The 69159-nt window shown below is 46.7% G+C and overlaps 3 protein-coding genes across 3 annotated transcripts in view; all 3 read left to right on the plus strand.

Annotated features, from left to right (window-relative positions):
- The window catches only part of LOC126547373 (uncharacterized), a 7445-nt gene extending 7419 nt beyond the window's left edge, over positions 1–26 (plus strand). Inside the window, exon 3 of the mRNA XM_050195351.3 lies at positions 1–26. This exon is cut by the window's left edge and continues 325 nt beyond it. The gene's annotated coding sequence lies outside the window, so the exon portion shown is untranslated.
- Positions 27–21849: 21823 nt separating this feature from the next.
- Positions 21850–54049, plus strand: Prm (Paramyosin). Its single transcript, XM_050195343.3, has 14 exons — positions 21850–22101; positions 30846–30902; positions 32364–32617; positions 33831–33909; positions 34912–35157; positions 36535–36731; positions 39236–39585; positions 41690–41930; positions 49441–49636; positions 50151–50279; positions 50734–50898; positions 51287–51493; positions 52129–52329; positions 52766–54049. The coding sequence occupies exons 1-14, from the start codon at positions 22000–22002 to the stop codon at positions 52961–52963; spliced, it is 2622 nt and encodes an 873-aa protein (XP_050051300.1). The 5' UTR covers positions 21850–21999; the 3' UTR covers positions 52964–54049.
- Positions 46099–47304, plus strand: LOC126547372 (uncharacterized). Its single transcript, XM_050195350.3, has one exon. The coding sequence runs from the start codon at positions 46535–46537 to the stop codon at positions 47123–47125; it is 591 nt and encodes a 196-aa protein (XP_050051307.1). The 5' UTR covers positions 46099–46534; the 3' UTR covers positions 47126–47304.
- Positions 54050–69159: the final 15110 nt, after the last annotated feature.

Consider the following 69159-nt stretch of genomic DNA (forward strand, 5'->3'; position numbering starts at 1 on the left):
AGAATATTAATAAACTGTCAAGCAGACTTCGCGAGGCCTTAGTTTTTTTTTTTTTTTTGGGGGGGGGGGGGGCGGCACACACTTCGTCTGACGACGCTCGCTGACGCGAAGGGCAACATCCTTTGGTACAACCGCCTATAAATTTCAATATCTGAAATAAAAAAAAGATTTGAACAACTCAGGCAGAACACATCTTTGTGAAGCGAGAAGGGGGGGGGAGTGATGTCTGTTCATGTAAGCGGAACTTTCTTAGTTTTGTAGAACGGTAACATTGAAACACATCACATGGTATGTACAATGTGCAAGCCTCTGTATTTACAGATTACGACGTGTCTAAATGTATAGGGTCTCGGGTCATTTTTTTTCTTCTGTTCTTTGTGTGTGTTCTTCTTTTTTGTTGTGCAGCTGTCTGGATCTTCCGACGGGCGCCATTCGCAATTGAGAGAAAGGGTCTTCTGCGGTCTCTTTTATATACGTCTGATGACGTGAACTGAATCTTTCTGATTGGCTAGTAGTTTAGCGAACCTTTTTGCGGCAATATGCGAGACGCAACAGCTCTTGCTACTGTCAAAACACCACGTGCGACGATTTCCGCGCCTTTATATCGCTTGCTACTAAGCGCACACGTAATAAATCACGTGAGTGAAAAAAATAACATGAACTGCACAACCTTTACTGAAGCGCCACAGTAGACTGGGGCTTATTACATATTCATGAGAGTTAAGGGTGCTGTATGTGTGGTCCGAATTAGGCACCATATAAGCGCATACAAGATTATATATATCCGATGGCATGATTTCCATGAGTTGTAGGAACGCGAAGTCTTGACATCAATGTATACTTGCGCAATCGATAGAGGTTAGATCAAAGATACCTTGAAACCACAGAAAAGGGGCTAAGATATGCTTCACTTTAAATGTCGAAATTGGTCATTCTAGAAAACGGAGTAGTCGGCGCTGTTACCCTACAACAGGCATGGGATCGGTACCACTGCTCATGCACTCTAATGGCCCAAGATACCACCACGCCCTTCGTAGTTGAGCATGTAAACTTGCTTGTCTACGAATTCCATTAGTTATTTCCTTGCCCTATGCGCCCAGTCGTATTCACCACCAAAGAATTGTAAGTGCCTCTCTCTATTGTATACGTTTCTCCTATCGAGCTCTATCTCGTGCGTTTTGTATTGTATGTAAAAGCAAAAAAAGAAAAAAAAATCTACCGTCTGTTGAGAGTACATTCTTTCTTTAGGCCATCAATTCGTCATACAATAAATGCCGAAAAATAGTCAGAAGAATTAAGGATCAATTGTAGGACACCCGTGAGATCTCTGAAATGCTAGTGCTTAATTTCAAATACAGTGGATGGCGATGGGTACAAAGAAGTGAGGAAGAAAAGTGACTAGAAATCAAGTGACGCCGATGTAGACGATGACAGCAATTAACATGTGGCATGGGAATGGACATTCGATGAATGATTCTGTCATGCAATATGCTTTACGACTGGAATTGAAAGCCGTTGAAAGGAAGGAAAGACAATTATTTTTATATTGCCAACATTTCTTTCGCCGCGGGTTTAAATCCGAAGAAACTGTTTATTCTCCGTTTCTTGGCAATCAGCCTAGAATAGAGGCGCACCTAGACTGGAATAATCATCGTCAATCATCGTCACCTAGACTGGAATAATCGTCAATGTCATTGACGGAACGCGTACGTACTGTTCATCACGCCTCGATATCTCGGTAGTCTCGGTAATGTAGCGTGCCAGTTTCTCAGTAGTCAGATTTAAACTTGTGCTGCGTGCGGATTCTGTGCTGCTGCCGCAATGGCGACGATGGAGTTCGAGGTTCGCGTTGGCAGTCTTATGCAGATTGTAAGCGTGCTGACGATATCGGCCGTTTACTGCGTTGTTGGGGCTGAGAAAGCATACTATCGGATATTACAGTTCGAGTCTATTATTGCACATACCAAAGTCAGTAGTTTATTAACGTGAACAAACCTAGGGTCTGCTGACGTACAGACAACAAGAAATCAAGCAAAAAAAAAAAAAACGCCAAGCGCAAATAATACGCCTAAAAAACGAGGGAGAATGTGGACAAATACAGGAAGCACTTTGCATAACATGATAAACAACACAGATAGAATAAATATAAAAGCACAACTACGAATAATAACAGTTTACATCCAACAAAACACCAGGGTTAAGTTCTGAACAGAACGAAGGACCAAAATAGCTGAACAGTGTGGGGAAATGACTAACATACAATAATGTGAAGCTCAGGAAAGAACAATGACTGAATAAAGAAGAAAATGTATCTAGGTCCCCAAAATAAGTGTTATAAAGATTGTATTCAATGCACAGTTGAGTGTTCGCTATGGTAGGCAAGAACGTGGAAAGGTCTATGCTCCCTGGTAATTTCACGTGGAATTCGAAGCACGATGCAACAAAGAGGTTTGCGGTAGGTGAGGATATACCATGAAGCTTGATCGGAAACAGAAGGTAAGCGCGATCACGTCGGCAACAAGGTCATCGTAGTGACGATAATGTAACACTGCTAGAGCAAGGTCCATGGCCGATATGAGCAAAGCAATGATGTTAAATGCTTGTAAACGTTTTAGGGACCCGTTCTGTGATGTCACTGTTGGATTTACAGCTGCCATCCCAGATGAACGATGCATATTAAAGTTGAGGAAGACAGATTGCTGTGTACAACTTGAATGTGTTGGAAAATTGAAGTATACTGATAGACTACAAACACAACCGAGGTATCGCCGACCCCGCATCGCCACACGTTCAGTGCGAGAAGAAAAGTGGACGCTTGTGTCAAATATCACCGAGATAATTGATCTCGAAGATCGGGACAACGCAACAGAATCCTCAGAATAAAGTGAACAGAACTTTTGCTGTTTTGTAAGTGAACGTCACAACTTTGGTCTTAGCGGAATTCAAGGTTAGGACATTCTCTCTACACCGTTCAGAAAAAGAAAACAAGTCGGAGTGCAGGATACGGCAGTCATCAACAGCGTGAATTTGATTTAAAAAGTTTGATGTCACTTGCAAACAAAGAGTAACATCATTTCGGAATAGCGGATGCAGACATAAAAACGATAACTGAAGGAAGGAACGAAACAGCTGCCTCGCAACGCAACTTCCACCAGGAGGGGCACAATATTTACCTGTTCAAGAAGAAAAATGTACATAGAAAAGGGATATTGGTTGGAGAAGAAGAGAGAGAATAAAAATAAAAGGGGATCTTAATAAAAATATAAGAACAAAATACGCAAATCCTGGAGAACACGAGAACGACACTTGTCTGCGTTACACACAGGAATGCGGCAGTCAACCGCCTTGCAAGTGATCCCGAAAATCGCACAAAATTAGACCACTTCAGTGGTGACTACAGTAGGTTGTCCAAATGTGTCGCCTTCAGAAATGATAGCAGGGCTCTGTGAGCTTGGCCACGTCCAAACGCACGACCAGTGGGAAAGAGAATGTCGTCCAGTGTAGCACAGGGAAGCCCAGTAAGCAGTAGAACTCATAAACCTGCATCACTGTGCGCATTATGTGAGGGAACGCCCAGGCTAAACGTCTCTGCGGCTCCGAAAAAACACCACGTGATACGCTCGTATATCGTCATTGTCAGTGGAACCACTCGGCCACCACAGCATACGCTATGCAAAGCTTAAGTAGCAAAAAACAAGCTGAGCAGCGCCCACGAACTCGCGGAGGAAGTTATTTGGTGGCTGAGATTCAGTGGGTCAGAGAAAGTGGCAGCGGATTAGCATCACGGAGATGGCAGGTCACCTCTGGACAAGTGTTGTGCTCATGAACCCCAGCCTCTTCCTTTCCGGGAACACCCACATGCGAGGGTATATCCTTTCACTGAATAAGGAGGCCCCGCGAGATGCAATCACACAAGCGATGGAGGAAATGCGACACATTAAAGGCCGGCTGTTGTCGGGCTGCTGTAGGTGACTAAGAGCGACCTGGGAGTCATTCGGGAGAACAACCCTTCAACCCGTATTTTAACGCTATGTCTATGATATACGTCTATGACGCAACTAAGCTGTTATTGATGCACATGTTATATGGAGGACACCTCGTGTCGATGTTCCGGGGAAGCACACGGCGAATACGCCTTCATCGTTGTTAGGAATTTATACATCTGTGTACGTATACACCTGACCACAGTATTATGCAGCTAGGTAAAAAGGGCTTAGCTAACACAGACAGAATCTGTACAGAAAGTCGCAGTGATTTGTGGAGACTAGGGATAGAGAGGCGTACGGGAAACTGAACTACATTCACTTACATCCTTAGCGTGAGGTGTCATGCCCAAGAATGCTACAGAACATTGCTGCCATTTTTGCTGTGCCATCGAGGTGTGCAAGGAGGTCTTGTCCATCCGGTGACTGGCGAAGGCGCTTGAAGTTGCTCAGTTCTCGTTCATTTTCATGTAGATTGAAGAGAACAAGCTATAATTCCGCGAGCAGGTGGGTAGAGTGGTAATGGTGCTCAGAAGGTAATGCAATAGTCGCGTTACAGCTGAAACGTCAAGCAAAGTGTCGCGTTAAGCAGTGGTAAAGCATACAGAATACTGGAAACCTGAAGGATATGCAGGGCTTGATCTCACCCAGCTCGAGCAGCCATGATCATATATACCTTGGCCACGGTCATAACAAATTTTAGAGTTGATTGCCTCATTTTGTCTTAGAGACATTACAGCAGGCTTCGAAGAAATACGACCGTCAATCATGACACTTTAGAAACGATGTTGTAGCACCAAATTTCTAGCTATCTCCTCGAGGCACAAGTGGTTCATATTGCGACCGACACGTTATCGCGAATGGCAAGCTATGGTTGCCGACTTGTCCGGTGTAATATCCAGGCCAAGTTCACTGAGATGATCAGCTGTTACATCAAGTGTTCGCTGCTGTGTTGCACGGGCACGCGGACGGCAATTTGATGGGCAGTTAACCCATAATGCATTATCATTTGCATATAACGCGACAAGAAACTCAGTTCTGAAGCAGTCAGCTAGGGAGAGGAGCAAGCGCACATATTAGAAGGGGTGACAAAACAAACCACAGTACATGCTACTAATCATACTACGGACTCGTACTTTCCGTACGTAGTTCTTCAGGAACTGAAAGGTGACCTCCTACTTCGGCGCTTATAAGGGTCGAAAAAAATCACTGCTTTCGGGAAAGAATCTAACTCTTGTCAGACGTCTATCAAGAACAAGCACGTAGGCAGAGTACTTATTTGCTCGAGCGAGTTTGAGTGACGATGCAAAATGTGCAATGCTGGACACGACATCGACGGAAACCGCTCATTATTCGGTCACAGGATGAAGTAGAATAATTGAATAATAATAATAAAGCAACAATATAGAATATATTGTAACGCCAAGAGACCAGATAAAATGAAACGCGTTATTGAGTCTGCATTATTACGATTTATTTACCCTCAGTACATAACAAGCCAGTATTAACGTGTTTGAGTATGAATAACACAATTAAAGAAAAGGTCAGTTGATTAATGTTGATACTTAGAACAAAACAAGCCAGCTTGTCTTGTGGCATGACAACTATATCCCACATTTCCGATCTTTACCGTGCTTCTATATACTTCCTGGCATAGTGGTTCGCAGCTGCGACTTCCTGGCGTCTACCAACGACTACTTCGAGCGAAAATGAGGGTTTCTGAGTGGCACCTTTCACAGCCGCCGTGGGCCTATCACGTAAGAACCTTCGTGCAGGAGGAGACAAGCCGCACGACATATTTATTCACAGTATACTCGGTGCGGCAACTAGCGATATTAAGTAGGAGACACACCATGTCACCGAAAACATTAATTCCTGACAGTTTTGCAGCGAGTGTTATTACAAGGATTCATGAGCGGCGTCCGCGACGACTACACCATGTTGTCTAAGAAATTCTGTGACATCATTCTCTATTTTGATTAAAAAAGAAGCCAAGCTTGGAGTTGTAGGTTCCTCGCATGGGCAAACGTGGGCTAAAATAAATGCACAGAACAAGAAAAATTTCCTTGCTGCAAGCTGCGCATTCTCTGTGCTTCACAAAAAATATCATGCAGTTTGAGCCTGATACACTATTAACCAAAATTGAAGACATGGGAGTGCGTGGCCGATACCACGATCAGCGCAATCTGATGGGCATGTTCAGTTCAGACGATTGGTGCGAGGTTGCATGTCCGATTGCAAATATTTAGGCGGCAGTTTGCTGCATACTTGATTTTCTGTTCTGGTTAACCTCCCTATTTCTCTCATTTCTTTCGCGCATCTTTTCTTTCGCCCCCCCACCGCCGGAGCGCAACTTACGCAAGTTGCCGCCGCCGCCGCTGTTTCTGTTGCATGCTATCGGTCCGAGGCAACCCGCAGAGGCGCATGCCACCAAGCTTAGGTTTGCGGGTGATTAAAACGAAATCTGTCAAACTTTAGCTTATAATTGGAGTGAGGGCTTTGCCGAGTTTGTTGCTCGAATGTTTTTTTTTTTGGTTTTGTATCATAACATTGAACGGTGAATGCCATACTCAAATGATCGCATTATGCGAGACCAGGGGCACTATAACGTAAAACTACTCCAATATGTTTTTATCTCCTGACGTCCAAATTTGCGTAACCGCCGACGCAGGCATCGGGTGGTGACCCCCAGGGTTGTCTGAAGAAACCAGTCACATTCTCTCCTCATTTATAAGCGCTCACTTTTGTTTGCTTTAAAAACAAACAAGATTGCCTACACTGAGCGGCGTGTATTATCTAATTGGCTGGAAAGAGGCGAGGAGCACACTCAAGTGGAGAGGATTTCGATATGGCCGAGCCAGTGCACTGAAAATCGATAACCGGATTAACAGGGTGGGGCCGGCGTCTGCGATTGGTCCGCTTTCCCTTACTTAGCTTGCGGTGGCTGGTCGAAAATCATGGCGGCATGCAATCGAAGCTTAAGAATACTGCTAAAACGGATCCTCAGCAAACAAGAGTTCGCAGAGAGAGGTCGTAAACGTGCCGAAAGTGCTTGAAAACGTTACACAGCCACGCAAAAAGTTTTATTGTACGCACATAAACCCATGCTCTCCGGCAAGTGCGAGTAGCCAGTGCCTGAGCGATCGGCGGCGGCCATCTTTTATCCCTTTCGGACCGGAACAGCCTGTGGCTATTCTGAAGAAAAAATTCAGTTTTGTTTGGCATATTAATGCTTCTTTACCGCGTATACGTCACTTTGACGCGGTGAGCTTTCGCGGTTTTGTGGCGTCGCGTGACAGGCAGGTGAAGTGGGTGCAGCCCTCAACTTTTGACCAATAGCCGAGGTCTAATGGCGAAAAGGCGTCGAATCGAAAAGAACGATTTTTCTTTTGTTCGGTTATCGCCTTTGGGCGATAACACGCAACACGAACAGTTGAGGTTGGGCGACACCAGTGGCAGCGCCGGCGGCCGTGTGGTGTGCAGAAAACTGTGGACGAACACATCGCCAGCGGGATATACATCCTCGCAGCAATTGCCTCAACTGAAAGTGCCGAGCATGTTGCGCTGATTGTACTAAAAACCACGAACTTCATGGTTTAGCCGTTCGCCTTTTAATTTTGGTCGATAGCAGCAAGTGCTTTGCAAGCGGAACGGTGAGAACGCTACGTTTCGCAACCGTCCCGACGCCCACGACACATTTAGTTCGACGTACGCAAAAGTTACCATGTGAACAAGTTGCAAATACCCGGCTCCTAATTCTACACATGTCTCAACGCTGCGCTGTGAACACTGTTTGGTAGATAGTTCTTTGATCTCTAGAGCTCCTAGGGGAGCCTCAACTCCCCTGTGTGGGGCTGGCCAAGACAAGTACCCAGTACGATGAGTAGTCAGGGTTAGGCGATCGCCATTACCTGTAATTAAGGCCGCATAACCTGGGGAGTGAACATTATACTTTAACCAAGCTAGACCAGGACGAGCAGCAGTTGGAAGCAATCGGCCACGCCTTGCGAAACCATTCACATACTATACGCAGTGCACGCAACGCAAACGTCAACTCTCGCGCACGTATGCAACACGTCGATAATATCTTGGTCTGAGTATTCGCAATTCACATCTTCAAGAGCTCCACGTATGCAAATCCCCCACGTGTCTGGAAGTAAAAGCTGCCTATTCTGACAAGAATCACGGAGAAAACTTGAGCAAATACCCTCCGATCAAGCTTTCGTGTGATAGCTCCGTGGCCACTGTTCAGCGCTTGAGCTGATTCCGTGCGCACCTGTGCATGGTCCTGGGCTGAACCGACCGCCTATAATTGGCACCCTCTGGGCACCCGACTCCTCCTTAGTTTCGGCCCGTATACCAATGTATCTTCGTGCTCGACGGGCCACCTACAAAACGCAACTTTGGCTTGGCAGTGATGCACATTAAGTTCGTTATTTTCCCAATGTGCGGTAGTTTGCTGCAAGTGATGGAGTTCGAAACACCCCCTGCGGATCTTTTCGCTATCACTGTCACTATTACGTCCTTGAGTGAAACTGTCAATTTTCTGTGGGTCTCTTGAATTTTGAGAGCGATTTGACATTATAGGGGGACTGTGTTCCCGCTTATAACGGCGTTGTTGTTTTTTGTTCATTTATTTGCAATATCATTGTTATCACACATTCTCTTATTAAATTGTGATCTTATTATTTATATTATTTGCATGTTATTTCATCACCCTTTTTTCTTTTATTCATCTGCTGTCAAGACGCTCATTTCCTCCCCTCACCTCACCTCACACTCGCAATTGTTTTGCGACCATGGAACACCAACAAGAACTAGGGAGTTTAGTGCAGAGAGCCATCGACCTAATAAGTTTCCGGATGCAACAAGGCGAAACAATGAAATGGGAGCCTGGGGCGCTATAACGTAAAACTATTCCAAACTTTTCTATTCCAATTCTCTGCAATCAGCCCACCGCGATTGGTCAAAAACTTTTTCGGCCACCCCCACTTCACCTGTCTGACACGCGACGTCACGAAAACAGCGATAGCTCCCCATCTGATATCACGTGTACACACTGATTATGCATAATTTGACCGAACAAATCAAAGATAGTTATTTCTGATTCGACACCTTTTTGCCATTAGCCCTCGGCTATTGGTCAAAAGCTTTCGCGCTGCACCCTCTTCACCTGCCTCTCACGCGACGTCACGAAACCGCAAAAACTTACCGCGTCAAAGTGACGCGTACGCGGTAAAGATTCATTAATATGCCGAACAAAACTGAATTTTCTTCTGAATAGCCGCAGGCTGCCCCGTTCCGAAAGGAATAAAAGATGGCTGCCGCCGATCGCTCCAGCACTGGCTACTCGCCCCTGCCAGAGAGCAGGGGTTTATTTGCGTGTAATAAACCTTTTTGCGTGGGTATGTAACGTTTTCGAGAACTTTCGGCACGTTTACGACCTCGTTCTGCCAACTCTTCTTTGCTGAGGATCCGTTTTAGCGTCATTCTTAAGCTTCCGTTGCATGCCGCCGCGATTGTCGACGAGTCACCGCAAGCTAAGTAAGAGAAAGCGGACCAATCGCAGACTCCGGAACCACCCTCTTCATCCGGTTATTGATATTCAGGGCAGTGGCTCGGCCCCATCGAATCCCTTTCCACTTGAGCTCAGTGCAGGTAATGTTATTCGTTTTTCGATCAAACAAAAGTGACCTCCTATGAAGGAGTGCCATATTTCGTGTCGCTATCCTCCCTTTTTATGCAAATATGTTTCCTTTGCCAAGTAACAAGGAGTAGCCGGTGCCACCAGAAAGGCGCCAACCTCTCCTAATATTCATTTCAATAAAAAAAAAGGGGGGGGGGGAGCATTTGATTGGTTTGATCAGAAAACCCTGCCGGTGACCGCCCGATGCTTGCGTCGGCGGTTAGGCAAATTTGACATCAGGAGATTGGAATAAAAACATATTGGAATACTTTTACATTATATGGCCCCTGGAGTCTGGAGGACTAGCGAATAATTGGTTACACCATCTTCAGCTGTATAGACGACAGCAATTTTTTTTCCTATCTTAGGATTGTCTGCTAAGAAAAATTCGACTAGTTTGAACTGTATTGAACTGAGTGAGAATGAGGAAGTATTTAAGATAAGTTGTACATTGCTATGCAGGTGTGCATTCAAATTATATAAATATACCTGTGTTCATTCCTATTACTGAACTACGTGAACACTGAAGTTATTTTCATTTCAGTTATTTTGCGTGTTCTTTACTTCTTTTTCTTGGAGGCGCGATTCACTCTGAAACCTAATAAGAATTTCGTTAAATATTATGCGCAAATTGTTGGGCTTTTCGTAGTTTTAAGGGACGCATGTGGCATTATTTCACCAATTGAGTTATTTCGTTGCCTTATTTCTTTCCCCTCATCTTCGCGCTCCATCTCGTTGCATGATTGCAAACGCGCTCATCCCGGCCTGCCGCGGTGCACGTGTCTCTCGTGACACGTCACTATTGAGGAATTCGCTTTGTTCCTTTCTTATTCAACCATATGCTTGTGAACGTGTTGCCCTCATCCTTAGAGCCTAACAAACAAATCCAGCAATGACGGCATTGATATTCAACGACGGCCTAGCGCGCATCGGGATGCCATAAGAACAGCGCGAAGAACATTCAAAGCGGAACGGGGGCGTTCCAGAGCCCCTTTAAGGACTTCCTGGCCTTAATGTTCACGATGCGACTCTGAGCGACATGCAACTGATACAGCAGTCAAAACCAAACGACGTTGCCGTCGTGTCCCGTTGATCTTGGGAGCCAAAAAGTAAGGGGAACACGACAGAACGCGTCGGACGGAGTACAGGCTTCCGCATCAGAGCCAATATTTGCAAAAGAAGCCTCAAGTAACACTGGCAGTCACGTGGCCCCCACTTCCTTTTGCCTGTGTTCTACACGGGTCGTTCTATTTACTTGGTCGCGCTGTAATTCGTGGTGACTAAAACAGCGGGGGTTGTTGTTTCGAAAGGCTGCTGCCGCATGCTTGTGAATCAGAGGGAGCATCCACTTCTCGTCGCTGACTCATCTCAGCCAGAATCAGGCACCCGGGAGTACCATGCGCGCTTCTGGAACAGTGCCACCGCTAAGGCGACGTCGGCAAGACTATACGCGGCCTGAGCGGGGGGCGAAAAATAATGCAGACGAGGAAGATCGCGCGCAGCCGTTGACAACCGCTGGGGCCGTCACAGGCGGCGCACTGCACAAAGCCCTTACGGACACGGCGAGAACGAAAAGCGCCACACGGATCTCCTCGGAGCACAGGAAGTGCAACAACCACAAGAAGCAAGCGTATACGGGTGCAGAGACATTCGTGACAAACGACGGCTTCTCTGCATTAATATGGGAAAGGCGGTGGTGTCGCAAGGACAGCGCCTTCCCTATACACGCTGTTATATCAGAAACGGGGAGGCTCCCTTTCGGAGCTGCGCGGTGCCCTTAATGGCGTACGCTGGCGCTACTCAACGTCAGCATCAGGCCTCCTCAACCGAATAAAGCCAGGGCGTAATTAAGCGCGCGTGCTCCTAGGCTTCCCTTCGCTGGTATAACTCCCGGCTGCTTAAAAGAACACTAGGCAAGGACATTGCTGAAGAAACAAGAAACTAGTGCGCTCGTTTCACTTCCGGTGCAGTACGCACGCTCAGTAAAGGCGGGACAATCGTTTCAGAGGCTGTCATCGAGCGCGTCAGCAAGCGGCTGGGCCCGTGATCCGAGGACTCTGGCTCGACACATAAACATAGGCTTGGACAAGTCCCGAGTGTTGTGGATGGGGGCAATTAAATTGCATGAAAAAAGCTGCGATGCCCTGTTAAGAAAAGAAAAAGAGAAAACGCACAATGTCCATCCACACAAAATAGCAGGGGAGGTATTCTGTAGGAGTCCACCTAGTGGACTGTCCATCTCGTTCGGCAGCTGCTGATTGGCTGGGGCCGCTCGTCTGCTCCTCGCTCGTACAGCTGCATCCAATCAGCAGCGACTAGGTCGACTCCTACGGAATACCCCCCCCCCCCCTCCCCCCCCAGCTGCTAGAATACTCTAAAATCTGTTTAGTTCCTCAGACACTTCCACATGACTCAGCGTATTAGTTACATAAGCCAATTGGTACATGCTAATAAACAGATAAATAAAGGATAATGAAAATGTTTGATAACAGCCTATAAAGGGGAAAACAATATTAGTATCTATCTAAACGAGGTCATTGTTTGTCTTCTAAAGCCATATGATTTTCTCGTATAATACTGTCGTTTATTAGTGATCGCATCTAAAACCTAAAGGATGCAGAGTTCGTACACCTGTTTGATGGCAAAAGGCGCCGATATTCCTCGCATCGTAGTGCTTAAAGTACTCTCACGTCTTGGCACAATGCTTGTTTCCCCCCCCCCCCCCCTCCGTTATACTACGAGCTTAAGGAATTCAAAGTGGATATTATAAAGAGCGCCGACTGCTGAAGCTTTCATAAAAAAATTCGCATGCACAGCTGGACATGGTGCCAGGGGCACGCAGACATTTGTTCGTCGCCGCGCTACCACACTGCGCTGTTCCCATGCCTTTGCGGCACGAGTTCCACGAGCACAGTCCTAACGCAGGCCTGCATTAAAGCACGCCCGCCACCGCAATTCATGTACTCTGAGACTGCCTAGTATATCCACAGCAGCGAAACAGGGCCAGGATCCACAAACATGTCTTAGGCTAGACTTGTTCGTAAGGTAAGATTTCAGCCAATTCTAATGCTGTACATCTCATTTGCGAAGCCGGCAGGCCAATGGCAAAGAGCACTTTACTAACGAAATGCTTTGAAAAAATAAAACAAACAGAGATAGCCAAAGACATGCGCCGGCCACCTATGACTACACACGACAAGAGGACCGCCATGCTAACGTGGACGCTGCTGGCTGAGCTAGCCTACAATGACCTGTGAGCAAAGCTGTATGTAGCAGACGGCCGTAGCCTAACCAGCATGCCCCTAGACCACCGCGAAAAGAGTGCGGTTGTGCGTCTGCACAGGTAGCAAGAGTGCAAAAAAGAAAGGAAATAAGGGACGTTTCCAAGGAAACAAATCACGGTGGTACTTGGTACCTGCGCCAGTGCTCAGTGCTGTAAGCCCATCTCTATCTGGAGCGTTATAATGATGCGAAGGCACGACTGTCAAATAAGGTGAATAATCGCTTGTAAGCGTTAAAGTTTTCTACAGCAGTTGATAGCAGAATAATGTTAGCTCAGCCACATAAAGCACGTATGCGTAATCATCAACGATCATCGTCCTCTGCTCCTGTTTCCTACTTCTCACAGCAGAAAATACCAGCACAGAGCTCGCGACATCTAGCCGATCTCTGTGCAGTTCCTATAACTGCAATAAACCGTTTTTTTTTGTTGCCATCCGTAATCATTTCGCACGTAATGCCGTATTTATAATTATGTAACTTCTTTAGACCCCCGAAAACTTCTTTCACCTTCTAGATTTTGCTGATAGATACGAATGCTCACTACTTCTACACCTGGCACACCAACTAATATAAGCGGAATTTTTATGATGTGCTCCAAGTTAGATTGCGGGATTTAACTTCCTGAAACTGTGCACCGCGTTATGAGAGAAGTTGTTGTGGTGTTTGGCGGGCATCTAAAGCGCGGCGCACGAGCGTTTTTGCATTCTGCCTTCACACGGAATGCGGCTGCCGCTGCCGGGAATTGAATCGACCACATCGTCCTCAGAAGCGCAACGCTATAGCCGAGTCACAGTGACATATCATTCTTTGCCTTGAACTTGACATTGTAGAAAAAAAAAAAACTGAAGTAAGCGATCTCTGATCTTTGATTCGCGCGTCCAACTCTTTGTATTGCGATGTCGAGCGCGATACAATATAGCTAGCTTTCCTCACCTGGTTCGACCTCACCTACCAGCTCAACTGCCGCATTCGTCGTTCCAGCCAAGAACGTTACAGTTAAATTCAAATTGTCGCACACGACTACATCTACATCGGCAGAACTTGCAGCTCTCCATGCAGCTATGATGTACATCACCGAAGAGCCAACAGAGAAATGGGTCGTATTTTGTGACTCTAAGGCAGCCCTTCACAGCATCAAGTCCGCATTACGTCACAGAACTTACGAGCAAATGACATCTGAAATCAGGGAACTGCACCATCATGCTCTGGAAAGAGGACACCACATTATATTTCAGTGGATTCCTGCTCACTGTGGCATCGTCGGCAACAACCTAGCTGACAAGGCTGCCCGGTGTGCCCACGAAGATACCAAGACGCGTCCAACACCTTTGGCGAGATCGGACGCTGCCAGGAAACTTCGCCAACTTGCGCGCAAGAAGTCCCAAGATCTCTGGATTTCAAGTGGCTTTAATTGCAGATTACGTAAACTGGACCCCACTCTACGGCTTCAACTGCCATCTAGCCTTTCCCGCGGCGAAGCATGTGTCGCTTGTGGCTGGGAGTGGCGTTCACGAACGCATACTCCTACCGTATGGGAATGGCCGAGAGCCCGATGTGCGACTACTGTGGGTGCGAGGAGACCATCGAGCACCTATTGTGTACCTGCCCTCGCTACGATGTCCGACGCCTCTCTCTGCGGGCAACTTTACGCAGACTGGACTCGAGACCTTTCACCGAGTCAAAGATACTCGGACCGTGGCCACACCCGTCACTGGCTCGAAAAGCGATTCGTGCACTAGTGCGGTACTTGAAGTGCACGGGCTTAACAGACTGTTTATAGTGTCCTTGTGTACGGTGTCCCTCCCACACGTACTCAGTGCTTACTCTCTCCCTTTCTACCTCTTTCTATTCCCCTTTTCCCCACCCCCAGTGTAGGGTAGCAAACCGGATGCTGTTCTGGTTGAGCTCCCTGCCTTTCCTACCCTTGTTTTCTCTCTCTCTCTCTTCCTCACCCGAAACCACGGATGTGTTGGTTTCAAACGAATACTACAAAATTGGAATCGCGCGCCCCCAGCCAAATTACCGTCCGTGTCTTTATCATCAACCGCCACATTTAATCTTTAGCTGGACAAAGGTTTTAGAACACCGCTGCCGATCTATACTGAGGGAGCCCTGTCTCGGGTTAGGTGGTTCGTAAGTCACGAATATACTCGAGTGCAAAAACACGAATATGTATACAAGAGAATGTGCGCTCCACCTTGCCTGCTCGTGCTTCCCGGGTTTTTCTTTCACTACTCGCTCATCATTCGTCGCTCTCACCACCGCACGTTTCGTTTACCCTAACATGGTTACAGTGGCCGCATGCCAGAGAAAATATATCAGGGGAGAAAAGGAAATGCTCCCCCTAGACTGTCTTTGTTCCCATTCCCATAATATGCCCCACAGAAATGTCGCCTCTGGATACGGAATACAAGTTCACGACAGGCTCCCCGGGGGACGCCAGAGCCGCGGAGCCACAGTACCATGTTGCATTACATTCATTGTGGTGATAAAAGAACAATATCATCCGCAGCTGCATTATTATCAACATAACCTTAATCAGGTCAACTACAGAGTAAATCCCTTTCTCTATAAGACTGCGAATGATTTCTGTTGTGCGTTAACGGAACCCACCCTAAATTCCCAAAGCTTTCAGATTTCATCGATTTTTTTCATTATCGGCGGCCTTCGACTGTGCTTTCCTTCCCTTGCCGCCAGGGATCTCTAATAAGCACCTATACCGTACATGACCTTCCCAAGTGGTTAACTTCTTCAGATTCCATTAAACTGTCTCTGTCTATGTCTCTTGCCATCTCTTCCTATTGTTTCTCAATCGAAACTAGAAGATCATTAGCTTGTGCTTGTTGTCTAATCTGTACTATCGTCTTTATATATGTTTGTACTACGTCTGTCATCCGTCTATTATTTGTAGCGTGATTATTTATTTACCTTTCTTCCAACTAACTTTGTTAGCTCTAGTTTTAGTCTGGCAATTTATTACTGGCAGAATAACGAAATGATTTACTTTCCTTCTCAAGGATGCCATTTCCAAGCCATGCGCGATAGCCTTTAAGTGGGCGCCACATGTTGCTCGACCAAATTTTTTCTGCTTCAGAGTTCGGTCTTTCAAACATGTTAATATTCATAATACTAAATAATAATATGCAAACTTATTAGCCTAATCTGAGTTCGAGAGATTATGTGTCGTGAACCTGGAGACACTGGTTCCTGATGACAGGGTCGCAAACTAAATCCACACATAACCATGCACAACTACATCAAACTACCAGAGACATTTATGCTACCTTGAAACGCAATGCTGGAAAACAGAAAAAGGCACTGCGTGTACGAACGAATTAACTGTTTATTGATGGCACATATAAATAGAAAAAAAAATTTGGCTTCTGTCTCCCCCCCCCCCCCCCCCCAATGTGCAAAATACATCGAGAATAATCATAAGCAATGAAAAGGGAAAGAAAAAAAAACCTTTTGCGGGGAGTTCTTCAAACTATAGGGGAAAAATATACAGAATGCAGAAAACTGGAAGGGACCTTCGCCCCAAGCCACCTATGGTTTCGTTTGGAATTTGTCCAGGCAGTTCTCGTCATATGTGAATCATGGGTGTACATTGCATTTGCTTTACGTCACGTGTGTGACACCACGTGACTGCAGCCGGAGACCTTGTATCGGTCTGTCTGCTCTGAGCGTGCTTGCAAAAGAAAGTGAGTCGCGTGCCAAACTTCTTCCTGATCCTGTGTTCCTGCTCTGAACTAACAAATGACGTTTGCTGCCTGTCATTCAGTTTGACCGAAGACATGTAGCAAGAAACTTTATACTCAATACAAAAACCCAGCTAGAATTTGTTTTTCTGGTATGTCGCCTGTAGGCAATACTCGCTAATAAAGGGTTAATAAGCCCGTTGTGCAGAGATGGACAATAATATTTTCATACCACGAGTATTGCTTTGAGCTACGCCCCCCCATTGCACATATAAATCTGTACGCTTGCAGATTTTATAAGAACAGCCCAATTTTGTGTAGCGCACTGGTCAATTGCCGCATAGAATGATATCCCAAGTTTTTCTTTTTTTAGCGGTGGTCACAGTCTGGTGATGAAAGAATATCGAAATGCCCACGCACCCAAAAATAGCGAAGATGCTTTATGAAGAAAATACTGAGAGCAGACAAAAATGTTACTAGTGCAGCGACGAGAAGGGCAGCACAAGATTTTGCAAGCTCCTAAGGCCGAACCACACGCGGCTAATCGTACGTGGCTGGCTATAGGCGTCACGCGTCTGCGAGGCCGTGCCCTATACGCGTCTAGAGGGGAGAGACGCTCAGGCCGCGTGCGCGTCAGGCAGTGCTTAGGTTTGAGCGTCATTTTCAGCGCACGCGACGCAAGTGGCAGCCAGTGCGCCGTGTCACGTGGCCGGCACGTAAACTTCGCAGGTTTGGAAACAAGTGGTGGTGGTTTCGGAATCGTGCTGACACTCCGGCAGTCGCCGCTGGTTCCGTGTCGCACAAAGACGATGGGCGCTATTAATAATGAACCGCTAGCCGCCTGCGTCGAGGCTCTGCCTGCACTTTGGTCTGCGAAGCACAAGCACCATAAGAATAAGCGTGTGACGAGATTCTTGTTGACCGAGATGGCGAGAAATGTGTTGCCCGACGCTGCCATAACAGGCAAGTGCTCGAATTTTATACGGGTGTCATACGCGGGGCACTTTCGATTACGATCGAGCCCGATCGGGATCAGATTTCTGGATCACGATCCCTGCTCTGCCCTGCCCTCTCGTCACACTCCTACTGACCCGGAGATGCTTGCGCTCACGTGTACGCTTAGCGAGACGCGTATCTCGTTCTCCGTGTGGTCGGGCCTTTAAAGCAGTGTGCACACTACAGAAGCTAAAGTGCTAGTTGAAATTCCGTCTTCTTACCTATGAAGTCATTTAGGAGTAAATTCGCCATTAAGGGACATAAAAACCTAACTAATACGAATGCGACCACGAAAATTCAAACCCGCCGTGGTGGCGTAGTGGCTATGGCGTTACGCTAATAAGCCACGGCGGCAACATTTCGACGTAGGTGAAATGTGATAAAGCCCGTATACCATGCATTGGATGCACGTTAAAGAACCCCAGGTGGTCAGAGTTAACAGGGTTGCCTCCACTATGGCGTGCCTCAAATAATGATTTTGGCACGTATACAAACCCCAGAATCGAATTTTCTTTATAATTTTAGCGAAAATTCAAATATAAGTGGAAGACATCGCTACATAGCAAGTAAATCCGTGGCTCCAATCTGGGGCGCTATAACGTAAAACTATTCCAAACATTTCTATTCCAATTCTGCAATCAGCCCTCCGCGATTGGTTAAAACTTTTTGGACCACCCCCACTTCACCTGCCTGTCACGCGACGTCACGAAAACCGCGATAGCTCCCCATCTAATGGCACGTGTACACCCTTATTATGCATGATTTGACCGAACAAAAGAAAAGTAGTTATTTCTGATTCGACGCCTATTCGCGATTAGCCTTCGGATATTGGTCAAAAGATTTCGGGCTGCACCCACTTCCCCTGCCTGCCACGCTACGACACAATACCACGAATACTCCCCGCGTCAAAGTGACATGTACGCGTTAAAGATGTATTAATATGCCGAACAAAACTGAATTTTCTTCTGAATAGCCACAGGCTGCCCCGTTACGAAAGGAATAAAAGGTGGCTGCTGCCGATCGCTCAGGCACTGGCTACTCGCACCAGCCGGAAAGCATTGGTTTATTAGCGTATTATGAAAATTTTTGCGTGGCCGTGTAACGTTTTCGAGCACTTTCGGCACGTTTGCAACCTCGTTTTTCCAACTCTTCTTTGCCGAGGACCCATTTTACCGTCATTCTTAAGCTTCCGTTGCATGTCGCCGCGATTTTTGACCAGCCACCGCAAGCTAAGTAAGGGAAAGTGGACCAATCGCAGACGCCGGCACCACCCTCTTCATCCGGTTATCGATTTTCAGTGCACTGGCTCGGCCCCATCGAACCCCTCTCCACTTGAGCATGCTCCTCGCCCATTGTCAGCCAATTAGATAAGACAAGCCGCACAGTGTAGGAAATGTTATTCGTTTATCAAGCAAACAAAAGTGACCTCCTATGAACGAGGAGAGCGTTTGATTGGTCTGCTCACATAACACTGCGGGTCACCGCCAGATGCTTACCTCGGCGGTTACGCAAATTTGACATCAGGAGATTGGAATAAAAACATACTGGAATAGTTTTACGTTATAGGGCCCCTGGACTGAGATCGGACATAACCAGCAAATCTTAAAGCTGAAAAGGGAGAAGCAATTTGCTGCAACTCGCACCGATAAGCGGGCAGTACCAATAATATTTGCGCAGTAAATTATTAAGGACCACCGTGAGGGCTTTTGAACTTGATTCTTGCTGATGTACTAAAGATGATTACTGCATCTTTGTATCGCCACGTGCACTGATTAAACACCGTCACAGCTAAATATGGAACTTTGCACGTATACTCACAAAAACAAACCAATCCTGATGCTGGGCATATTATTAGAGAACGCCACCGCCCCATGGCAAAGAACGAAAATCTTTGTGAATTAGGCTCCTTAATTGTAGGCGCTCGGCGAGCAAACGCTTTGTAGGGGCGCTTGATCACCGTGTGCCTACGTCCAACAATGAAAGATCAAGAAGTAATCACTTACATTTGACGAAATATAGCGCATGTGCCTATCATCGTAAGGACGTTCTGCGCTCTGCCGGTCTTGCAAATGCTTCTCAGGTCGCCGAGTTGTGCTGAAGACTGTAGCGACGTGCGGCTCTTTCACTTCAATCGCGCGAGAGACTGCCCCTTGCGGCATAGTCTCCTGGGCGATCGAGACTAAAGCAAGCTAAACCTGCTCGCGGTGTGAAGATGGTCCTAAAATGATCGATTTTCTGTTGTCTGAAGTTCAGGCATAGCGACGAACAATACATTCCAATGGAATTATATGCAGGGAAAAGCAACCGTCCTCCTGACGCATAGACATCTTGACAACGGCAAACCAGCTGAATATGCAGATGTCGGAACGACTGGTGCAACAACAGCTGCGAGGGTCAATTGCAATGTCCGTTCCTTCGAATTCTCGGGTAATCCTTTTTAGAACCAGTGTTACGGCCGCAAAAAGCTCAAACCATTCAGACTAAACTCTGAGAGCAAACGGTAAGCTCTCCTGCTGCATTCCTATTTGCTCTCGGCAGCCGATGCAAGACCCAAAACACCAGTCATCAGTGAGGATGACTCCGCTGCGGTGACACCGGCGCTTGCTCGCTTCCACTGCCGCGGCGAGGACCAATGCAGAAAGAAACGGAGACAAAGACAAAAGCAAACTCTGAGGCTGTCTTTCCTTTTTTTTTTCGTGCTCATGACGTGAGAAAAAAAAAGAAGACGTGGAGAAGACAGGAGCTAGAGACTGAGAGACAAGTTGCCACAAGCGAGCCGCAGCGGAAACAAGCAGGGAAAGTAAAAATACGCGTGGAGGAGTCGCAAGCTAAGAAGAAGAAGAAAAAAAGGAACTGCTGGGGGCTATTTTTAAAGGATTCACAAATCAGAGCGGTTGAAGCACCCGAGGAAAGTGTAAGAGAGGAGGAAGAAAAAAAGAGAGGGAGATAGTGCGCGTGGAGGGGACGAAGACGAGGAGATGGGGGCGAACCCTGCTGCAGCAAGTCGACGTTTTTGAGTGGAGAGTCTCAAGTTTTGCCGGTCACATTCCTCGACGCCGCTGGGAAAGGTGATTCCAAAATGGCGGCTCCCCGAAAACCGCCTTGGCGAAGCCAGGTGTGCCGTTACGTGTACGGCGTGTGGACAGCGGGAGGTGTCATTTACGCCTAGCCGGGCTGAGGCTGCGAGAACACGCGGACTTCGACACGAGCAGAGCCAGACAGTCTGTTTTGGTAACAATCGTGCCGCTTGGACCAATCGACTGCAGATGATATGCGCCACTCCTACGTGGTAGGCATCATGTGGAGTGAGCCCCGCCCACTCAAGGTGCCAGCAGCGAAGACGTTGGCATGTTTGATACGGAATGTCAATGAGGGAGATTTGTACAAACCATCTCAAGCTCCGGATAACAATCACACCTCGAACTGGAAAGGCTTGAGCCCCCATAAAAGGAAAAAAAAAGTGGTTTGAATTTGTAATTTGCTAAGTGAAGCGTCTTTCAAAAGACAAGATTTTCTCAGCAAAGTGAGGCAATAAAGTACTTCTCCGAACTCATTTTAAATATAGTCTACACTACTAGAAATGAATGCAACAGTATTGATTTCAATGCAAACATAAAATCAATATTACAACAAGAACGCACGACAACGATCCAATATACAATAAACAAAGCCCAACAGGTCACTTTATTTCCAGAGAAATTATTTTTTTACTGGAATATCCGCGTCCTTTGTTCTCTTGGCCGACGTGCATCGTGGTATGTGTCAAAATCGACGTGTCTCCCGTCAAAGAATGGCGTCATGCTTCCTTCCCGACGGCCCCTATACGTCCGAGAGCGGCCGCGCGATTTCTGGCCGCCCGTCATCGGTGCGTGCCTGTTCTCGCGTATATGGCCATGCGCGAGCAACTCGCGCGCCTGCGGCTGCAGCGCGAGCGTACCGGCGGCCGAGCGCCGTCTCCGAGGCATGCTCGCGGCTCGCGCACTGGGCCAACGGCGCGCTTCCCAAAAAGGGCTCCGGTCCGGGAAATCCGAGCTCGGAGCGCGGAGTCCCAAAACGGGCCGCCCAGAGCCGCCCTCTTGCAGCCGGCCGGTCGCGCAGCAAAAAAGCAACGCGCCTAAAGCCTCGCAGGAGCACCTTGTTGGCTGCAGGCGACCAGCGCGCCCTCACACGGCCAAGTCAGCCCTCTGGAAGGACCTTCAAGTGGCGATCCCGTGCTCTGCTCACTTCGACGTCGAGGGCTCTTACCGCTCACTGGTGTGGTGTGTGAGTTCTGGTTCCCCGGTGCGCGGACCCCAGCCTTGCCCACACTTCGACTCCACTTCGACGAACTCGGCTCCGCTGAAGAAGACCGACCATGTCTGCCAGGACCAGCAAGTACATGTACAAGAGCACCGGCGGCTCTGGAGATATCTCCATCGAATATGGCACCGACCTCGGCGCGCTCACCAGGCTTGAGGTAGGCACGCACCGAGCACGCGCCGGTGGCTGGTCGCGTGACGAACCGCCGCTCTTTCGCGGGCTGCGGTTTGTCTGCGCGCTGCTTGACATCGACGACGCTCGCTCACGCGTCCAGGCGGGCGCTTTACGCGCCACGCTCGCTGGCAGTGATAGGAAGGGGTGCCGGAGGTGGTTACCTGGGCGGAGCACAACCCTGGTCTCGCTTTACCCTACGCCAACGTTTCAGCTTGGGTGCTTGTCTTCCTGACAAAGTCAAGCCTTCTCAACGAAACAGCGGCAATGGCTGAGGCGACGTCTAGGTGCGCTTGTCGAGTACGCTCCACCAGAATACAAGGGACCTAGTTAATTGTTATCAGGACGCAGTGACCGTCACGGGTATGCTTTGAGACATAATTAAAAAAAAAAAAACGAAATCATGACAGCAGAGGGGGAAGAAGAGCGCATGTTGAAGGGTAGTTAAGACTCCGTCTTGAGAATATCAGCACCCGTTGTGACTGCACGTTTCTGCAGTTCTCTTGCAGAGCACTGTGAACGCAATAGATATTTGTTGAAACTAAAAGTAGATCTTAAAGTTCAGTCCGCATGAAGTGCGCGCAGGTCGTGTGTCAGTGAAAAAGATTCGTTGCTAGGCAGAATATTACTCAGTGAAACACTGAAAACTGAGGGAAAATTCAAAGACGTTCAGCTTGCTTGAAAGCCTTTGAACAAACAGAACGGATGTAGTAGTGTACCTACATGCTCATTCTCATTTTCACAGAAGAAAGGAAATGATCGAATGCGTGAATATAGAATTAATAACTACGCATATATTTGTTTTGCACAACTATATTGACCGACCGACCGAGTGAGCGTGGTAAAGAACTGCAGGGAAAACAATTATTCACTTTCTTTCCACAAGCGGCTTGGTGGAGCCAGGCCAACTTACCAAGCTCCCAATTTGCGGGAGCCAGGAATATATGCATTTGGTTATACCTTTCTGCTCAGGTTTTGCCTCACATTTCGATCCTGATCTGAGGGAGTATCGGGCGCAAGGCGTACTCAACAATCTCGCGTTGCTGCTTCAAATACATTCACACGCTTATACTGATTCAGTGTCCATTGTTTGCGCGATGTGCCTGTTGTTGTATAGCTTGGATTACGCAGAGCTTGCTTTCTGTCGAATAGAACGTACATAAAGCGACGACTCCGCTCTTTAACACAGCTCAAATACTGTATCTCCGACTTCGAGCACAGACAGCTAACGCATTAAATATTGCTGTTAGGTTGAGGCGGTGGGAATTCACAAGGACTACTACGAAAATGAAAGCTTGGAGCACTATACGAGGAATGCTCAATTACAAGCAAGCACTTGGCAAAGCTTCGTCTATTCGTCTGCTGGCCTAGTCATTGACCTTCAGTGAATGCTTACATAAGTGCTGTAAAGCGTTAAAGGAGATGTGAGAGACAGCAATAATTCCAGTTTGCGAAACCTGTTCAGAAGGCAAATATTATTGCTTGATCTTTGTATCTTTGCTATAAAGGGGGTGATGGCGGCTTGTACCAGACCTGCAAAATTACACCACCTCATTTGGTCATGGCATCGAGTTTCGGGGAGTTTCGCTTTGTTGAGCATCGGCAAGTGAAAAAGAGGGTTAAAATGTTGCTTACTTTTCAGCGCGTTCTTTTCCCAAATACATAAAACATTGCGAAGAAAGAGTGTAAACTATTTCGAGTGATAATATTAATCAAACATATAATTTTAGTGAGGCAAGAATACGCGACCTAGAGCTCTGAAACAAATATTCTGCTAGAGTATGCTAAATATTCATACTGCACGCATATATTATCAGAATACCTATGTTTCGAGGGAAATAAACTTGATATGTGTAATCGGAATACCTATAATATCATGTTAAAGGGAACTCCTCAGGCAGACGTACTTATGAAAGGCAATAACTTTAGGATGAATCAGAACTACTCTCGTTCAGAATTCGTACGAAAACAAAATTACGCAGCCTCTCCCATAACATTCCCCCTTTCTCAACGTAATACTTTCTTTCGTAATCAGTATCGGAACACTAGCAATAACATTGCGAGCGTAGAAATCAATCATTTCACCTGCGTTAGCAGCAGTTGAGAGGCAGGCGCAAATATCCTTTGAAATGCAGGAATGAGAGTGGTAGCACCAACATGCAAAACGCAAAACATTGCTTTGTGCTTTCTAAGAAGCTGCAAGTTCTGCCCAAAGGAACAGGCTAGTGGCCGCTTTACAGGCCTTCAAGTGGCGCTAGTGTGTCTGTCCCGTTTTCACCAGACACGACGTAAGCTTCTAGAGCGCTGAAATGCATGGCTGCCAACGTTTGCGCAAGACAAAACTCACATGACCTTCTTTCGTCCTATGGCGGCGTGCCTCAATTCGGAAGCGCGAAAAGAGACCGTTACGAAAGGACGCGGCTGCTCTTCAAGTTCGAGTGTACTTGGAACCTCCGGAGGCTTGCATCAGTGGTGCCACCTGGCTCATGCTGCTTGGGGAGCAAGTGCCGAAACGTAGGGTAACACTTGCAGCAACACCTCACCGCAGGAACGGCTAGATAAATTGAGGAAAGCTAAGAAACGCTAAGCATTGTTTTGTGTTCAGCCACTTCAAGATGCAGTGTGTAATTTAATAATAAACCGATTTAAAATGGGTGATTTTCACAACTCGAAACAGTTATCGTGCACTTTCAAAATGTTGTGCTGGAGAGGTGTGGCGGTATTATGTCAGCAATGTCCCATGTGGCATACACGCATCTATTGTGTGGGGATGCTCCTTTTCCCAAGCGTTGATGGTCCCCTTGCGGCCGTGCACCTGGTCAGGAACGCACTGGTACATATTTTCCGGAAGGTTCTTGGCGGCAGCTCTGGTCTAAATCCCACAGAAGTGGCGGATGCTCTACTTCAAGGCCGCCTGTTGTTCCAAGCAAGGTGCTCCGAGACCAACGCTGAAAAATCCCAGCCACATCCAGCTGAGCACCAAAACAGGGGACAATGCTTAACATTACAAAAAAGTAAGGGCTGTCAGTGGCACTGAGGTTTGAGCCCAGTAACTCCGGCCTCTATAGGCGGATGCTCTACGACAGGGTCGTCGTTGTGGTTCAAAAGGAACCGTTCAAGTACAGTGAAGTGGTTCATCCTAGGTGCCAGACTGATAATTAAGCTATGCTATTAAGGTTAAACTATTGAGCTAAGGTAGTAAAGGTAAGGTATCTTATCGCTGGATTAACGATCCATTAACGTTGCATAAAACTATATAAGGTTGCATCTCTTTGTGTAAGAATATACCGTGGAAAACAGCAAAGTTAGTGAATTGATCCACTCGCACTTGACGGTTCATGGCCGTCAATGCGACATGCCGGAAGCAACGGAAGAGTTGCTTTGAAGAGTTGCTGTATTGACACAAATTTTTATGCGACAAAATAATACCGTAGCCAAATGATAATTCTAGGCAAAATGTATGACATTATCCCCTGGAAATTTCCACTTGAGTCGCGCCTCTTGTTGTCCTGACGATAGTAATGCCCATCTGCAAATTACGGCAGGTAGCCAACAGCATTAGAAAGTGCGGGTGCACGTGCTCCTTCAGTCGCGAGGGGCACAGCTGCCTGCATCAGCGGACTTGAACAGCCAATTCTGCATCATATAAGTTACGGTGAAAGCCTTTCCCCTTGTACGGACGAGGGCGCGCAGGAGGTAGCACATGCTCTGTCACACGCACGAACTGTGACAGCAGGCATTTAAGGAGCGGCACCAACGTAGCATTACGGTATCGTGCCCATGCATGCCAGTAAGCAAGTAGCCTTGTTTTGCGGCAGTACACCACTAAAACGCAAAGAGCTGGTGATGTGCCTCTTGATATCAAGGGGCATCAATATCAAGCTAAGCTGTCGCTTCCACTATTACCAGCACCACCACTACAATGCGAGGTTGCTTCGAGATGATTGTTCGGATTTGAAAACAATTCCTTGCCTTTAATATGGAGAACAAAAGCATGGAAAGGACAGTAGGAATTATTTTACTGATAAGTAATGATCGCACTTTAAACCTACTACTGCGCATTTGGTTTTACATTACTGCTACCAAACACTACATGCCTGACGATATCTATAAGAAAGGCACCACTTCTGGAATCTGACTTTTGCTGGACCGATAATTATCACCTGAGGCAACCTATCGGTGTCCTAAGTGCGGGAGTAGGAAACGTATACACGACTCTTCAGTATAGAAGACGACTCTTCAGTACAAAAGAGTAAATTTAGTGCTCTAAATGGGCTCTTTGGTCAGCCTGCAATTCTCAACGCTTCCTTTAAGTAAAATGCGCTTTACGCAAGCCTCGAAGGTAAAGCATGGACGAAGGAGGAATCCGGAGTAAGCGTCCTAGCCGGGTTCTGTTCTATTCACGCCAAATTGCATGAACAAACTGAACATTGGTATTCATCTTTGTTGAGTGACTTACGACTATCGCTGACCGAAGTAGGTAAGTTGACGTGTTGAGTTAGACACCGAAGTTGTCACACAATGCAGAAGAGAAAAGAACGACGTACGGTTATGTCATGCGGGAATGTCGCACAAAATATCGCCAAGTTCTTTCATCAGTAGGTTTTAGGATATATTACTAATAAAATCTTATAAATGTACGTAGACAACCCTGTTATCCATTTAGTTAGTGCAACTGAAAGAAGATGAATTAGAAATACTTGCTTCTTGATGCTTATGGCGGATGCCGCAAGGTAAATTTTCAGATCTAATGCCAAAGCATAATTATGATGAACTAAGTAACCTACGTGATGCCAGATACTTCGCTTCTTTTTATGTTTTCACTATAAAAAGACACGGACCCACGCAAGAACAACGGGCGATGCTTATAAGGAAATGCGCACACATATTACCAGAAGGTACAAAATGAAACGCAAAGGACTGTAGTGATTGATGTGTGAAACACTGTAGAGTCAATTTTGTCAACAATCAGCTAATGTTTTGAAATCACGTTTCCATATGCTGCGAAATTGGGTCTAGTTGAGCTACGCAGCCATGAATAATAACATTCGTGAGCGCCTCTTGTGGCCGACATGCCGAAAAGGAAGTGAAAGCTAATTTTCATTTTATCTCTAAGTACATTAATCACCCAGAGTGGTTACGTGCCACTATTTCCAAAAATCTTCATCTACATCATCGCAATAAACGCTCCGGCGTTACGGCCCGGAAGAATGCGCGCAGCGTTAATTCAGAGTTCATTACTCGACTCGTCTTACACAAGAAGAGGGCACCATCGTCGGAACGCAAAGCGCAGTACGCTTAGCTATCCGTTGTCAAGATACCCATGCACAAAGGCGTGCAAAAACTGTGTGCACTTAGTGGAGAAAAAGTGGAAACGTTGCTTTTGTTCGTTTCAGCCGGCTGTCGCACCGTGCGATTCAAAGGCCTAATGAGATGGAATCGGGGCACGTTATTGGCGCGTCGCATCCAAGATCGCTGACCTCAAGCAGGTGACCTGGCGTAGCTTCCGCCACCGGGGCAGCGACCTTTAGGGCCTTCGGAGGCCACCGCTCTTTTTGACGTACGCTACCTGCCGGTGAGGGACCAACCGTATGCCAGCAAGACCCCCAGCGAGGGAGCGCTCGCGCCAGGGGCAGCTCTAAAATTTCAGGCAGCGAGGAGCGATCGGGCGTGAGCTCACCAAGAAGGCGCGCGCTCGCGGGCTGCACACCACCGACGGAGGAACCGTCGCCGGCTCCGACGCTAAATTTGGCCACTGGCCGGAGATCCCGCCGGGTGTATTTATAAACGCCAGCAGGTCTCCTCGGCTTGCCAGGGCCTCCTGGGCAGCGGGGTGGCGGCGCTGCCGGCTGGAAACAGAGCGTGGCTCACTGGGCGGGCGGCGCCTCCTCCTCGTCTCGAGCGCCGCGCACAACGCGCCGCCACGTCATACGCAACGACCTCTGTCACAGGCGTCCTTTCCGGCCGACCTGTCCTTCTATTTACGCCCACCGACAACGAGGCGTTCCCCAGTTTGGTCGCCGCCCGTCTGCAGTAGGAATGGCAAAAAAGGCTCGCGGTTGTCGCTCGGCCCGATTAGTAGCGGTGCTGGGCTTCACGAGGAAGGCTCGCGTCTGTCCACGGATGGTCGAGTCTCCTTCGTCAGGCGAAGCAGCTCTTCCACGAACGCGACAGTTGTCGGTTTACGCACACTCGAGTACTGCTCGCGAGGCTGCGATGAAATGTCAGGGGCCCTCGCCGGTTAGCAGCGCAATGAACGCGAGCACGAATACGCCGGAGAATCGACGGAAACTGGGGAGGTTGCAAAACTTGCAATTTCCCGACAATGAAATGCCTGTTTAGAACAGACATTATCCATGCTGTAATTATGAAAGCTTAGAGAAACTACTGGGTCCCCATTCACACGAAGAAGAAAAATAAACGCTTAGCGCCAGTTTTTGCGATTGGAAGAAGCGGCGAGTTTAACCTAGAATTATTTTAGCGCAATTTAAGCACGCTATATTTCGTAATTTATGTAAATTTCTGTTATGCTTGCTATTCTTCATGTCGTGACAAAAAACCGAAAAATGCACGACCCCGAGAAAGTTCATACATTTGAATCATAACGATGCCATGCTAGTTGATTAGCCGATATTTATTATCATTAATTACAAGCAACTTCTCTATGATTGCGACATATGGGCAGAAAATAGATTTCTAAAAATGTTTTTGGTTCTTCTACTGGTACCGCACCGACGGCATCAAAAGACATGTCTCGACAAAGGAGGCTCGTTTAGCGTTTATTATGGAAAGCCGCGCTATTCCTCCGCTCTTCCGTGCTAAGAATACACTGGAAAGAAGGAACTCAGTCGCGCATTTCCGACACATTCTTAAAGGCTTCGACAAAAAGGCCAGCGGTGCGTTCTGACTGCCTGAAAGAAGATTCCTCCCTTGTGCGTGCGCGTCCTACGGTGAAACTCGATTTCTAGACTGCTTTCGTAAGGCCAGTCGTTTCTCCCATTCTCTTTCATTTGCTCCGCCCCTTGGTTCTTTTTATCTTTTCCTCTCCAAACACATTATCTTGGCTCAGTATGGCAGCGCGCTGTCAGGCAAAACACTGAAGAGAAACGCACATGCAAATAGAAAAACCTAGGAGGAAAAAGGAACTTTCAACTGCGGCAAACAAAAACTTGAGACGACAGAAGAAGACACAGCGAAGCAGTGTCAGCTCTGCATCTTTTACTGCGTGATGCCCCAACCCCCTTTAAAAGCTGATTGCAGAAGGTTCTTGATTGCAAAACCCACGAAGATTTTCATTCCCGAGAAAGGTAATGGCTACCTAATAAGCGTAACGCTAGATCGACAAAGATAGCGCTCCACCACCATGCATTCCACAAAGGCCATTAAAGAGAACACGCGGAAAGACGGAGAAGGAGGGGATAAAAAACGAAGCAGGAAGGGAGGACCAAATTAAGCAAGAAAGGGCAAAAAAATGATAAAGAAAAAGGAGGAGACAGTCTAAAAAAAAAAAAAGGGAAGCTCCAGCCGGGCCTTTTCGGTCCCGCCGCCACGAGATCGAGTTGCCTGTCAGTGGAGCCATCTCATGGCGACCGCATCCAACATTAGCGTACGCCCGGCATGTGACGCAGAGGGAAAAAAGGAAAAAAGAGTTTAAAACGAAGAGCAAAGAATTTTCCGCGTCTCATTTTTTTTCTTATGATGACATACAATATGCTTTCTCATTTCTTCTCTTTTTTTTGCATTTTTGCGAGAGTGCGTGGTCTCGTTATTTGTAATGAAATAGGCGGGCTGTTACTTTGGCCTTTCTCCTTTTCCTCGCTCTCTTCTTTACGTTCATTACAGCGTGTGCTCCGCGAATCGCATAGATTAGGTCACGTGATCGCTGAACGTCTGATTAATATTTACGAGTTGAGAGCGATTTCTATTGAGTTTATCTATTAGACCGCTTGCAGAAGTACGGCTTAGGCATCATTAGATTTCTTTCGGAGTAAACGAAATGAAAACAATCCAAGGGATGGAAGATTGCAAAAAAAAAGAGGAAGAAAAGGTCAATAAAAGAGAGCACGGAGAAAGCAACAAGTGAGCCAAATATATTCAACCCGCTTGCTGACCTTCTGCTACGACTTAGGTTGAAATAAGCGGTTGGGAAAGCCGGCAGCCCCATAGGGCGGTTCGGCAAAGGGCCTCCGGTGCCTGTTGTGGGCCTTCTAAAAGGTCTTGCTTGCCCAATCAGTCGCGCGCAAGGCTTGGTAATGTGCTTTCTTCCTTTCTGACGGGACGTGCGCGCGGAAAGGACAAGAGACACGGGTAACGAAACACGATGACGAACAGCTCTGCACGCTTCGCATAATGTGTAGGCTCTTTGCGCGAGTAGACTGCAGCTGCCCCGTTCAAAAAGAAACAGAAAGAAAAATATCAGCACGAGGCAGTACGGCTACGCAGCGTTTTCGTTTCTCTTTTTTTTCGTACAGCTTGCTTATTGCGAGCAATCGGTGGCTAGCCTGTATGCGTTATATTCCAGACTGAAGATTTCTCGTGCGCTGCATGGCATCATTATCTGCTAAAAGCAGCGGGTTTTACCTGTGCTGTTGCAGACGAGGTTCATGTGCACATTTTAATGCAGAAATGATACCCCATACTTTAGTGTATTCATCATGGTTGACTAGTTGCCTCAAAATATGCATTTACAAGCAGTGCACGTGACATCGATATCTTCTTTTTCTTTTCCAGGACAAGCTCCGCCTGCTTCAAGAGGACCTCGAGTCTGAACGGGAGCTCAGGCAAAGGGTGAGCGAGTCGACCTGAATGCCTTTACCAACAAGTGCAGAGTGCCTTTAATGGGACAGCTTGTCTGATCTTTAAAGAAAGAAGGAAAGAGGCAGCTACAGTGCCTTTATGTTTGCTGTGTATTAGAAATAAGAAAAAAAAAAGGGTGAGGGTGGGGGAAAGCGTATTTTCGAATCTTACTGAAGCAACAAAATTTGAGAAGATTTTCTGCCCATTTCATGAACGAGCTACTGTACAATGAGTTTTAGTTTTACCTTGCGCAACGAGCAAGAAAATTTTCTGTTGCCTAAGTCGACAGTGTGTACAGGAGACTACCACAGCATTGCAGCAATATATGCTGCAATAAAAAAAATATTGTGCACGTTAAATTCAGGAAATTTTACGCCAATACAGTTGGAAAATTTGCATTTTAATCATGCGCTTCAGAGAGCAGCAAGGTGTCGTAGCTTTCTGATTTCACTTATGGCGTCCGGTGGACTCTTCACGTTTCACGTGTTTCCATCCAAGATGCGCTTCATTAAAACGTGAAGGAAAGAAACGAAAACTAAAATCTGCGGAGAAGTAACGAGGACCAACTAAGAGTACTGCTAATGTGTATACGTTGTAGCAGTATAGCATATATTAAAGAACAATAATACCGCATGACTACGGCCTGGGCATAATGCAACAAACGCGACCCAACACCCAATCGCTTGATTGGACAAGAATCTTCGAACACCGCTGTTTCCGCATGTTTCCTAAAGAGTCACACAACATCTTTGTGTGGAAGGTGAACTAAACATCACATCTGCCGACATTTACGCGCCCACCAAATACCAGTGAATAGGACTGCAGCGAAAAAAAACAACTGCCAAATAAGCGCAAGCACGAAAGAATCAGCCACAAGGACCATCGGCAAATGTCTCCAGTGAAATACGACGCTTGTGAGAGATTCACGACGCCAGCGGTCCATCAGCACATGCAGGCGTCCGTTTGCTTGTATGGCAGGACTGCCGTGAAGTACATTGAAGTAGTGGGAAGTACTCTATGATTCCTATTACTCGTGAGAAAAAGGAACTGTTGATGCGCAATACTTAATCTAGCACCTCCCGCACGTACAAAAAAAAAATGACTGCAGGGTTTCAGAGCTATTGTAATCGCACTGTTAAGAATGCGAGAAAGATCTTAAGGTGCGTGCGCGCGTCGCTGCTCGAGAGAACGGCTTTCGCGGCATTTATTTTTATTTATTTGAGGAATTTGTTGCAAGGTATATGTAGTAAAACAACGAACAAAAAGGGAATCAAATAAACACAGCCCTTTGTGGCGCAGCTACTGCAACAACGAGTAGCAATTTTTTTTCTTTTTGCCTGGCTTATAAAACTTACAGTTCTGAAACCAAGCATTAAAGCTGTATTTGGTGAGCGACAAGCGTTTCTATGTTGGGCGCGTCATGTATGATCCATGTGCCCTCTCTTCGTGCAGATCGAGCGCGAGAAGTCGGACCTGACGGTGCAGCTGATGCAGCTGAGCGACCGGTTGGAAGAAGCCGAGGGCTCCTCGGAGACCGTGGTCGAGATGAACAAGAAACGCGACACCGAGCTGTCCAAGCTGCGTAAGCTGCTCGAGGATGTGCACTTGGAGAGTGAGGAGACCGCGCACCACCTGCGCAAGAAGCACCAAGAGGCCATCGCCGAAATGCAGGAGCAGCTGGACGTTGTGAGCAAGGCCAAGAGCAAGTACGTTGTTACAACGGCACTCGTTTCGAGCGCCTGAAGGATACCAAGGAGTTTAGCACGGGAGCTTTCCTCTTTAATCGCCCTGCCCGTGGCCACGAGCTTAATATTAGCTTTGCTCATTGTTTCAATTATGCTTCATGCTGTGCCGTGCATCACTTTAGACGGCGTGTGGCCCTTTGCCCCACAACCTATGAATGTGCTATTGTTGCATTTTGCTCGACCACTCGACGTGCTCATTCTATTCGCCTGCTGGCAGCTCGGAACAAGTACCGACAGGACCCACCCCAGACAGAACCCTTTTTTTTTTCTTTGACATAAGTATAACTGAAGCAGCTTACCCTAAGTACGACGATGTCAGTTCAGTGAGTAAGCATATAGAATTATAACACCCTGGCCATTCTGCGAAATTTCACAATGGGGCTTCTTCCCAGATATATTTTACTTCACAGCGAATACGGCCGACCTCCTGCTCGAAGCGAAAACACTGCACTGAATGAGTGGGTACAACTGGAGCCCTTGTGACACCTTTCCCTCATGCAGGAGCAAGGAAAAAAGGAGCGCCGTCAAGCTCCTTTGGCTGACAGCGCTTACAACACTAGCTAGGCCATCTTGGAAGGGCCCACTGTGGCGCATGGGGAAGAGCCTATGCAGAATTTCGTAAAAGATAAAGCGAGATGAACCACAGCACTCAAAGAAGAAATAAGGTGCTCACGTCTAGGAAAGCCAGTCAACCTATAATGGGCTGCGACTGTACACGTGGACATTACTCCGTTCTTACTGACGTGACGCTTGATTGAAATTCACGCCGTCAGCTATAATTGATTGGGCCAATCATTGCCCGGTAAACCATAAGAGCTGTTAGAAAACCACCCTGTTGTGGCACGTCGACACACAAACTGAGAGCTAAAGCACGCCAAGAAATTTATGACACATCGTATCTTACTGAACGAATTTTATTCTTGCTCAACTTTCGTGCAGTGGGCAAAAGTTAGCCCATATTTTTTTCTTTATTCACCTTAGAACTGTAGTGCGTTAAGTTCATGCACGAAAGCATTTCAACGGCTATAGCACGGCGCATTTACTTCCAAGTAAAGAAAATTCGTTTCGTCAGTGCTGTGGCCCCTTTAAACATAGCGATCTCAGACTTTTGTTGCAGTAATAAATGGCGTCATTTCTTTCCTATTCCGATTACTCTTCCTTTCTTCTACTGCAGGGCCGAGAAGGAGAGGCAGAAGTTCCAGGCCGAAGTTTACGAACTCTTGGCTCAGGTCGAGAATACGAACAAGGAGAAGGTACGGCACTTTCCAGAACGACGCTTCCTAAAGGGAAAACAATAGGCCCAGTCGCAGCACATCTTCAGTGATTGTGTCATTCGTTGTCTGTTGGCATGCTTAATAGGTGATAACGAAAAAAAATTCTAAAAGCACTTGACGCTCATCACGGTTGTCATAACGAAGCCGAATTAATAAGCTAGAAAAGAATACTGTAGTTATTATGCTGATTTACACTATCTGGCAGGCTAAACCGAAAAATTTGGTTTGCTAGCGAGTATCAAAGTTAGCTGACCTCTCAAGAAAATCAATTCCGAAGATCAAGTGGCGGACGCCACCCAAAAAATTAAATCAGCAGTGTACGCCTGCTAAACCTCCAATTGACGATGCACAGACCGTTCGATGTTGGGTTGCGATAATTATAAGACGAAGCAAAGCTGAAACGACGTGCGGTATGAAAGAGAGAGAAAACTACCTTACCATACCTTACTGTAACCGGGAGATAACGTTACTAATTGCTAAAAGGCACTTGTGTAGGGAAGGTGGAGGAAATGATTTTTCATTAGTTAAATCTATTTTGCATAGTTGTGCTTTACACGTTATTATACGGCTAGGTTCCTTTATGTTTATATATATATATATATATGTATATATATATATATATATATATATATATATATATAAAAGAAAAGATTGAGTTAACTAAATGGCTAATTGTAATATGTTAGGCAAGAATTGCTATGCACCTCGTACTGCGTATTTTTTATATTCAGTGGTAAAAGATAGATAAAAAAACTCGTTCTTGGGCAACCAATATTAGTGAAGTTTACCCCCTTAATTGAATATACTTGTGATATAGCATTCTGCAATGAAGCTAGGACAAACTTCACGTTCAGGGAAGCCTTATTTGTTCAGATAACGCGTTATTGAGGCATTAAGCAATTCAACGAGCAATTTGACGGCGCAGGTCCCTACGTTCAGGGAGGCGACGGTCTGCTATAAGAGAACGTTTCTTGTCCGCAGATCACGATCCAGAAGACCGTGGAGAAGCTGGAACACACCGTTTACGAGCTGAACATCCGCATCGAGGAACTGAACCGCACTGTCACCGAGGTGACGGCCCAGAGGACCCGCCTTAGTGCCGAGAACGCCGAGTACCTCAAGGAGGTGCACGAACTCAAGGTCTCGCTGGACAACGTCAACCACCTCAAGACACAACTTGCCACCCAGCTCGAGGACAACCGCCGCCGCCTTGAAGACGAAGAACGGGTGAGCAGGCTGCTATATGCGGCCGCAAACTCTTGAGAAAAGTTACAAATTTGGTATGGGACTTGAGAAGGAGGGCAAATGCTTTCGGCTGTCACCTCGCGCCCCGCACAATCGCTATACACTTGTGCAAGATGCAGGACGAGGGCGAGGAAAGACAAGCTAGCGTGCTTTCGTTGCTGCGCCGCACGTCTGTACGAAACCAGAATAAGAATGATGTGACAAGAATTAAGAATGAATAGACAAGAATGATGTGATTATTACAGAGTGGCTGACGTCTTGGCTCTTCCAAAAACCTTTCATATGATGTACAGATCCTAAAAAAGAAGAAAAGTCTTAGCCTTGTTACTTTTAGACCATGATTATTTGTTGCTTTGCAGTAAAAAACTGCGGCATAATGCCTCCTCTCTGAGCTTAAAATTTAGATGCTCTTCTGGACTCGCATGATTAGGTTTCTACATCGTTTATATGAATAGACCTTCGTTATATATCTCTGCCATCAAGTGCGGATCGCAAAAGTGCGGTTAGTAAATTTAACCACTTTTGAGCACCTTATATTATGAAAGATTAGCATCAAAAGCGTTCCTTAACTTAGTGAACAGGGTCGTATGCTAAGCGCTTTCGTTCCTCTAATGCTTCTCGAGGCTACATGCGGTCGGGGCTCAGCCGTAATGTGTTCTGCGTGTAATGTGCAAATCAGCAACGCGTAATAGCACACAAGCGCCTTGAACACTGGTATTCTGAACCACGAAAATGTATTCATTTGTTACGTGGTTTAACTGTTCTGATGTGAAACTGCTTCTAACATTTTTATACGGAGCGAACCATCTTAAAAGTTCGAAGGGTGGATTTAAAACCTCCCGAAGAGCATATTACATTAAAATTTCCCGAAGAAAGACCCACCGACCCACCGAGTGTGCAAGTTGTGCGCTGTTGTGTAGTTTCACATATTCTGTAGGGAATCTTGATTATAAAACTAATTTATTTGAACTCAAAATTCTACTGATTGCGATTGTTCATAGTTAGGCAGGTTGCTCTCGTATAGAAGAAAAATAAAAGAAAATGTTGCGATCATTTATTTGTCCCCCCACACAATCCGCGTCATTCAAACGCAGCCGGTGGAAGTGATGCCTAGCGGCAGACTTTCAGCGGATTTTCAAACTGTACGCAAGTGCGACTTGAAAGTGAGTTTAATGTTCAGTGCTGCACAAGTTGTTTTTGTCCTTATTCTGGCAAAAGCCGTCGCAAATTCAGTTCAAGGCTCAGCCGATTATGTATTGCCTTAGTCGACATTAGCGCAGAACGCAAGCGAGACGATTAAGCGCAATTTGAATACGTCTTTTCCTCAGCTAAACAGTCGTTTGTGTTGCAATTTCGCAGAAACGCGCCAGCCTTGAATCGTCGCTGCACACCCTTGAGGTCGAGATCGAGTCACTCAAGGTTCAGCTGGAAGAAGAGTCCGAGGCTAGGCTCGAAGTCGAGAGGCAGCTGGTCAAGGCCAACGCCGACGCCGCCGCTTACAAGACCAAGTATGAGACTGAAGTCCAGGCTCACGCTGACGAAGTCGAGGAACTCAGGTATGTGGCCTAGCATTACTGTCACGCGTGCAGCAGCGTCAGTCAAAGAGAAGGACTTCGCACCAGTTGTCAATGGCTGGCGCAGAAAGGCACAGTAACTTATAGGGCGGGAAGGGAAGGGTTCAACAGGGCTCTCTGAATCCAACTCTCCCCCCCCCCCCCCTCCCACTTGCATGCATAGCAAAGTGAAGTCGGGAAGATGTGCAGAATTGTGGCTACAAACGGAAGGGGAAATGATGGCGAGGAGGTGTTCGCTGTCACGATGTTCAATTTTCAATTGTATTTCTGTACGTATAGGCACATTCTTTCGACGAACATATTACGCACGCACAAGCTCCTCGTGTGTGTGTGACTTATTCTCTTGCGTACGTCTCCTTCGTGTGGTTGGAAAGAATGTACAGGAAACTGGTACGCACCAGCTTACTCAAGACGTTCTTTCGTTGCAATGTACTGTTTTACCCAGGCGAGAAGACATAGAAGCAAAAGTAAACTACAGTTAATATCGCTGCCACAAGAACATTAGCGTGATGGCTTGTACTCGATGACGCTGTTTGGAGGTGTGACACTGGGTACGCTAGATATACAGTTCAAATCCGTCAGTTCTTTCTGACCTCCTAAACGAATTTGGCAAGTCTACACTACTTTCCATCGTACCAGAACATGTCCGGTCGAGATCCCCACTTCCGCAAGGTGCCACGTATGAATTATGGAAGAGGGCTTCGAATATATTCCATATAACAGGCTGCAGACCATACGTCGCTAAGGATGACAAATACGGAACAATTGCAGTTGACACGCTGAGCTGAGGCAAGAAACTCGGGGCAGCGAGATCGCGGCTGCTCAGTGATGCTTTATTATGACTTTATTTCTTTTTTCAAAGTTTGCCAACATCCCTCACTAAATAACGGCATTCTCTCTTTCGAAGTAGCAAAGAAATTAAATGAATGCTACCGGGCGCCGAAAAACAGCTTAAGAACCGATGTGCTCAAGTTGCGGTAAGTCGTGGGGAGAGTGAAGAAGGCCATGCCCTGTACACACTATCCTGCCTCCGAAGCTTATCCGAAAGCGCGTCCTGTTGAAAGTAGAAGCGCTCCAGTTCGCTTCCTTCGGTGCCCATTTGTCTGCTGGGGAAGAGCTGCCGGCCAACGCTTCCTCTACCAGCCTGATCCGCTTTATTTTCTCACGGGCGGAGCACTAAAATGGGAGGAAAGTGCTGATGCCTAAGTTTCGGGCCACCAAACACAGCACTGCTGGCGTCACACTTTACCGCCCTTTGCGTATAAAAGGCACCGGGACTTTCTTTTACTGTCGAGTGCGGTTTTGCTTTGGACCAAGTTATCGAATGACCTTTTGCCGAGGTCCTTTCCTTCCAGTGCCATATTCAAGTTCCGCGACAACGTTTAGCACGACGAGTGTTCACAGCGCTCTACTTAGTTCTTCACTGTAGAAGTTAGAACGCCCGAAGATTAAAGCCGATGAAGGCGTTTTTCTCTTGCTTTGAAGTACGGGCAAGCGATGGTCGCAGAAGTAAGGCATCGAGGACAGCTTAACGAGATTATTTATCAAAATCGCACGAGATAACCAGGGTTGCAAGGAACAACTGTCTCTTGAGCAACGACTTGTTTTGGTTTTCATGAATACAAGAACGTGACGTTTGTAGATTAACTATCAACAGTCACGACTAAATTGCGATGTGTAACAGTGAATTATAAGTCCAGACTTTGTCAATACACAAGAAATGAATTATTTACTTGGGAAACTTTAATGCGATTGAGAGTATAAACATTGGATTCGCCGCGTAAGTCGTTAATCTCACAAGAGCGAGCTCCAACTTGATCACGCATGGTATTTAGAGAGAGTCAAACAGTGACAGGTGCTGACCAGATTGAACTTATTACGACTGTTCGACTCTCTCAAAAAGTCAAGTCGGCAGGACTTGGCTGTTTTCTAATTGGCGAGTTACAATTTTTAGTGATTGCCAAACGAATAACCAAAGCGTTTTGAATACGAGCAGTTTATGTCACTTCAAAACAGCGTTTAACGAATAAAGTACATCGTAGTAAATGGCCAACATTATTTTAGCCTATGGTCCATTCAGCTTGTTCCGAAATACGGCATACGAGAGAACCTCTATTTCTTATGCGAATGGACACTGGCGTTGTGTTACCAATTCTGCAAACTCAATCTGTGTGATAACACATGTGGTTTTAAAGCTTGCGAGTCAATTTGCATCGCTACAACCTGTGAACATTTACAAAATTTTGTTTCCCTTTTTTTGCACTCTATCACACACCTTATGCGAACGTTATAAAGTTTAAACCGCCTTCCGCTTAATATGCTTCGCGACCGAAACTTTAATATTTCACTTATTTCATACGCGGATAACGTTGAAAAAAATTTGCCTTTGAGAGCTGGCACAAGGGCTAAATAATTGCATTATTCTGTTTGGCGCCCATTCTGAACGTGCGTTGTCCTCTGGGCGCACCTTTTTTTACTTTCCCCAGGCGCAAGATGGCTCAGAAGATCTCGGAGTACGAGGAGCAGCTCGAGGCCCTGCTGACCCGGTGCAGCAACTTGGAGAAGCAGAAGTCACGCCTGCAGAGCGAAGTGGAAGTGCTCATTATGGACCTGGAGAAGGCCACCGCGCATGCCCAGAACCTGGAGAAGCGCGTAGCTCAGCTCGAGAAGCTCAACATCGACCTCAAGTCCAAGGTGGAAGAGCTCACCATCCTGCTGGAGCAAAGCCAGCGCGAGCTGCGCCAGAAGGTGGCCGAAATCCAGAAGCTGCAACACGAGTACGAGAAGATGCGCGAGCAGCGGGATGCCCTCCAGCGGGAGAACAAGAAGCTCGTCGGTGTGTGGTCTATGCAAGCATGCTACTGCCTTGCGCTGCTGCTTTACGTGCCGCCGAGGCACTGTCCCCGTGCCCGCGTAACTTGTGATTCCTTTCAGCTTGAGCTAGGCTGAAGGTCACGCTGCAAACGCGGTTGGCATCAGCAGTACTAGTCAGGTGCTACTTCTCGCGTTTAGAAAGCAGGGACCAAATCCAAGCACATGACTGGCTCGCGTGCTTGGATTCTGTCCCAGCGAAGCTCCAAGGAAGTGTGCTTGTGGGAAAGGGTCAAAAATATTGTCAGTGCTTACGCTATGCCGTGAAATCATAGGTATTGGCATGTAACTGTGGCGCTACAGTTCAAGCTTGACTTAGCAACATCTGAATTGACAGCCGAGCGCTATAAAACGCGATCGGTACCATAACGTTAACAGTAAAGTTTTTGACGCGGCACATGGTTCTGCGGTACGTCACGGAGTCAGTCTTTGGCTGTTCTGATATCAGCGGGACTCTGTTCACACAAAAAGATATAGAAAGAACTACAAAAGTATCCTAGTACTCCCTGCAGTGATAATTAGGCCAAACAGCAGTAAGATAGGTGCTCAACTATTTTTAGCCTCACTAACTTATCCCTTCATTTGGCAATTCTAGTAACGATTAAGCCTCCGTCCCAATTGTGCCTCGAGAGCACACTGCTCTAGGCGGAGCAATTATCTTCAGCCTACTCAAGCCCAAGCACGGTCGCCGATAACAAGATTCTTCGCCTTATTGTGCGTCCCCTCGTTTAACATCAAGCAGACCAGCTAATTGGGGAAATTGGGCCGCATTGTCGTTGCTTGTGTTTAGCCCTGTTACCTGTCTTTAACAATGAGCCTTGCAAGTTTCGTTCAATGTTTCCGTCACAAAGTTCTGGGCGCAATTATTCGTCGCCCTCCCGACATCCTTGCGTTCGAGAAATTAGCCCATTATAGTATCCAGCTACCGTAGCAGCAGAACGATTCGATGGAAATATAAGGAAGTGAAAGAAATAGCAGTGGAGCCCAGCTGAAGAAAAAGAACAGCAGTTAGAAGGTCACATTCGCCGATTAGCTAGATAAACTATCAGGCTTGTCACTGCTGTAATTGAATAGTTTTCTAAGCCACGTGTTGAAACTGCTAGTCGAATATACCAAGTATGAAAACAACTTTTCTTCGTATTAGCAGATGCTTAACACTACTGAGTAAAGGTTACCGGTCATAGCCGCCGTAATGTTTTCATTACTTCTCCATCACTGCTTTGCTAAAGAAACATTGTTGACAAATGTTGCAGGAATCGACATTGCCACTTGAAGGTCACAAAGCAGTATGGACTGTGTTACACTTCGGGTAACAAGCAGGAACGATATGAAACAAAGTTCCAAGGCACGAAAGGGTAAAAATTCGTGCCCACCTTCTTCCTTAAAAGGAAACGTTAGGCGGAACAGAAGCTGAAGTACGTTGGCTGGAGCGCCGTATTTTCGTTCTGCTGCTCTTACAATGTTGAATTCAGCGTAGAGTGCACTTAAGAGCTACATTATCCGCATTATTGGAAATAATGCTAGCAAAATTGGGCCGCTTTTCATGAAGCGGCGGTGGTGGAGTGGTGGAGTCACATTACTACGGTAAATCTTCATTTACTTTAAATACAGAGCGTGCGCGTACTACACGTAACTTCTTGGCTGTGTGGAAGGACTAAAGGGGGCCAGTACATTTATCATATTGCGACTGCCGAGACATATAGTTAATGCATACTTCAGGCGCTGCGAATCTTTTATCAGTTAGTTTCGAGCAGTCTCTGTATATACCAGTCCAATAAGTTTGTATTATCAGCTAATCGACGTTTTCTGGCCGCTCTATAGCATCGAAGAGACCCGCGCAAAATAATATAGGGTTTCTCAAAGTAGGGCTATCGTACGTGCTTTAGGAAAGTGGTGCAAGCAGCAACGAATGCTTAAAGTCAGCAAAGACGTCTTCCGTAAACATAAGCTGTCACGGTCAGCTGCCGGGACTCAAGTGTGCGCGTGCTAATGCTTCCACGAATAGCGAAGCGCGACCGGCCGGGCCACATGGCCTCGGCTAACCCGCGGCCCCACACATCCCGGTGCAGACGACCTGTCCGAGGCTAAGAGCCAACTGGCCGACGCCATCCGCCGGCTGCACGAGTACGAGCTGGAGATCAAGCGGCTGGAGAACGAGCGCGACGAGCTGGCCGCCGCCTACAAGGAGGCTGAGACCCTGCGCAAGCAGGAGGAAGCCAAGTGCCAGAGGCTCACCGCCGAGCTCGCCCAGGTGCGCCACGAGTACGAGCGCCGCCTCCAGATCAAGGAAGAGGAGATCGAAGCCCTGCGGTGAGTACGCTGCCTTGATATCGTCTGTAAGGCCTAGCGGCGGCTCCAACGTAACGCGTTGCATGTGCAGTCATCCATAAACTTTGCCCTAACACAGGGAGCACGCTTCTAGATACTTATATGTGAAGCACGTGCTGGGAAAAGCAAATTTACTATAAGATTTGTGCAATAAAAGAATAGCGCCGTTCACCCGTTGAGGTGAAATGTCGTGGACAACTTGGGGGCGCTATAACGTAAAGCTATTCCAAACTTTTCTATTCCAATTCTGCAATCAGCTCTCCGCGATTGGTCAAAAACTTTTTTGAACTACCTCCACTTCGCCTGTCTGTCACGCGACGTCACGAAAACCGCGATAGCTCCCCATCTGATATGACGCGTACACACTGATTATGCATCATTGGACCGAACAAAAGAAAAATATCTATTTGTGATTTAATGCCTGTTCGCCATTAGCCCTCCGCTATTGGTCAAAAGTTTTCGGGCTGCACCCACTTCACCTGCCTGTCACGTGCACGAAAACTCACTGCGTCAAAGTTATGTGTACGCGTTGAAGATGCAGTAATACGCGGAACAAAACTGAAATTTAGCCCGAGTAGCCGCGGGCCGCCCGGTTCCGAAAGGAACAAAAGATGGCTGCAGCCGATCGCTCATGCACGGGCTACTCGCACCTGCCGCAGAGCATGGGTTTATTTGCGTACAATAAAACTTTTTGCGTGGCCGTGTAACGTTTCCGAGCACTTTCGGCACGTTTACGACCTCCCTCTGCCAACTCTTCTTTGATGAAGATCCATCTTAGCTGCAATCTTAACCTTCCGTTGCATGCCACCGCGATTTTCGACCAGCCATCGCAAGCTAAGTAAGGGAAAGCGGACCAATCGCAGACGCCGGCACCACTCTCTTCCTCCGGTTATCGATTTTCAGTGCACTGGCTCGACCCCATCGAATCCCTCTCCACTTGAGCGTGCTCCTCACCTCTTGTCAGCCAATTAGATACGACAAGCCGCTCACTGTAGGCAATGTTATTCGTTTTAAAAGCAAACAGAAGTGACCCCTATAAACGAGGAGAGCATTTGATTGGTCTTTTCAGACAGCCCTGCTGATCACCGCCCGATGCTTGCGTCGGCGGTTACACAAATTTGACGTCAGCAGATTGAGATAAAAACATATTGAAATAGTTTCACGTTATAGGGTCCTTGATCTCTCTCTGCAAGGCAAACGAGGAGACTCTTGAATCTTGCCCGTGTAAAGTATGTGAAAGGCTACATTTAAATTAGCTGCTTACTTACCGGTAGATCTGCAGGCTGCCGTTCGCTGGACTATCGCGGCACGGAACGACGAGAAAGCAAAGCAAACAAAGTTTAGCCGTAAAGGCGAGGAACTTTACGCTTTACGCTTGCGCTGCAAAGGTGGAGGTTACCACACAATTTGAATTATTCGAACGTATGCGGAAATCGATACATTAGGGGAAAGTGTCAAAGAAACTGTACGATCTCACCATTGTGCTCCATATTTTTAAAAACAGATTCCACAGCCAGATCTCCTTGTGGTTGCTGGTACTTAATACGAGTCAGTGTATGCGCTGTCGCGAGGAGATTATTGCTTCTCCCGATATATACAAGGCTTTTTGTTTGACATGCCCCGTAGCAGCCCTTATGTTCACTTATGTCAAACACTTAACTGAATCCATGCGTAAACAACATGTGCGTTATCAGCAGTAAACACCAGTACAGTTGCAGGAAACTTATTTGCGTTTATGATGCCTAGCTGGGACCGGAATTCACACAGCTTTGCATTCGTAAGCTTTATTATTTGGCCGGCCTTGCCTTTGCTAACGTTATGTTCGCTATCATGATTGGCCGGCATCTATTTTTTAAGAAGTGATCAATGTGCGAAATTATTTGTTGGTGCGTGCCCTTATATTTAGGTGGGGGTGTGTGTGCTTAAATATTATCTATGTTTGTCAGAACGGCTAATGCCGCGATGCCTGCACTGGCTGGCCACGTGCGCACGCCATTGAACGTGCGCAGTTGTAGCCAGCACGTATCGTGCAGCATGTAGCAAATTCAGTATCGTGATACGCGAAAAACACTCCGCTTGGACGCTTTAGGGCAAAGCAATATGCTACCATGGTGCGCTGCCTCGCGGAGCCGGGCGCACGTGCACCTGGCCCCTCGGTGCAGCGCAGTATGCAGGATTCAGCATACGTACTCCGACAGATCTCATTCCTACATATAGGCAATATCAGTGCGATCTCCTAATGGATATCCTTTGCTCTAAGTAAACCCCGCTGCAGTCGCTAAGCTTCACATTTTTCGCTTAAAATGTGAAGCTTGGCAGTTTTTGTTCTGCGGTCGCAGTCGCTACATGTTTGTCCTATGCTCACGGTCACTCCACAACCATGCCAAAACAATGCGCCTTCGGTTCCTTGTCTCAGTACCAAACCATTTTCGATGCTGTAGACAACGAAATCAGTGTCACGAAGTACGCGGCTGAAACGGAAGTTGAAAAGTGTTTTAGGGTGAAACGCCGAAAAACTATATTTTCTAGATTCCAGCATTTGTTAACTCCCCACTGTCAGGATAGACTTATGTACCTCACCAAGCAAGCAGGCCATGTAAAATTTAAGAAAAGGCGGACGACTGTTTCGAATAGTCATCACGCCCGGCACTTCAAGCCGCATGAACAGCTGCTGGGATGAGGCATTTCACGCCCCAGTTGGCAGCGGCATAGGCACGCCATACTATATTGCCGTCATTTTTTTTTTGTCCAGTATAACAGCAAGGCTTAATCGAGGACGCGTTTCGTGCACAATGTTCCAAGACTTTTTTTGTCTATGGATCCATGACCTTACTGCATGCTTCCAACCGCTTACACAAGTTGATAGCGCTACTCTTTCGAAGCCTAAATTGAGAACGACCTAAAAGTTCACACTGGTAGGCAACTACACATTAGGTTACGCTCGCAAGTGGATCTGACTCGCTGCCTATTTCTGACTCTACCGCATCCTGAAAATCGCGCGCTATCCAAAAAGGTGCTGGCAACCAAAGAACCAAAATGGCGACAACATGGTGGCCTTATTTAGTACCGTGCTGAATGTGGTGCGTGTACACAGGCTATACATAGCAATCTACAGTGGCGATCATCTTAAAAAGCCGCCGCTTTGCGCAATACCATGCGTATAAAAATAGGCCCTGCGCGGATTCTACTCAGGCTGCTGCTTTGCCACATGAAACCGAGCATGATGGTAGTCATGTGGACGGCACTTGTTTTATGGTTTAGCTAGCATGAGATATGTATGCGTATGGCCGAAAAAGCCCTGATGGGATCCTTTTATGCATGGACTGTTAATTTGTCAAATAAAAATGCGCGGCAGACACAACTTTGATACTTAACTATTGAATTCGGATAGAGTATAATAAGATTTTGTAAAACCGCAGGTGCCCTTTTACTCTAATGATAGCAAGCTGGGCAAGATTTCAAGCTTGGAGTGGTATAAAATTTTCTAAAGCTTTGTAAAGCCAGTGCACATTCCATCTGGAAAGAAAGCAGTTTGAAATCACAGTGTTTCTAAAATATTTCATACAACGTGGCGCATTTAGGAACTGAGACACATACATACCCATTATTATAATTATTCTACCAACTTAAAAATTTAGACATAACAAGACTAACATCACTCTTTCGCCATTTTCAAACTGCAGTTGTGTGTGCCCCCACTTACAATTCACGACTTAAATTTCTTCAGATTTGATGGACATGGAACCATTTTATAATCGCCGTGAAATCAGTTTTTCGTCATAAAGATATGTACATCAAATGATAAAGACAAGGGAATCTATACAATGGGGCAGATGGATATCGATGATATCAAACTCCTTCTGACAGAGGGGAAAAACAAACGATTGTTTGAAGCATGGCATCGCAAGATTTTGTTAGGCCATTGAAGACACATACCTGAATGAAAAACTAAAAGAAAACTAGTTTTAGAAAGGACAGTAACCTAGATGACTGAAGCACCAGCTATAGCGTTGCAGACAAGTTATCGCATTTGGAGAGACAAACACGAGATGCCACACCTTTTTTCCTTTTTTCGATTCGTTCTGACACGCTGCCGGTGCGTCCTTGGCCTGCTATCTCTACGAAGACCCACTGCGCCCACTGACAACACGGAAGAACCGCCTGGAATTTTGAGAAACACAGCGTCAAATTTCGCCCACTCGAGCCACGTAACGATGAGCTAACGGCTGAATGCACGCAAGAATGCGCAGAAGAAGCCAAACCCAAGCCATTGCCCCTGGTGCAGACAGGGCCCCCTCATCTGGAGCTGATCCAAAAGCAGCTGTCTTGCCCGAAACGCATTCTTGCGCATCTCGGAGGGCGGCAACATATCAGGTCACCCAGACTCGCGCAGGGGGCCGTGTGAAGAGGAGCCACGCTCAGCCTTGACGCGCGCGGCTGGAAATAGGAGCCGGTGGCCGGGCCCAGCGCCTTCTTGGGCAGCGCTCGAAATAACAACAAGTGGGGGTAAGGGGGCGGGTCCCGCGGCCAGCGCCACCGCAGTCGGGTATCCGTCGGGCTTGAAGTCGAGGCTCGGCGGATCCACCATGGGAACCCGTCGACGACAGCCTTACCTCCACATGGTGTACGACCGGAACCAGCAGTACGGCGACAGCCTGTACCGCAAGACCGTGGACGACTTGTACTTACGAGAAGGCATCATGCCTCCGCGCGCCCTGCTTTCCAGCAGGCGCTTCGACGACTCGTACTTCATGACGCGCTACCCGAGGATTCCCTCCATGTACCGCCTGATGAAGCGATGGGACACTGGCGATGACTTAGCCTTGCAGCGGAGCATGTCGCTGTCGCACATCACACATCCAGAGTACAGCAGGGCTCTACTCAACCGGCTGCTCTACCCTGACGACAAGCTGTCCCGGCGCTTCGGTAATCAGAACAAGCTGCACGTCCACTCGTCCCACGATCGCCACGTCCGCGCTATGGAGGACCACCGTTCGCTGATGGCCGAGCTCGAGTTGCAGGAGGTGCAGGACCGACTTCGCCGTGAGCACAACCGCAAGTGGTTCAACCCGGACGCCATCGCATACGAGATTCCATCATACAGAGACGACCCGCTGGCCACCGTGTACCGCCGTCGCAGGCCGTTCAGCTTCTACGACTTCTACTACTGGCTTTAGACCTGCCCGACCGCCGTGCCCTTCTCAGTGGACCTTTGCGATGACAACTGTGAGCCCCCAAAACTTTAGGGACACCCGACTTATCGGTACAACGGTACTGTTGATTACTGCCTCGGATGCATACTTAGTGTAATCAATTCCCTCTAGAAGAATAAATGTCTAAATTTCTGGCTTTACAATGTGTGATTCAGTGCGGGGAATCAATGTTCAGATTCCCGCTAGTGCTGTGATTTCTGCAGTAGGATGATGTCTACAGGTAAGAGTTTTCGGTTCATTCATCTTGATCTGGCACCTGTGCTTGGTTGTCCAGTTGTGGCATCCGATCTTTCTTTGCAGAAAGAAAGATAGTTTGCCACAAGCTTGAGAATTGTCTGATAGTGCAAATGTTTTGCTGCAAGTATTGCTTTATGTGGCTGTAACACATTTTTTGTGTCACTGTTCCCCTTAAACCAACGTCTGGAGAACTTGCGCAACACCAAATCGGTTTTCATTGTACGCATTCTGCAACACATGCATCGCTGTCAGTTGCGAAATATATATATATATATATAGAGAGAGAGCAACCGTTGCTAATATACGGAATTTCGCTGTTGAGTACTGAGGTTTAGCCGCATGTACTCGGTCTCCCATGTGGCATGTTTTACATGACATTGTCAAGGTTGACTGTCAGGTGTTATATATGAAGTCCATGACATTGTTGCCGCTACATTCGGACAAGAAGATGATTCATATATTGCGCTTTAGGCAAAATTCAAGTGGTTCTGTACTCCCACAAGGGTATATCGCCTAATCCAGCAGAATGAATCAAGAAAAACCCTTAAGAAATTACGAAAATCATGCTGCATTCACATATTTCCCTTGGTTAACTCATACATAAATGTTTCTCATCATGAAAGCAGGGCGAAGCTAAGGCTTTAAAGGTCAGCCGCTTTGAGCATAACACAACCGCATAAATAGTGCTCTGTTGGATGCTGCGAGGGGTGACTGAGACAGGAAGGGAGAAAGAGGGGGAATGGTCTCCCCCATTTTGGGGCGCCAACGTCCTTGCGGCTCGACATAGCTCAGGCGATGTGACCTCCAAAATGTCGCAAGATGGCAACCTTGACCTCGTTTTAAACTCCTTAATACGTACGCATTGTGATTTTGCGACGACAAACCACGGCCAAGCTTGCAATGTAAACCACAATGTCAAATTCAAACTTCTCACTGCAATTGTTTGCTTTAAGCACTATCCAAAACTTGTACGCTCCTTCCGATTACCAAAACAGCTACAGTTATGACGTGATCCTCGATACACGTATGAGGTGATGATAAATTCCAGACATATATGAGGCTGAATTCACAAAACATTGGCTGATATTTGCTACTAGAAGCTATTCTAACAGAAGTATTTATTGTGAATACGGGCCCGCTATATAAAAAAGCTATTGCGCTAGAATTGTTCGTAAATGCAAATTTCAGAACATAATGGTGATAGACATATTATTAGCTATAAGGTGGCCAGCCAATGTCAAGGAGCATTTACGAACGAAACTCTTTATGAATACGGCCGCTATACTTAAGGTGCATTCTCCAATAAGAGTCAGTGTGTGCCATCACATATCATGTAAGAACATACGATGGCTTAATACTTATGTTATGTAACGGTAAAATCTTGCTGCACATTTCAAGGCACGGTTATGACACAGAATTTACAGAATTTACATGCATTTCATTAAACTACTTCGCATAATACGACGGTTCAGAGCGTTAGCTTATATTTCCGGCAAACCAACATTTTTTTTCTTTTGAAGTCTGTATGGCATGGTCATTTCCCTTGCTTTACACAGGCCCCTCTTAATGCTCAATAACATGACAGAGTAAGGGTACTAATGCACAATTGTACAGTAATGCACAGTAAGGGTGTTAATGCATAATGACAGAGTAAGGGCACTTACTAGCTGAGCACATGTAAACTCTATGGGAAGCCCAAAATGGCAGGCTTCGTCGAACTTTGCGAAACAGAATAATACTTGACGGGTTCGTTGCATACTTATGCGATGAGAGCATAGTGATCTTGGAGCCATCATTCTGTTGCCAATTATATTGAATTTTTTTGGTAATTGTTTTTCTAGTGTATTCACCGAGGGCCCTGAGATTCTCATGTGAGATCAGACCCAATTCTATGAAGCGTCGCTACTTATTTGTCACTGAGATCACAAATATCGAAAAACAAGTGCACTTAAACCATACTTTCAAGTTTGCGCATTAACATCATAGCGAAGTTTCATGAATGTCAAAGAATAAATCAAATTTAATTTCTTTTTCACCCACAGCAAGCAGTACCAGCTGGAAGTGGAGCAGCTCAATATGCGCCTTGCCGAGGCAGAGGCCAAGCTCAAGACGGAGATTGCACGCATCAAGAAGAAGTACCAGGCCCAGATCACGGAGCTGGAGATGTCCTTGGACGCTGCCAACAAGCAGAACATGGACCTCCAGAAGATCATCAAGAAGCAGTCCATGCAAATCACCGTAAGCACGACAATGTCTCTCGACTTAGTAGTCCCTTGCACAGTAGTGACTCTCGTTCCGCCATTGCTCGCACTCTGTAAATATGGTGTCGTTAACGCTCAAGTCTGTTCAACTAGAAAATGTGGTGCCCTAGAGTGCTGAATCTTCTAAACGGCAGCCTCTTCTGCCTTGCAAATAGCAAAGTCTAATGGTCAGTACACTCGATGACAGGCTACCTTTAGCTGTCTCACCTGTCACTCTTCCCTGACCAAAATTAAACACGCGACATTTTCTTTTGACTTCAACATTCTCGGGATCCTTTTGGTATGTTACTGTTTTTGTCGTAAGGAGCAGTTCTCAGGCCCAAACTTTTACGCACAGCTCCTGGCTCAAAGTTTTCTTAATGAAGAAAACCAAACGAGAACGAATGTATGACAGTTAATTCCCTCAGCGTTCTTTGTAAGGCAAGAACTGCGTATGTTTCCACAACGAGAACAACAACTGAGACTGCGTCGCATGTTTGGTGCACCCGCAGGAGCTGCAGGCCCACTACGACGAGGTTCACCGCCAGTTGCAGCAGTGTGCCGACCAGCTTGCCATTTCCCAGCGTCGCTGCCAGGGACTGCAGGCCGAACTGGACGAACAGCGCGTGGCTCTCGAATCAGTAAGCTGCTTTTTGGAATGCCTATTACATCTTGCACGATGACTGGGCATAAGCACTGAGACTGACGTGACATGTTGAGCCGCAGACGCAGGGCACATCCATATTTACAAATACGCTTCGAAAGATAGTAGAATTAAACGGAGTAGCGGATGCTTTGAAGGTTTTTATAATAACTTACAGCTGATATGTACGCCTCTACCAAAATGCATGATTACTTTTGGCTGAGAGAAAATCACACATCTACGAACTTGAAACTCGATGTACGTTGTGCCTTTGCTGGAAACAAGAACAGTGGCGTTGTGCGCAACGCCAGCGCTAAACAAAAGTGAGCTGAAGTATTATATTCTTGTGAGGGGGAGGAAATATTGCGACTAATATTTAAAAAACAGTGGAGAGGCATAAAGCACGATGTTATGCGAGATACATGCGCGGTTCTCTTCTGCACCTGTCGTAGGCTCTGCGCTCCAAGCGGGCCGCCGAGCAGTCCCTGGAGGAATCGCAGGTACGCGTGAACGAACTGACCACCATCAACGTGAACATTGCTGCAGCCAAGAACAAGCTGGAGAGCGAGCTCTCTGCGCTGCAGGCCGACTACGACGAGCTGCACAAGGAGCTCAGGGTAAGCGCACGTCGCCAGGCTGCGCACTCTCCATCCCGTGCTGGATGAAAATCACGGAGAGTGGACCGTCATGTTTCAATACCAAAAAAGATTTGCTAACATAAACCACGATGTATGCGAAAACATTTTATTGTTACCTCATGTTCATGGCTTCCCGGCCTTTTAGAAGTAACCTAGAAATAATTTAATTTTGACACATAGACCTATTTAAGTAGCTCCTAAGTAAATAAATAAATGACATCTTCAGCTTGTTAATGCAGTTTTATAGGTTTTCCAATAGACGCATATTGACAGAGACCACATAAAGAAGAATCAAGAAGGGATACGCAAACGATAAAGGCACAAATGTTGCTCTGGAAATGAGCCGGCTTTCCCTTCCCCTCTCCAGGTGGTTGACGAACGTTGCCAGCGCACGATCGTGGAGCTGAAGAGCACCAAGGACATTCTGATTGAAGAACAGGAGCGCTACATCAAGGTCGAATCTATTAAGAAGTCCCTCGAGGTCGAAGTCCGCAACCTTCAGGTGCGCCTGGAGGAAGTGGAAGCGAACGCCCTGGCCGGAGGCAAGCGTGTCATCGCCAAGCTCGAGGCTAGGGTAAGCACTCCAGGTCTTGTGCTTCTCCTGCTGTTGATCAGCAATTTTGGAATTGCAGAACGCGCATGACCTCTTTTCGCCTTATGGTTGGTACTTCTAGCAGGGCTAGCAGCTACAGGCACATATGCAGCAATTTTCTCCTGGCATCTTAAAGCACTCTCTCCCTTCGTCTAGACAATGAAGCGTCGACAGGACTAGGTGAAATACGCTGCGTCGCCCACTTCGTTGCCCCACCTGCAAAGAGTTGAAAGCATCATTATCACATTCGTGAGGCTGAGCTAGCCATCAGCTCGTACTCTTTCAACTCGCAGGTCTGTACTTGGAAGGAACTTGAACGTGACACTTTACCAAAGATGCCGCGAATTGCTGCCACACGAGTGGGCCAATGATTACTATCTACGGATTAAAGCTTCATATAACGTTTTTATGGTAATCTTGTTTCGATGTCCTTCTACAAGGTCGCCCTGCCAGGTGTGCTGCAATAATCGAACAAAACAGGTAGCTATAAGCGGGCTTCAAGATACGCAAAACCGAAGCGACATCACTGCCTCCTTCATGGCAGAAATAATATTCCTTGCACATATTTTGTTTGTATGAGGGCTCCAGGACTAATTTTATTGCTATTTTGCTTCCAGATCCGTGATGTTGAGATTGAGCTGGAGGAAGAGAAGAAGCGCCACGCCGAGACGCAGAAGATTCTGCGCAAGAAGGACCACCGCTCCAAGGAGCTGCTGCTCCAGACCGAAGAGGACCACAAGACCATCACCATGCTCAATGACGCCGTCGAGAAGCTGAACGAGAAGGTCAAGGTCTACAAGCGTCAGCTCAATGAACAGGTGCGTGCTTTGGAATTTTCAGGCTAGATTGTATCAGAGGATATGAGCACAAGAAGAATTACGTACATATGGGCTATTTTTGTTCAAATACCGGAAGACTCGCAAAAAGTGTCGCTGGCGATAGTAACAACGGCAGTTTTTGTACAAAACATAGAGACTCCTGTAAAATTACCAGGTAAATAAAAAAAAATTCGACACTACTTACTGTCAATCAGATAAGATGAGTAAGGAGAAAACGTCATCATCTTGTAGGGTTCAAGATATGTACCTACAGGAATAGCTTGGCCATCAAGAAATAAGAGCTATGAAGCCTTACGTCAGATAAATAGCGAATGCGGCAACTGTTGCTACAGCATTGGTCAAATCACCCCTTGAGGCATGCGCGCATTCGGAAGCTCGCGGAGAAGTGACGCACTTTTGTGCTCCCCCTTCGCAGGAGGGTCTGAGCCAGCAGAACCTGACCCGCGTGCGCCGCTTCCAACGCGAACTGGAGGCGGCCGAGGATCGCGCCGACTCCGCCGAGAGCAACCTGTCCCTGATTCGCGCCAAGCACCGCTCCTGGGTGACCACCAGCCAGGTTCCCGGTGGCACCAGGCAGGTCTTCATCACCGAGGAGTCCAGCCAGAACTTCTAAGCCTAACGACGATCCCGAGCGACAGCAAGCACCCTGGCCGCCACAGCATGCAACGTCCGCGACGGCGGAGACCGTATACAACGCCGTTCCTGAAAGAACATAACCGCTACAATAAACAGACTCCAGGGTTGCTACGCTCGATGTTTCCAGCTGTTCTTGCCTGCCGTTCTCGTCTATGACTGCCACATAGAACGGGGCTGATGAATGTGCTGTGTTCTTGCTCATTTATTTTGGAGCGGCTGCGAGAGGGTTTAAATATGGCACGGAGAAGGAATTATCTCAAATACCACTGCCCTCATCTGCCACTGAGTACCGCTTAAAAGAAGGGTGCTTTCTGTTTAGTAGACGCGAGACTTTGCCTGCCATATTTATATTGAAGCGAACTGAACACGAAAGCTGCGGCACTGTTCTCAGCCTTCCTTAACCTGCCTCCCATAATTGACGAGATATGATATGGAGGCCTTCTATAAACGGCGTGTAGAACGGCTATCATTGACTATAGTAATCCTGGCATCCATGACCTTTTCAGGAGACGCCTAAATTTTTTCGCATAAAGGGCCAAACTGCAGCTATAATGAGACCATATTGACTGCTTTTACAAAGCAGTATGGAAGACGTGTTGCCTGTGGCCAGTTATGCGAGCTAGTTAGGTTTAACAAACGATGCCAGAAAAAATGCTCAAAATTCAATAAAAAGATGCGAAGCGCCTTTCTTTTTTGTTCGGTCTTACAAGACCAGACACAACCTTCCATGGTTACGCTTGACCATATCAGTATAGCACTGATACCTTTATAAAAAATTGGCCCTTTTATTTTTTATCCTTCTAGTATTGTTCTCAATATCTGTTTGGGTACATTTTGTGACTACTGACGAGAGTTACACATACGTTAACACAAGTCATATGCCGCTGACAAATTTTGTTCTATTTTATTCTCTCTACTGTGGGACTCTTGTCGTCCAATGTTTTCGCTAAAGCTCTCTCACTCTCTTTCCCCCTTTTACTTGATGTGATTTGTGTGTCGTAGAGCGTGCACGCTGCAGGTGTAATTTTACAGAAAGAATAAAGGCGCCTCCAAAAATCCTCTACCTTCATGCATCTTGTCTTCGGGCCACACATGAAAACGAAATTTCTGACTTAGAACGCACTTCGAGCCGTTGGTGTCTGTATCTTGTCCAGAAGAACACGATGCCATCAATCCGGTTCTAGCGAGCCTTCAGAAGTCCAGTGCTTGAGAACTTCTACAGCAGAACCATGGCTCATCGACAGCAACAGCGATCGTTCCGGGATGATGTGAGAAGTGCCTCTATATTCCAATGGAATGCGAGAGGCCTAAGGTCTCGTATTTTGGATTTTCGACAGTTCGTGTTTGACTACCACTTTCCTATATTGGTGATCTGTGAACCGAACTTATCAGCCTCCATAAGACTATCAGGATATGAACCTTTTGTGTCAACAACGTGTGTCCGTAGTAGTAAGGTTCTGATTTACATTCGCAAGGACCTAACGTATTTTTCGCAACCCGTAGCGCCACACGACGGTAATCAATACGTCTGTGTTAGTGTGAAAAATAAGAGGCTGTCATTTACTATTATTGGCGTCTACCTATCCCCAACAAGTCAGTTTGACAGCAAGAGACTAGAATATATTATGGCTGCTACTCCCGGTCCTTGGATAATAACAGGGGACTTCAACGCTCACCACGATATATGGGGAAGCTCCAGGATAAATTCGAGGGGTAGGTCACTAATATCCTTTGCATCAGGCCACAACCTGTGTCTTCTAAATGATGGAAGTCCGACATTTCTGCGAGGAACAACGTACAGCAGCTGCCTTGACTTGACTTTGGTGTCACGTTGCCTGACTTTGAGCGTGCAGTGGTTCACTGATACTGAAACCCATGGAAGTGATCATATTCCGACCTATGTGAGAATCGATGGACTAGACGCCGCATTACCGGATGTATCTCGCCAAATCGACTGGTCAGTCTTTCAAGATCGAGTATAAGACACCTGCAAGAAACATATCGCATGCAGATTAGAAGACATAATTGCAGACGCAATGCAAGATTGCACGCGTTGCTTCCCACATTCGAAAAAACATACAGAGAATGACATTGAATTGGAAAGGCTTCGTACAATACGTCGCCGTACTAAAAGGAGGTACAGGCGCACAAAGTCAATTCTTGACCTCAGAGAAGCTCGGCGCATGCAAAAGAAGATAAGACGCCGAATGGATAAGCTAGCGAATCAAAGATGGAAATGTTTTTGCGAGTCACTAGACCCCCGCAAGCCATTGTCCCATGTGTGGCGTACCCTACGGGGTCTTTGCTCAAGACCCCAGCAACGACACCCTTTTAACGCCCTTGCTCTCTATCAAAACCGCCATGAGATAGACGTTGCAGAGGAATTTTGCGCGCAAATTGCCGGCGGCACAGTTTTAGTTTCTGACATGACTTTAAGCGACATCCCCGGTCCACGAGATACCAGTATAGAGGCTCCATTCTCTATGGAAAAGTTAGAAGCTGCTATGCCGCTATGCAGGTGTTCGTCTTCACCAGGGCCCGATGGCATAACATATACTGCTTTGCGCCACCTAGGCCGAGAAGCACGAAGGGAGCTCCTCAGCCTTTTTAATAGTTCATGGCAAGATGGTGTCGTCCCATAGGAGTGGAAACGCAGCCGCCTGGTACCGCTACTAAAAGCAGGAAAGTCGCTGCTCGAACTGGCATCGTATCGGCCTATAGCACTTGCCAGCTGCGTCGGGAAACTCATGGAACGCATGATCCTCATGCGTCTCGAATGGTACCTAGAACACCACAAGATTTACCCTGATTCTATGGCGGGATTTTGACGAGGCCGTTCATCGGTTGACAGTGTCATCAATCTAGTGTCATCTGTAGAACAGCAAAAATCTTGGAAACGATTATCAGTAGCGCTCTTTCTGCACGTGAAAGGCGCTTACGACAACGTTTCCCATCAAACCATTCTAGACGCACTTTTGACAATTGAACTAGGAGGGCGAGTATATCGATGGATCAGAAACTACTTGACACAAAGGTCCTTGTTCGTACGTACGGAAGATGGTCCGACTACCGACCACTACATATGCCGAGGAGTTCCCCAAGGTGGTGTTCTAAGCCCTATTCTTTTCAACCTCGCGCTTCTCGGTCTGGCCGAATCCCTACCGGAAACAGTGAGTGTCTCAATCTACGCCGACGACATCTGCATCTGGTCATCAGCGGTCACTCATCTGCAGGTTCGCGCAAGGCTACAGAAAGCAGCAACACAGGCATCTCACTATCTTCACACACAAGGCCTTACCATCTCAACAGAAAAATGTGCATTAGTCGCTTTTACACAAAAACCAATGTCTCGTTATCCAGTATGCATTAATGGCCAGCCTATCTCCTACAAGAGAAATCATCGGTTTTTGGGTGTGATTGTGGACCGGGACCTCTCTTGGAGCCCTCTAGTTGCCCACTTGAAGAAGAAGCTCACATCTATTGTTCATGCCTTCAAGTTCATCGCCGGGAAAACACGGGGACCGTCAGTGGGCTCCATGCTACAGTTATATCGAGCACTTTCTATAGGATTGCTACGTTATAGTTCTCCTGTGCTTGCTAAAACATGCAAGTCAAATCTTCGAGAACTTCAGAGCGTGCAAGCACAGGCAATACGTGTTTGCCTAGGACTTTCGCGGAGCGCCTCAACAGCAGGAACCATTATAATGGCTCGAGACCATCCGATCACAACTTACATTAGCACCGACACCCTTAGGGCCCATGTTCGTCATGTTTCAGGCATGCAATCAAGCTCTCTTGCCTGCCTGCTAGAACGATGACCACAGGCGTCCTTCTCCAACGAGGTCAGCATCCATCGTGCCTGTCTACCATCGCGCTTCACACCCTCAACACGTCCAACCTCAGCTTTGTCGTGTTTAAAACAACCGCAAGTGCGTCTTACGGTTCCAGGGATAAGAAAGAAGACCGACCTGCCTACCTTGGCCCTGAAGCAAGCAGCTCTGCATTGTTTGAACACTTTCTACTTTAACCGAGTCCACATATATACGGATGGCTCTTCCACTCAGACCAGCTCCACCGGCGCAGTGGTTATACCAGCACGATCAATTAGCATCCGATACAAGATTTCTCACTTAACAACATCGACCGGATCGGAACTTGTTGCCCTCCGAGGTGCCGTTGATTACAATAACAACCAACCCGCTAATCGGTGGGCAATATTCTGCGATTCGAAGGCGGCCTTACAATGTCTTCTGTCATCTCTTCGTCGCGGGTCGTGTGAACAACTAATGTCGGAGATACGAGAAATGCACCATCGTATGATAGCGAAAGGACACGACGTCGTGTTTCAGTGGCTGCCTGGCCATTGCGGTGTCTCTGGCAACGACCTCGCTGACGAAGCTGCTAAGAAAGCACACGAAGGAGCAACCCTTGTTTCAATACCTTTATCGCGGATCGACGCAGCCCAACACTTAGGCAAGCTAGCGCACTCTTTGACATTGGAGAAGTGGCACACACCTGAATTCACTCAACATCGCTTGCATTCCCTCGATACCTCTATGCAACTGCGGCTGTTACCAGGTCTTCCGCGAAATGAGGAAACAGTGCTGTGCCCCTTACGCTCGGGCGTCGCATTCACCAATGCATATACGTTTTTGATTGGAATGGCTGATAGCGCCGACTGTAGTGACTGCGGTGTCGAGGAAACTATAGAACATCTGCTGTGCTACTGCCCATCTTTTTAAAACGAAAGACATGACCTCTGCACAGCTCTCAATCAGCTAGATAAAATACCGTTCACCTTGAAGAAGATCTTGGGACCATGGCCTCGTATATCGCAGCTACAAAAGGCCACAAAAGCTCTCTCGGTGAGCGCATATTTCCCCCCCCCTCATCTTTTAAGAGGTTCAATACATACAAGCATTTGTCTCGCAAACCAGATTTTTTTTCAAGGGAATTTTCCACGTCTCAGTAATTTCTCTCGTCGTATTCGAGTGCTGATTGCCGTGTTATAGTTTGTTAACGAAGCTTTCCCCTCAAGTCTAAATATTTTAAGGCAGTTTGTCGTGTGCGTATCATGGCCACGCACGCTTGTATCGCCTTCCGTTTCTCTACCACGGTTGCGCTTTAAAACCACGACGCTGCAAGTTTGCTTCAGAGACTTTCCTTTCCTTCCCACTTCTTCGCCCTTAAACTGGCTCTCTCAACTACTACACGCAGAGACAAAGCAACAGCGCGCGCATTAGATCCCATAGATGAGATGAATATTTACAATTATTATTAGGGTTATAATTATATTCGAGTGCTGATTGCCGTGCTATCGTTTGCTAACGAAGCTTTCCCTCAAGTCTAAATATTTTAAGGCAGTTTGTCGTGCGCGTATCATGGCCACGCACGCTTATATCGCCTTCCGTTTCTCTACCACGGGATGCGCTTTAAAACCACGGCGCTGTAATTTTGCTTCAGAGACTTTCCTTCCCTCCCTTCTTCTCCGCCCTTAAACTGGCTCTCTTAACTACTACACACAGAACAAAGCAACAGCGCGCGCATTAGATCCCATAGATGAGATGAATATTTACAATTAGTATTAGGGTTATAATTATATTCGAGTGCTGATTGCTGTGCTATCGTTTGTTACCGAAGCTTTCCCTCAAGTCTAAATATTTTAAGGCAGTTTGTCGTGTGCGTATCATGGCTACGCACGCTTATATCGCATTCCGTTTCTCTACTACGGGTGCGCTTTAAAACCACGGCGCTGCAGTTTTTGCTTTTCTTTTCTTTCTTCTTCTCCGCCCTTAAACTGGCTCTCTTAACTATACTACACGCAGAGACAAAGCAACAACGCGCGCATGCGATCCCATAGATGAGATGAATATATATTTATATATATATATATATATATATATATATATATATATATATATATATATATATATATATATATATATATATAGAAAACTATCAGTCATAGCTCTCGTAGTATAGCCCTCTGGGCCGTTTCCTTTTTTTTTTTTCGAAAGTAGTCCTATTAGGGTTACTATAATTACACGAAGGTATTTCGCCCTCATCAGCAGCAGTCCTTGGTATAGTTATTCTGGCGGCTAGCTTCCCACGCTATGCGTGCCGCCATCGCACCTGGTTAAGCTTTTCCTAGACGCTAGAGTTATGCTTTGTCCGCGCAACCTTGAGCGATCGGAAAGCGCGTTTCCCCCTCTTGGCCGGCGGAGAAGGGAGGCTTCGTTCCGGCCGCGAAGCTCTCCATATCTCTGTAAGGTGCCTTGTGGATGTCTCGTGCTGACGATGCCCTCCCGGTGAGCGCATATTTCCCCCCCTCATCTTTTAAGAGGTTCAATACATACAAGCATTTGTCTCGCAAACCAGATTTTTTTTCAAGGGAATTTTCCACGTCTCAGTAATTTCTCTCGTCGTATTCGAGTGCTGATTGCCGTGTTATAGTTTGTTAACGAAGCTTTCCCTCAAGTCTAAATATTTTAAGGCAGTTTGTCGTGTGCGTATCATGGCCACGCACGCTTATATCGCCTTCCGTTTCTCTACCACGGTTGCGCTTTAAAACCACGGCGCTGCAAGTTTGCTTCAGAGACTTTCCTTTCCCCCCCACTTCTCCGCCCTTAAAGCAACAAAATCCCTATAAAGAAAGGCGTCAGACAGGGAGATACGATATCTCCAATGCTATTCACAGCATGTTTACAGGAGGTATTCAGAGGCCTGGAGTGGGAAGAATTGGGGATAAAAGTTGATGGAGAATACCTTAGCAACTTGCGATTCGCTGATGATATTGCCTTGCTTAGTAACTCAGGAGACCAATTGCAATGCATGCTCACTGACCTGGAGAGGCAAAGCAGAAGGGTGGGTCTGAAAATTAATCTGCAGAAAACTAAAGTACTGTTTAACAGTCTCGGAAGAGAACAGCAGTTTACGATAGGTAGCGAAACACTGGAAGTGGTAAGGGAATACATCTACTTAGGGCAGGTAGTGACCACGGATCCGGATCATGAGACTGAAATAACCAGAAGAATAAGAATGGGTTGGGGTGCGTTTGGCAGGCATTCTCAAATCATGAACAGTAGGTTGCCACTATCCCTCAAAAGGAAAGTGTACAACAGCTGTGTGTTACCAGTACTCACATATGGGGCAGAAACCTGGAGGCTTACGAAAAGGGTTCTGCTGAAATTGAGGACGACGCAACGAGCTATGGAAAGAAGAATGATGGGTGTAACGTTAAGGGATAAGAAAAGAGCAGATTGGGTGAGGCAACAAACGCGGGTAAACGACATCTTAGTTGAAATCAAGAAAAAGAAATGGGCATGGGCCGGACATGTAATAAGGAGGGAAGATAACCGATGGTCACTAAGAGCTACGGACTGGATTCCAAGGGAAGGGAAGCGTAGCAGGGGGCGGCAGAAAGTTAGGTGGGCAGATGACATTAAGACGTTTGCAGGGACAACATGGCCACAATTGGTACATGACCGGGGTAGTTGGAGAAGTATGGGAGAGGCCTTTGCCCTGCAGTGGGCGTAACTAGGCTGATGATGATGATGATGATGATTGAGTCAGCGTCTGTGATCCGGACTGAGTGACCGCACGATATACCCAGTAGACTTTCTCTTCTTCTTTTAATCTTTCCGTCCCCTTTTCCCTTTCCCCTGTGTAGGGTAGCCAACCGGGCTCAGTCCTGGTTAACCTCCCTACCTTTCTTTTATCATTTGCTCTCTCTCTGACTTAGAACCACGAGCTCGTAACTTAGGAAGGCGCGTGTTGAAATTGCACATGAAAAAATGGGCGACTAGTTTCAGTGCGAGAGCCCATAACTCACGCCTTCCACATTTTAGATGTGCCACGAACTTTGTATTGAGTGGGTCTGATCGACACTGGCTTCGTAGGCGCACATTGCCACCGAGAGTCACTGTAGATATGCCGAGAAATCGCTGGTTCTGACATGGTACTTGCAGCAGCCATGAAAACATGCGGCCAAGCTTATAATACTGGAAGTAACACCGTAAATATCAAACAGCAGAGCCAGCAGGATACATTGTTAGTATACGTTGGCTGTTGCGTGACGCCAGCTACCACCACTTATCTTCACGTACTAGTGTCCAGATTCAAATGAACGCACTGTTACACATGCCTTGCGTGAACGACTGGCAGTTATTAATAAGGTGGTGCACGACGTGATTCAGCTAAGACTTTCCTGTGACGAATTGAACGGGTATCCCCCCCCCCCCCCTCCCCAGAAGAAGGCTTCGGCAATTCCTCTGGCGCTGAACCAATTTACTGCGATTGCCGCAAGCTCACATATGACGCGCCATCTTCCGAAGAAAACCTTCTTTGTGATGCTCAGAACGTCGTCCACTTGCGCTAAACTACTGCCTTTCGTTCCTACAAAATACATGCGCGGGCACCACCAATCTCATACTCTCTGTTGGGCGTAAAAGCTCGCACAAATTACCAAGAGCAAGTGTTGCCCTACAGCTCAGTAGTTTCCATGTTTAAATAAATTTACCATGTTCCCTTCTGAAGTGCACATTGTCGCAAGGACGTGAGTTGCAGCCCCTTTAGTGGTGGTGGGCAAATATTTACTTTAAGCGCGCAAGCGCTTAGATTGTGTCGCTATGCGCGTTTTGGCGAAATTCCTGTGAAACGCCTCTGTAGTGCGTTGAACAAAGGGAAACCGCTGAATATCGCGCGCTTTCCTATAAGCAGGTCAGGGATCACTATGAGCCGACTACATATGTGCAGGCTTAACGTCGTAATTTATAGCTTCATTACGCATAACAGGACCGGGATAACGTAACGTTGCTATTCCAATACTAATCCTCTTCACACTTCCTCGTTGGTCGGTGAGCGGCGCTCTTCGCCTACTATCACTGAGATAGGCCGGCCGCTAACAGGAGGTAATAAGAATAGAATATAATTAAGCGAAAGGAATCTGTACATCATATCGGCCCGGAAATCTGCTCACTCACACTACTTTGCGGGTCAATATGTCGTGCTGTACCATCAGCCGCTTTGCTGGAGTATGGATTGTCTAAAGCATGCAATGGTGGTGATCGGCAGACTACCTTCACCCTGTGGCGAGGGAGAAGATGACTATGGCCTGACTTGGCACGACGACTTCACGACGACTGCGGCCGCCATCGGCGTAACGGAAAAGCCAACCCAGTTTCGAGTTTTTAACTGCTGCCGAAGCAAACGTTTGTAAAATGACTCACTCTCTCCCCACTGCGAGTTTTTCTTTGTGCCACTGGAAAATGTATGAACCTAATTGCTAAGGGTTACGTTTTCTCTTGCAGTAGAGAAAATATAATCGAATCCGCTTTTTACTTTGTGTCACATATATGGGCGTGTAGGTTGAAAGGTCAGGGAGCCGAGTTTCCTTGTATATCCAATCTATTTCAGCCGCATAGCTCGCGCAGTAAGTCTTAAACTAGTATATCGCTTTCCAAAGGGAAGGCCAACTTTTCTTAGTGTGTCAACAAGCATTTCTTGAGGCTGCAGAAGAAGAATGTGTGCCTCTTCGCACGGCGATATGTGATAATGTTATACATAGCTGGCGCCTTGGGCTCCAGCAGGCAGTAAGAAGCAACGCGATATTAGTGACACGCATAAAGAAAACAGGTTGGAGGATACCAAAGTGGGGTTCCTGGGTCGCTATTACCTAAAGCTGTTCCAAATGTTTGTACCGTGACTGTTCACAAATTTTCGGGCCACGCCCACTTGTGTTTCTCGCGAAGTCGCCAGAACGTCCCATCTCTAAATAAGATGCACGCACTGGGTATGCATGGATAGGCAGAACACTAGAAAAGCACTTATTTCCGATTTTACGCTTTGTTGTCATTAGCTCTCTGCTATTGGTGAAAAACATTTCGAGTCGACCGCACTTCTCTTGTCTGTCGCGAAACCGCAAGAACTCACAAGTCAAATTGACGTGCGCGCCATAAAGATGCATTATTATGCCGAACAAAATCGAATATGTTTTTAATAGCCATAGACTGGGCCCCGTTCCAAAAGGAATAGAAGATGGCTGCCCGCCGATCGCTCTGGCACTGGGCGCTTGGCGACAATGGCTAGATTTTTTTGGGTATGATAAAAATTATGTTCGGAACAGAACATGGTGCGACGTTGCAATTTGGGTGAAACCAGACACTTATTTAGATTATGCCCGCGCGCAGCGAAGTTACGTAAAACAGTGTTTGTTACTCTCTTACTGCTCTCATGGTCCCGCACTTGATTGCAGCAAGTAGAATTCGCCTCAATTAAAATACACCTCGGTAGCCGAGACTTCCAATTCAAGACAAGGCCCTCGTAGAGCAGATCAGCTGCTTCCACAGCGGCCACCGTCTTGCGTGCGCTGAACGACAAATATGGGATGCGGAATCGGTGCATATATTGTTGCTGCTTTAATAATAAGAGTACTTGCGTTTAGTTCAATATGTATTCAGAACCGCTTTTGAACTGAAAGGATATAAAATGTTCACCATAGCACACAATTTTTCATTTAATAAACACTTCTGTCGAAAATGACGTTGCTATAAGGCTCCACTATATATATATATATATATATATATATATATATATATATATATATATATATATATATATATATATATATATATATATATTCATCGAAGATAATTATCAAAATACGCGAATAGTTGCGATTCCGCTGAGTGGCCCGTAAATCCCTCAAGCGCAAGGGATGCATTAGAAAGAGCCCGAAGATATTCTGTTTAAGGTGTTGAGCATTTTTTGATGATAAATGAATGAATTTGTTGTGTAATGTGTTTGATCAGTAAAAACAAAGGTCTTCGTGGAGCAATCAATGGTGTCAACTCACTTTTCCCTCTAGATTTCCATACTGAATGTCTGACTGAAACCACGGCTGATCAAGCACACCGCACCGAAAGGGTCTTTAAGGAAGTGCTTTTCGAAGTAATCGCTAGCCCAGCAGTTGGGGGTGGTTGCTGCCATTCCGCTTTGTGGTGTTGGTCGCGGAACTATCTCATCTATAGTGCAGTCGTCGCTGCCACTGCGCACCCCTCTTGGCACGATAATGTTGCCCGTCTTTTCGGCAAGGAGACAACGTCGCTTTGCCAACTCTTCAGTAGAGATTCTTTTTGTCGATTTTCTCAGCGCTCCGTTGCACGCCCGCGGCGATCATCGAAAGGCAACTGCAAGCTAAGGAAGCGGCAACGTACAAGTCGAAGACACCATCCGCTCGATTCTGCCTCTTCTATGTCGCGCCGGCGTGACACCCGCGCAACCCTCCAACCCCGGAGATGCATCGTCGCTCCACTAGGTCAGCGCCACGGAAGCCGCCTCCCGTTCTGCAGACATTCCTCAGCTGTTGAGGTAAGGAAAACGCGTCAGAGCAGGCAATTTCATTCGCTTTGAACCCAAACAAAAGGGGCCGCCTGTAAACGAGGAGAGCCTATGATTGGGCTTTTCAGAAACGGGTTCCCCTCCATACTTACGTCGGCGGTGACATAAATTTGACATAAGGAGGTTGGGATAAAATCAAAATGAAATAGCTTTACGTTATACAGCGCCTCAATTGTAACTCATGTAAATACTGCGGCTATAATAGTAGTCACCACAGACTCAAAAGAACTATGCATAATAAAACAAAAAGTAACTGTCATTAGGTTTAATCCTTGAAGACGTGAACTACAAAGGTACTGTCCACAAAACGACGCTTTCGCTTTGCTACTATCAGAAATTAGGAGAGCACGAACCACACACACACAAAAAAAAAATCACCGATGATTACAATACTTCCTAATGCCAAATTTGAGCGCAGTTCTTTATGTGTTTTCATTTCGCGATATATTGAGGCATCGCACCAATCACCGCACCGACAGGCACAGCCGCGACACGTGGCGGTGTATATAGACCGGCCACACAGTTGCCGCTTCCCCGAAACTGCAGCTTAAGCAATCGTAATCTTGAACTGCAACGCTTGTGGCGAATGCTGTGCGCGAAGGCGAGCTTTTCGATTCTTTTTTTCTTTCTCCTGGACGGCCGGCGTCGCCGCTGCCGAGGATGCATGGACGTGAGCGCCATCTGGGGGTGCTCCAAGGTGGCTTTCACCGCTTTCCTCCTCGCGCTCTCTCCGCTATCGCAGTCGTCTGCTCCTCTCCTCACGCCTTCGCCGTGCTCTCCTCCCCCGCTTTCTGGCTCATGCTAACACTGTAGCCTCCTCCTCCACTTTCCTCCTCACGCTTTCTTCGCTATCACCTTCTTTCAATCCCCGTTGCGCTCTGCGTTCACTCGCTTACGCGGAGGCAGGACCAGGCACGCCGACGCTCAGCGCAAGAACGGCCTCCTAAGAGCTGCGCTCTAAAACGAGGGACGTGCCTAAAGATAGCCCACTATTTAGCCCTGTGTATTGCAATAGGCACTCGGGAAACAATGTAGTTAGTAGCACTGTCTGCCGCTAACGACGGATACGCGTGCACGGCAAAGCATTGCACCTCGAGCGAGACACTTTATTAGACTCGGTGCCAAGCGTAGATCCGAATAAAAATTCAGTGACCAGCTCAAAGTGTTTACAACAGAATTCTCCCCGCTGCGCCTACGCCGCTCGAAAAGCCCGGCTTAGGAAAACTGGAGCGCGGAACGTCTACTCTCCGAGCTACGGCGCGCTTTATCCGCTGTTACTCTGGAGCAGCAGACCGACGCTAAATCCTCGCCGGTGTTCCCGCGCTGCTGCTGTGCCTCAGCGCTGGAAACGACACGTGTGCGGATCATGCTGCTGCTGTTTATCTTTCCCTTTTTTCGCTTTTGGGGCCTAATCTACTTCTCTTACTCGCCTGTCGTCAACGCGATGTCTTATAGAGCGGAGGTGGCGTATGCACACGAAGACATGGCTGAATTAGGGCGGGCTGGTGGCCACTGCGCGCTGCCTGTACTGTGGGCTAAAGAAATGGGCAACTTTCCATGGCAGTGGTTATTTAACTTCATGAGGCCAAGACTTTATTCTTCTGACGTAGTAAAGCGGACATTCTTGTGCGTGGCTTAAACCTTAAACTTGTGCACTGCGTTAATCTACAAACTTGTCATCCTAAAAGCGTTCATCGAAAAAAGGAAGTGAGTCCGCCCCATAAGTCATTATTATTGAGACAACAATGTAGGATAGAGAGAAGGAAAAGGCTTTAATGGAAGCTAGAGCGGTTAGCTTAACCAAACGCCTGTCATGCGACGTGAGGATTGGGGTTAAAAGTGATAGAGAAGAAGAATGATAAAAAACTAGGTAAAATAAAAAGAAAAAATTACAAAAAACATACCCAATAGTGAAAGAAGAAAAAAAGACACTGAGAATAAAAACTCGGACGGAAAGGCTCTACAGGAGATGATTAACGCCTGCAGTAACTCAAGAAAGTCGGAAGTGCCTTGGTTGCGTGCAAGGCACAAGCAGTGCTCCCACGAGAACACAACGGCCATAATGGCATCACCATGGAAGTTTAAAGAACTCTTTCAGTGAGTCCTTGAAGCTGTGAAACCACTCCAAGTACAGATTATGTAAGGCAAGTCCTGACGAACAGTGCAAGCGTGGTACATTTACTACACAGCTGGATATCAGATAACGAGTGAGTAAAGAAAGCAACGTTAAGCAGAAAGCAATACGAGCTTGCATGAACATACCTATGGAGGCCATGAGGCATGCGGAAGACGCTTTTGTCATTAACATTGTGAAGGGACCCGCAGAAACGTTCCGCAACATCCCACAGGGAACGCTGAGGACGCCACGCTGTACCAGACAAGTAGCCGCTGTGTGACGTTGAGTGAAAGGTATAAGAAGGGGTTCCGAAAATCCACTCGGGAAGTTAGAGAAACTCCAACCTCTTTGCCCCTATAATTTATGTATTCAAGGGAAATATGCTTCAGCGATTTCACGGTTGTCGCAGTAGGGAGTTGCAATTCAGACTCAAGAGATTCTACAGTTGTCAAAATTTACTATAGGAACTTGCAGTTTTGCAATGAAGAAAGTGGTCGTGTACGTGACGCTTAGTCGAAGTCGGTCATTTAGATGGTCCCTAAATATACCGACGTAGACATCATGGTACCCTTGACTGGAACTCGGTAACAACAATCTACAATAAATGACACTCAGCTGAAAGTGAAGGCCAATTTCTATTACTTTCCGGAGCACATGACACATCTCCAATCGTCATGCCCCTCCTTTAATGAAAAACACCTATAAAGCTCATCTGATGGTGGTCCTTCCGCGCAGCCTTATCCGCTTTCTCATTACTTCTAATGCCGCGGTTTGTCTCTCTAAAAACTGAACTGCACAATCATCTCCAGCATCAATTAAATACTATTTTCCTTTCTTTCTCTGTACAACACAAATGAAAGAGGAACTGTTTTCAGCTGACTAGCACAACGTATCGCCTGAGAACCATACGTCCAACTGTATACAAACGCGTCTCCAGTTACCTTGATGACTGAGTCAGTGATAATTGAGGGCGACCAGACTTCATGTAATCTTCAAATAAATTACCACTCTCACGTGCTTCCTGCATTGTTAATGTTTTTATTGACATGTGCAATGGTTATTCTTTACTCGCACAAGCTGGCGTGTTGTCTCTTAAATTGTACGCTATATAGGGAGATAAACATGCGGAATATTCACAAAGGCGCGAATGCGAGATCTGCGCAACACAAAATTCTTCGAGTATTGCGGGCACACATACTGCTTCCTCGTATACTGCGACAATAGTTATTGCGACACTTCCCGCGTTCCTCTAACTGCCTCCACAAGTATCATCATAAAAGTTGGCAGTTTTCCGTTTTGCAGTTTTCGGGATGATGTAGCTTCCGTTTCGCTTCCAAGTTCATTGAGCCATTTCCGACTAATACTACACAAAGTTTTTTTTTTTTTTTGCCAGACAATAATCAGGCGCAGTAGCACACAAGAAAAACAGTAGAAAGTAGGTAAGGAGTAAAATGGCTGGTTTTAGAAATATTCCTTGGTTCGTAACGACGTAGTAGTATTTCGTAACATAGTATTAGTACTGTAGTTTGTAGCTAAGCCCGACAAAGCTCCACATTTTGTTGAACTAATGCCGACAAAAGCAGTCAAATGGTAAAACTGTGCAGCCTGATGCCCCTTAATTGTTAAATTCGTAATAGTTAGGAAGTCTTTCTGTATTAGGGATAGCCCTCACGTACATCAAAATGGATATTGGCAGAGTGCCTTGGCGGATTGCCTTGTTGGACATCGGCCTCTTATCACAAAATGACGCTGAAAGAAAAAAGAAACAAGAAATTCTTGTTTCTTTGTGGAGCTCGGATTCATTAGTTTTTTTGGTTGTGAGCCAGGGGCCGAACTCACAAAGCTTTTCGTTCGTAACTGGTCTCTGCCATTGCCTGGCGGCCTTCGCTAATTGTAAATCCAGCATCAGGATTGGCAGAATTTGTTTCGTGCCAACAATTCTAGCGTAAGAGATTTTTGTGAATACTATAGGCCCAGCTGTTCTACCGCTGTACCGCAGCACTTCCGTTGAAGTGACAGGATAGTAGGAGAATATTATCCAAGTCGATGCAAGTGTGGTGAGGCAATTCAACGCGCCACTTTGTGCGTGTTTCGTGGAGGACTAGAGCCTGGAGATGCATGCACCGGAACGGTATGCGCTTCAATGAAAGGGCAGATTTCTTTGTGTGCGCATTGGCAATGAACGAGAAACCCATGTAAGAGGGAATATCACTGCATTAGTGGTTTCGACATGTCGTGATATGATGTCAACACTTTGTAAACCTCATAGACGGACGTGAAGTCGGCAAACGCATTTTCCGAGAAAATGCTGATCGTCCTTGGATATCGCAATGATATCTCGTTTCTTCTAAAAAGCGAAAAGTCTCGCAGTTACATTAACTGCTGTTTGGAAAGAGATACTCAAGTGGGGGATCAAGATCTCAGCGCGAGTTCTATGACTCGGAGCATCTAGATCCGTACCGAGGAACGTCTGATACCTTTCGCCTTGCTACATCAGGCTCCACTAGGTGGTGTCCTAATGTCAGAGTACGAGATGACCGCGCTGCAATTTTAGGCGCAGGTATCGGAGACCATTCGTTGCCGGTGCTTATGTACTCTAGCCTTCACCGCCACATATGTACTGCGGAGGGAAAAGACCAAGCGATGAGAGAAATGTTTGA

Source organism: Dermacentor andersoni, chromosome 1, assembly GCF_023375885.2.
Source record: "Dermacentor andersoni chromosome 1, qqDerAnde1_hic_scaffold, whole genome shotgun sequence".
In the NCBI taxonomy this organism is placed as follows: domain Eukaryota; kingdom Metazoa; phylum Arthropoda; class Arachnida; order Ixodida; family Ixodidae; genus Dermacentor; species Dermacentor andersoni.

Coding starts and splice junctions, on each gene's coding strand:
- Prm (XM_050195343.3), top strand. CDS start 22,000: ATGTCTGCCAGGACCAGCAAGTACATGTACAAGAGCACCGGCGGCTCT. Junction 36,732..39,235: donor GACGAAGTCGAGGAACTCAG/GTATGTGGCCTA, acceptor TACTTTCCCCAG/GCGCAAGATGGCTCAGAAGA. Junction 41,931..49,440: donor GAGGAGATCGAAGCCCTGCG/GTGAGTACGCTG, acceptor TTTCACCCACAG/CAAGCAGTACCAGCTGGAAG.
- LOC126547372 (XM_050195350.3), top strand. CDS start 46,535: ATGGGAACCCGTCGACGACAGCCTTACCTCCACATGGTGTACGACCGG.